Here is a 71,438-nt window from a genome sequence, read left to right on the forward strand (position 1 = left end):
GGGCGAGAGTGGGAGGTAAAGAGACAGCCTGTGTGTCAACACAGCAATAATTCTCAGATCCCCAGTACAGCAAATAGTCCCAGCTTTGATATTTTATTCATGAGAAGTACAAAGTGATGTTGGGAAATGGCAGTGAAAGACGTCTGTCCTCTGTGTGATGTATTGGGATAGTACAGGAACCTCAGGGAGTCTTCATATCATAAACAGGGAGAAGCATTCTTACCGGGAGTACATTAAGCAGTTTATGGCCCCAAACATTTTCCATCTCTCAAAGATTTAGTGCAGTTGCAAGGGTTATGTTTGAAAACTATCTAATGCTTCTAATTCGACAACAATTTCTAAACCCAAATAAACCAACTAATTAAACTCTTATGCCAAATACCCTTTTAACAAAGCTGTCAGAGATGTGTTACAAACCTCCTGTGATAAGTGTTTGGCTGTTAATTAAACAGAATGGAAATAAGGCTGAGGTTTTTTCATGACCTAAAAAGAATAAATGGACCATTAGAGAGAGGATTGTTTTTTTCTATTTAGTTGGTATTCAGCATGTCATCCCTGCCACAGGCTAGGAGCCAGATGAGGCAAATAACAGCACTCTGAAACATCTTTTACTTTAAAAAATCCACACCAAAAAAATAATTAGGACATTATTTTGTTTGTGTTGATACTTAAGAACATTTTTATCTACCTGTATTCCTATAAAATAATAAAAGAGGAACTTATAATGTATCTAGTGGTTTATGAAAATGGATAATGAATAGTCTCCCATCTATATAGTGCCACTTAAATTATTTATATCGGAGATTAGTGACAAGTGTATTAAAGGTTTGGTGCTGGTCTCACCTCTACCTGTACCAGACTCTTATTACAAAAACTACATTATAGATGAGGAGCGTCAAGTTTCTCATCATGTGAGTGCTTCTCTTGGATAGTTGGGTCATGTTTAGTAAACAGTACATTGAAACTGCAGGTCTGCCTCAAAATATATCGGAAATCTAAAGAACACTCATGCTCACATTTTCACACAAAACAGAAGCGCACAATTTAAATTTACCTGAGAAAAACATTAAAGCGCCTGTGAGGAACGTTTGGTCTTTATTGATTGAAGCATCCCCCCCCCCCTGGACAAACTTCTTATCTTTTAGCTGATCTCTTCCTATACATGTGTAAGTACTGTAGTCTTTTCTGATAAAAACAATCACATCTCAAGTTTATCACACTCACTGTGAATATCTGCTGTGGAAAATTTAAGACTGTTTCTTCAGCGTGCTAACACCAACCCCGTGGCAGCAGTTACTGGTGTTGAAATGAACAATAGAAAATAATCAATGTTGTCACTGATGGGCTCTTTTGATTTTGTAGCTCGTTTTCACAGCAGCATCAATATTCATTTCAGTCTGTTTGAAAAACTCCTCATAAGAACTTTAAAGTCAGATTTTTCCGGACGAGAAAACACAAACCAATCACTCGGTCTTACCTGTTGTCAGGTACCAGCGCTGCTACAGCCCTATGCTCAGCTCTAATTTACCACATCTACCCGCTCCCTCACTTTTACCTCCTACCTCTGTTTTTGTGCTGGGCCCCCTCTCTCGTTGGCTGTTGCTCGGAGACCGCCAAGCCGACTCCAGTTTCCTCTGTATGCAAACTCAGAGAGTGCACCCAAGACTGATATGTTATAATAAACAGTCAGAGTGGAGAGCTCATTTATTAATAACACACACTACACAGGCTAATGCCTGAGGAAAAACACACACTTGTTTATGTTGTGTAATAAACCGATGAACTTTTTACACAGATGTGCTGTGTGTGATATGAAGAGTTACTTTGCAATCTACGTTTCTAGGGTCAGTTAGCATGTTGTCTTTGTGTTTTACACGTGCTTTATGCAGCCTATTTATGTGAGCTTTTGGTGGCTATGGCTGAAATTACTGTTTAATTATACAGTATTATGATAAAGTTAAAATAACATTGAACCATCTGACTTTTTTAAGCTCAAAGTCAGCCAGCTAATGTTCAGGTTTTAGTGCCTGCAACATAAGAAGTTGTGTTTAAAATTGTTGTTCACCTTTCTGTTACACTTTTTTTGTTGTTGTGTGTGTGTGTGTGCTTTTTTTGAAGAGTCAGGACAGTGGGTGGAGTTGGAAATTGGGAAGAGTGAGAGTGGGGAACAACATGGGGGCAAGGAACCACTGGTGGGACTGATTTAGGGCCGTCACTATTTTCTTTGTGTAAGAATATGTTTTATTGAGAATAAACCTATAAAAACAAATAAAGTGCCTGAAAAGCTCCAACTGTTGATAAATATTACCAATCAATCTTAGAGTTTTCTTAATCATTTCACTTCTCACAATGTAAGAAAATAGTTTTTAATAAAAAAAAGTGCCATCACAGTTTTGCTAAATCTTTTTAAGATATGTCGATTTGTGCAAACCCCAAATATAAATCAACTCAGGAAGATAGAATCGCAAAAAAAGAACCAAATCCTTCTGCTATGGGTTGGAATATTTGGCACTTTCTTTTGTGTTTCATTCATTTTTTACACAGGTTTCTATCTGTAAATCACGACTTTAGAGGATGCTGCTCTATCAGCTTTGGTTTGTGGTTGCCTAGACACAGCTGCAATCGTCACTGCCTACTTCTTCACTAATGGAAGATGAGGACAAGAGGGAAACATATGATTAATTTACCACCACACTCTCATTGCCATCATCATTACATTGCTTAGTTCATGTTCGGCTATATTTAACTGAGCCCAATCCCCTATAGAGTTGCACTCCACTGGTCCATCTGCATGCCAGTCCCTAGAAGACGGTGTCAGTATTATAAGCAAATTCTTGACCTTGGCAAAGACAATCCTTTCTCTAACGGGTCTTATTGTTTTTTTCCAGGACGTGAAAACATTTAAACATGATGTTCTGAAAGTTTCAAATAGAGATACTACTAGGGCTAAAAAATGTGATATGGAAATATATCATTATGTGCTCCTGTAAAGCTGTGACGACAGATTCAAAAACATTTGACCTATGGTGCAGCTCACAATAACAACACAGCCATAGCTCTGGGATTCAAATATTTGAATGTATTTCTAGGATTTCTGAGGACCTTAAAGTTAGGGTCCTTGTGCCTCTGTTGTTATTCTCAACAATTAAGAACAGCTGTTGTAGTGAAAGTCCCCCTGAATAAATGATGTTTGTGCAGGATTCAGATCAATACAGGTAACAAAGAAATGACACCAGGACACGTGAGATATTGCTAGGCAAAGAATTTATAAATTAATAAAAACATTCCCTTTGTAGTGTTCTTCTGACAGCTTTTCCCACTTTGTATTTCTGCCCATTTTTCTAATGATTTCAAAATATAGAAAAATATTTCTGACGACATTCATCATTCCATAACTTCTAGCATGATTTTTCATTCGGTCTCTCGTTGGTTATATCACACACCTCTGCATTTGTCTTCAACCCGCCGCTTTTTACAGTATTTACACGTGAATGCAGTCAACATCACTTTTCAGCCTCTAACAGGGGGGTGGGGGGGGAGGGGGGGCGAAACCAGAGCATGATTTGCATAGATCACAGGGGAGAAATCAGTCAGGGAGGGAGAGAAGTCAAAGCTTAAAAAGTGAAATCTTTTTTTTTTTTTTTTTTTTACATCCTGTGACAAAGAAATAGAAATCAACACATGTTGTAAATCAATTTCACCCATGGCACTACGACACGTGTTACAGATTCACACGTGAAAACAAACTCCCTGCAAAACAGCTGAAAGCATTCTTAAAAACTACATAGCGTGAACTGATTAGAATAATAGAAATGGCAACTAAAACGTGAGGGAAAAAAATAAAGTGGAAGCCTCGTTTGGCACACATCGTGTTCTGATGTAAGAGATCTATTTATTTGACCAACATTTACGCTGGCTGGCAGTGGAGGAGCCAATCGAAACCCAAATCATCCCGATTGAAATGAAGTGACAGGTGAACACTTTGGCATGCTGTTTGCACTTTCTTTCTGTTCAACACTAACAAGCACAAACACAGAAACTGAAAAGATAACATGCTCTGGATTTAGACCGACATAAACAACAGTGAGATTCAAAAGACGTCAAAGAATCTGTTTTACAATTTGACACAAGAGCTGTAGTGTTCAAGAACGTTGAAAAAAAAAAAAAGAAAAAAGAAATCTGTGACATAAGGAATAGAAACTTTTTTTTAAGCTTTGGGTATACAAAACATCTTTGTCAGTTAAATCAAGATTTTGTCAAGTTCTGAGTTGAGCTGAGGTGACACAAGGAAGCAGAGACAGCCTCGGCTGACATTTTGAGGTGTTAACTCTTCATAGATATACATTTAACGATTTTGTTTTTGAAAGACAAAATTGTTTTGGTTTCGTTTGTTTCTTTGCAGTAAAAAGGTTTTGGATGACCGTTTTTCAGATTTCCACTGATGAAGAAACTAGGGCCTGACCGATTTGAGATTTTTTGGGTTGATGTCGATAAATCACAGCGATAAATCGGCCAATATCTTTCTTTGATCTATGTTCGATCTTTAGAGATACATAGATATAGATATACACGTTTATTCCTTAAAATGCAGTCATCCAACACTTATGAAAAAGATATACAGTATAACGTAGACAGGATGGTAACTAACTGCGCACGTACTGTACGTGCATCTCTACTTGACACTCTGGAGCGTGATGATGCTTGTTGTAATCCATACAGCGCCCTCTGCTGGCGAAGGAGAACTGCTAGTGTAATACAATGAAACTCAAATGAAATGCTTTTTGACCGGTGAATAAATCTAGTAATCTCGGTGCACATGTGCGATAAAATAAGCCGATACCGATAGTCACTTGATATGCTGATATCGGCTGATATTATCGGCTGGCCGATTAATCGGTTGGGCTCTAGAAGAAACAGCAGTAAAGATAAGTCTGAGTCATGTTAGTTGCTGTAACAAAACACTGATGTGAATGTGAAGAATTGACATCAGTGTTCAGTGATCCACAATCTCACAAGCTCTACTGATGTAATAACAGTTGGAGGGCTGACTCGTCTACCAGCAGAGGAAGACGTTTGCTGCCTTTTATTTGTGTTATGAAGTATGAAAACAACTTCAAACAGCTCAGTAAGAAGCAGGCAGGCTAGATAAAAGCTGTCAAAACTCCCTGCTTTATTTCTCTGTGTGTTTTAAAATAACAAATAAAAGAAGCTCTGCTAAATATCTGATAACTCACGGACGTTACTTGGTTGGAAAGACACCCCTATCCCTAAGTTTACCTTATCAATGTCTCTTTATTCTAAGAAATGAAATGTGTAAAAATACAAATGACAAAGAAAGCAGTGAACAATGACTGCGGGATGTGTAGGCAGGTGTAAACGGGCTCACATCAGAAACATTTTCAGTCTCAGACAAATGACAACAATTTTTTTTTTTTTTTAACTTGGTGCTAAATCTGAGTAACACACTCTGCTCTGTCCAATGACATCGTTTAAAGGATTGCTCTGGCTTACAAATGCATCGTGATTAATCCGGAGATTGTTTTAGAAACTTCTTTTTTCTTATATTTGGCCATGTGACTCTTACAGCATTTGTGTAACATTCGGCATTGGCACATTATTTTTTTTTGGGGGGGGGGGGGTGTTATTTGAAAGCACTTCAGTGTGTGAAAGTGCCTCATGAATACAGTCAGACAGCGTTCAGACTGTGACTGTGTCTTAAACAGAGACAATCGATGTTTCAGGTATCATCATCGAGAGAGAGAGAGATTGTCTTTGGTGTTGAAGAATTCAAAAAAACAACATAACTGGCTGAAACCGCTTTGATACTCTAACTTACAAACTTACAGAACTTAGAGGCTGAACATTAACCATCATGCTGAAAAATCTCAACCACAACGGTTTATAAAAATAGCGTATTTAAAAAGAAAAAAACCACAATCTTGAGTGTAAACGTTGAAGAACCTGCAGTGGAGTGAAAACCCTCTCTTGGCCTTTCTTTCTCTGTGCACAGGAGACATTCATCTTGTAACACACTGATGTACAGCAGGCTGAGGCGAAGAGATGGACGGACTGACGGCAGTCGGTAAAAACTCTGACACATTTCTCCACCAATTTGATTCGCTTGGAGAAAACATTCAGCATGGAGCGTGTCTGCAGGCGTAGGGATAACTCACTAAAAACCTACTGCATGGGAGGGATTTCAAGGTCACCCTAAAACCCAAGAAAGCTTATTCTACAATATTTATTATTCATTTCTTATAAACCTGTCCTTAATGTGCATGCAGAGACTCTTACATAGCTTTAAAAAACTATTTGGGTGTCACATACTGTGTCTATAAATTCAATAGAAAAGGGATTTACAGATGTAATGAAGTTCTACATTTACAAACACAATGACTGCGCCTATGGCTTTGACTGGCTGAGGCAGCCTCAACTTTTTAAGAAAAATGTCCAAAAAAGATGAATCTTTCAAAGATTAAGACTTTGCAGGATGGTAGTCGCTTTTAACAGTTCATCTCCTGCCAAAAGTCGAGGGAGAGAATGGCGAGTATGTGCAGAAAACCGAGGTGGCTTTTACATTACAGTCTTACAGTTAATTATTTATTTTACAGTTTCCTAAATTCTGAAAGATTGTTACCAAGTTCATCTCATCATTTCCCTGGAGGAGTTAAAGAAACAATGTAAGAAAAAGATAAAGAAATGACTGCAGGTAAATTTAGGAATAACCGTCTTATCAAAGGAAAGAAAACTAACAAGCATCAATTCAAACTCTTTCAAGGTCTAAGGAGAATCCTCGCTTGGCTAAAAGCTTTTAACACTGTGTGGCTGCGACTTCACTCAACCTCAGACACAAGAAAATAAATTAATTATTGATCACACAACACTGGCACTGACCTCCCCTCCTCACATACACATTTACACTTGGTACCTAACGATGAAATGAAGAGTTGGTAGCAGTTACAGAACTTGAAATTTATATTGAAAAAAAAAAAAAAGGGGGAGTTAGTGTTAAAAATAGCAGCTTGTTTAGTTCCAAGATGAACTGTTGTGTGTTCAGTTTGGCTCGTCTCACTCAGAAGAGACATCCTGCAGCGAACACAAATAAAAACGTCAAAAGTTGAAATGGAGTTCGCTCTTAAGAGCTTTACTGTTAGCTCACAAACAAAAACACCTTTTAAAGAAGTCAGTGAATGCCTCATGAGGTCTTTAAAAAAACTGTCAGTTCAGAAAATGGAAATTGTTCCTACGCTTCCCTTCTTGCTTTTTTTCCCGAGCACACTCTGGGGTCTTTAAAGAAAAGACTGAATGACACACGGAAGGTATGAAATGTAAAAGCATTGCTGCCTTTTCAAACCCTGCTGCCTCTTTTGAAGCTACAGGTGGATTCCTGATGGCCCGGAAAGTTAACATCACCTCGATGTCATTCACTCAAATAATCTCAAACACAAACAAACACACACACACACACACACCGGCTCCCACATGTTGCTGATATGTCTCGAAAATGGTGCAAATGCAAAAGAAAAACACATTAAAGGGTTAATGGCATCAATGATCTGAAGATTTCCAGTATTTTGTGTTGGCCTTGCTAATTTTCAGAAAAAAGAAAGTGGCACTGACTCACTTTTGTTTCCAGTTTTCCTTTTTTTTTTTTTTTTTTTTTGCAGCAGTGCAGCCTTTTAGAGGTTACATTTTATGGTTTTTCTGTGAGCACTTATTTTGGCTGGTCCGAGGAGAAAAAGCTCCGTGATGAAAGCTATGATGAAGCTTTCAATGTTTTCCTGCTAAACATTTTTTGTTTTTTGGTGTCATCATTTTCTTTGAAGACAGAACCTTCTTTTCCTCTGTGCTGCCTTTCAAATGAAAAGATGAGAGTGTCAACTAGCACCAGTATGTGCACCTATTTCTATTACCTGTGGCTTCACTGCGTCACAGAATACCATGGCATGGTATGTGTATATACAAGCTCCAACATCTCAAACATTAACTGAGATTTTCTGTGTATAGAATGGAAATATAATACATGATATGCACAGTATCGTGTACGTTTACAGGGGAGGAAAATGCGTCCAGTCTTATAGGTATCCTATAATGATTTTGGTAGAAAAATGTTTTCCTCTTGCTGTTTGTCGTTACAGTGACAGAGTGCTCCAGTCTTTCAGTCTCTAGTGATGAGACACTCCTGTAGGACTCGTTTGAAAATAAAGTCTGCTGAGAGCTCTATGTAAGGAGTTTACCGTCTATTCCTCCGCCTCCTGGCTCTGAGGGAAAGGCAGACTGACGGCGTGCTCTTGAGCCAGGGCGGCGAGCTCCTTCAGGAACTCACAGAAGATGACGGCACAGTAGACGGCGTTCTTCACCCGCAGAGCCTCGGCCTGCTTCTCCAGTGACGTCCCGCCGCCTCCACCGCCCCGGAACAGAGCGCTGTGCAGTGACTGGCCGCCGTCTCGGACGTGTGCGAGGGCCAGCTGAGCTGCGTGTCTAGCCCGGGTCGGGCTGTTTGTGTGACGGAGTATCAGGTCTCCGAGGGATGGCTTACGACTTTTCACTGGAAGAATACATAAAGTTTACAGGAAAATACCATTAACAAGGACATGTGACTAAACATTCATCAATAAAGACCTTAAAAAACCCTGAGGAGGACCTTAAAAAGTAACAAAAACTTTGATCCTTTCTACTTACTTTCCACCTCAGTGTGTAAGACATTTAGAACCACACTTGACACATCTTGATTTTAATATTTTAAACACATTTTTTAAATCATGAGGTGCAATAAATTCTACATCTTAGACTCGCCCGTTGATTGGTGAGTTGTTTTTGAAATGGCACTCCTTTTTTGAAGGATTATTCCCTGGATTTGGCAAAAAGGGAAAAAAACAAATACATCACTGTGTGATCTTTCTTTCTCTCTCTCTCTCTCTCTCAGCTTGTAGTTGTTTTTTCACTGTAGCCTACTTGTACATTTTTTTTATGTAAAAAAAGTCCACCCCCCTTAATTTGTAGAAAGACACTCAAAACAAATCAAGAAATATAAAAAGATACATAGATCATGGCTTTTATTGAGATAAAAAAGGAGAGGAAAGACCAGGCTGACAGATGGACTGTCTGATTTTACAATAACATATTTAACTGCTTTCTTTGTGTTTGAATAATTCAGTTACGTTTAAGGAACATAAAATCAGATTCTCTCTCAGTTACACAAGCCAGCTTGAAGGAAAAACTCCCCTCTGACTTTTCCAAGTGTGTCTGATTTGAAACTCAGACACAAACACAAACAAACTCTGTGTCAGTGCAGGCTGTGTTTCCGTGCTCACCGAGTGAATCAGAGCGCCGCAGGGTCGGAACTCCTGCAAGCGTGTCGGACCAGTCCACTTTGCCTCTGGCCACCAGGTACTGCTGGGCTTTCTTCAGCATGGCGGGGAAGTCCTCGTGGGAGGCTGCAAATGCCTCGATACGGTTCTTCACAGAACCTAGAACCTAGAGGGGTGAGCGGGGGAAACGTTTAAGGAGGAGGGATTGACCTTAAAAAAATAAAAAATACTGGGTCAGAACTTTTTTTTATCTGATGACTCCGGTTCATCAGACATGGAGGGTAAACAGGCCTGACTCTCCAAAGAAGAACCCCTTTTTTATTTTGAAAGTATCAGGTACTTCCTTGGAGAGGCCACGGGGTCATGAACATTTAGGACCTTTACTTCCTTTCTATCATAAATGTGTTCAGTGTGTGTGTCACTAATGAAACTGAGGTGGTTTCTATTTTCTGTCCAGAATATGGACAGAAAATATGGATGTGTGACTGCGGAGGAACCTTAAATTTTGGCCAACACATGTAACATGTTTCTTATTGTGCTGTGTACCTGGATCAGTGACTTGACACTGGGCTGGAAGACCATGTTGGTGTTGAGCAGGAAGGATCGGAGGAGCGGCTGAGGATAGCAGGCCAGCTGAGCCACGATGCCCGTCAGCAGGATGTTGACGTACAGAGAGTTTTGGAGCATATTCTCCAGCTTGGCAAACAGAACCACCATGAAAGGACCTGTACGGAGAAAGACTGATGAATCACTAAGTGGAAACATATAACACACAATTATAGCTCAGCTGCATGTGAACAAACAGGGAGAAAACTGAGAGGAGTCTCTGACAGCCTTTGATAAAAATGACTGATGTGTCGTTCAGGCTGTCGGACTGAAAGGAAGGCAGCAGCATGGAGCTTTAACAGCTAGAAAAGGTGAAATGGGGACAATGCATTTCACCACCTCTTTCAGTGCTGCCACTGTGGAGTGACAAGCTCTTATTATCCTCAATGACTTCGGTACTTTGACTTGCAGAGAAAATGTTGTATAAAAAAGTTTTGCCTGCTCTATAAGAAGAAGAAAAAGTGTTCATTTTCTGCTGCGAGAAATCTTATTCAAGTACAGTCGAAGCATGAAGCTGGTACTTGGACATCTGTGTTAAATGCTGCTTAATCATTCTTCAAAAAACAACAGTGTGAAAGAATCTGCTGGAGCCAGCACACTATGCACTTCAATTACAGGTTAATATGGGCTTAGAGAGGGAAGAAGTGTGAACTGAAGGCATTAGCAGCTATTACTGATCCTTAAAAAGACGACTAACAATTCCTCTGTTCAGACAAGCATTTTAGTAGCTTGAGTTACTGCATGTTTTCATCTTCCTTTGTCTGTTTGTCTTTTTAATGTAGTTTTCTCTCCGAATATATATATATCTTATAATTTACAATTTCAAGTTACTGATTTTATTTGATCTGAAAAAGCTTTTGTTTCTGATGTCTGTAAAAGGTTAGTGTCCACCTAGCACAGCACCAGCGTCTTTTTTCAACTGTTTCAAAGAGCAGCAGCGGACGGCCGTGTGGAGAAAAAGCGCAGCGCGAAGCCTGTTTTTTTTTTTTCTTTCATATCACGGACAGACAGATTTGGCCTGAATATAATAAATGGTTCTTAACCAATAGCAACTGTTTTAAGAAGTTACAACAGATCTCCTGTTTGCCAAGACGGAGAACACAGTCAGAGAGTCGTGGTCAAAAACTCAGCTGATTTTATTTCACCTGAGAAATTTGTCCTCAAAAATCTTAAATTGGTCACCTGAAGGTAAAAACAAGAATTCTAATCTAATTTTATAGAACTGGTTTAGAAACTTTAGCTCTAATAAAAAAGAAACTTTTCCTCAACTGAATCCTTCCCTTTGTAATTTTTTATCCAGCAATCAGTTAGACTGATGCACAGGGTGACATCAACGATGTGAGTCTCACCTGTGTACGGCTGAGGTGCAGGCTGATTCAGAGGTCTTGCAGGACTACACAGGCCCACCATAGAAACTTCTCCCTTTACGTCTCCTGTGAGCTTCACCTCCAGCGCTGTGGACAGCTGCTGCTCCTCTTCCTGCCGCTCAGCAGACAGCGACTCTCTGGCAGTTTCCTCCTTCTGGCGGACCCCTCTGCTGCGCTCCTTCACGCGGTCCTCCAGCTCGCTCAGCTCCTGTGTGAAGGCCTCGATGCTGATGCCCTGACCGTTGGAGTCTCCTGGCAGGTGTGGCCCCCCTGGTGCCTGCTCCAGCAGCTCCTTGATTAAACTCTCTACAGACTGTTGTGTCTGGTTGGCTTCTGGAAGATCTGAGGATGCACTGTGTGGGTTTGAGGTGTCGCTGGTCGGCAGTTTGGTGTCAGACGGTTGCTGAGTGACGGAGATCTGAGAGGCGATCTGGTTAGAGCAAAGAGATTTAGCATCACTGATGTCATTGTTGCTAAACATGGACTGAGTGAGAGCCGTGCAGCTTTGGGAGGGACAGGTGACGAGGGATCCATTTTGATTTGCATTTTCATCCAAATACTGCTGCTCCCCTAAATCTCTTTTCACTTTCTTTACCTCCAGACCTCTGTCCTGATTGTCTGAGCAGCCGTCAACCGACCCAATTGTCCCGTTATACATGGCCTGGTAACTAACAGTAATGGCAGACGTCGGAATGTGAGTAGCTGGGGACGAGGAGGGATGGGAGGTCGATAAAGATGCACCTGAAGACGTGGAGGGGACGAGGTGAGGTACAGGCTTTGGCAGCAGCTCCTCTCTCTGCAGGCTGCGTTTCTTAGAGCGAGGTGTGAGGCTGATGCAGTTGTTTTTGCAGATCGTGACGTCCCACTCTCCGCTGTCCCGCTCCGAGCTACTCCACTCAGATCGCGCCGCAGCAACGATGGCTGCCCTCTGCTGGCCTGGAGGGGTGTTACTGCTCCCTCCCTGCTGGAAGGAGAAATGCTCAGGGAACACAGCCATGGAAGGGTTGGAGGTAGGGGGTGGTGGGGGTGTAGGGACTGTGTTTGGGGAGGGGTTTTCTCCATCATAAGGTGCCGACCAATTACGACATGCCCAGGAGCAAAGCTCGATGCCCCGCCGGGCGTCTCTGAGGTACTCCAAGTAGCCTGAATCCCAGTCCAGACCCTCTATATGAGGAGGCTGATGGTGCATTGGACTGTCAGGGGAGAGAGGGCGGGAGCCTGAAGGCCCTGACTGCAGCGCCTCCATGCTAGTGGGGCTAGAGGAACCCCCTCCTCCTATTCCACTTCCAATGCTCTGTTGGCGGATGAAGAAGGACAAGCGGGACGGGGTGCTGGGTCTGGGTGGGGCTGGAGCCTCTGTGCTGGGACTGTTCAGTACTATTGGATGAAGAAATACAAAAACAATTGTTATTATGTCTTATGGTCCTTATTATAAACTGTTTTGTTTTTTTCTACAGGTGTCTGATTGTTGCTCACCTTTACCCCAGAATGGATTATCCTCATCCCGCTCCGCAGAGGGTGCTGCATTGAACCGGCAGCACTCTGGGATCAGCGACAGGAACTTATCTGCTGACTTTCCGTATATGTCAGACTCCCTGATAGCTCGACGCTGACTCAGCATTACATGGGTGCAGGGCAGTAGATACCTGGGAGAAAAGCACAGCCAAATGCACACAAATCATCACATTATTGTTATCTTTTTTTATTCACATTTTACACATTGATCCCAACTTTTTAGTGTTTGGGGTTATATATACCACATAATCTTTGGCAACGTTGACTTTTTAAGTTTGCAGTGAAATGGTAGCTTGTTTAACTTTCAAACATTGTTAAAGAAGATGAAACTGTAAGACAGAGTTTTAATTTGGAAGTATGAAGGTGTAGTTACTTTTGTGACTCAAAGATTAACCTTCAGTTGAATGACCATGTCTAGAGAAATATGTTTGATTTGCATATTAAATGAGTCCATCAGCACTTTGGAGGACAAGCTGAGTGCAGACATACCTGAGAACGAGCTGAAGCATGATGTCTTCACAGTTCAGGGAGAGAAGAGTCCTGAAGAGGCTCAGTGATACCATACAGAGCTGCAAAGCACACAAAGGAAAGGAAGCCATTATCCAACAAGATAAGGAATAAGACATACAAATGTGATCGATTAAAAATAGATATCATTTTTGGAGATATGTGAAAATGTGTGTTTAGTGGTTGTACTGTAACTGAAAGAAAAACTGTTTTCTTTTCCAGCTGAAATCTTTACTGTTTTAAGTTTTTATTTGTGAAAAGACTTAAAGACTGAAATGTATTAATTTGAGGAGATTTAAGAATATGTACATACATTTTTCTGTGTATTAAATTACACATAGATGCAGAGATGTTGACATTCACTTTGCATGTTTGTTCTAATAAAAACAGACACATGCAATCAGTTCTTGCTCTCCGCCCACGCACCGCCCACACTACAGAGTTTATATAAGGCCTTGAGTCCTCGATCACATAGACACATAAACATATAGTTTGTTTTATATACCCTTGAGTTGCTGCTGATGCGTGTCAGCAGTGTGTCCAGGATGGTGTCGTTGTCGTGGCGATGCAGCAGGATGAAGCGCAGGAAGGTTTTGAGGAGGGAAGTGTCTGACACGCTGCGCAGGAAGAGATCCAGATAGGCGGTGCTGGCGATCATTTCGTCCACTGAGGACTACATGCACACACACAAACAAAAACATTAAAACTATTTGTATTAGAAGACCAGACTAGGGCAGTAAGACAGCTGTCCTGTGAGTAATATGTATGGTAAAAAAAACAGACAATGAGATAATTTGTTTAATATTGTGAAACCACTTTTGTTTCACCCACACCCACTGAGTCATCTTGGGAAGAATCAAAGTTCAACAAATGAGTCCACTTAAATATTTAAAGTCTCCTGCTAAATCAAATTCAAACATGAATTCCATGTAATGCCTTCCAGTAAGTCAGAACTAAATTTCCATCTGAGACAAAAATTATGGTCTGCCTGATCCTGTTTTACTTACAGTTTACTCAAATCACAAAAACAAACTAGAAATCTGCCTCGCTGTCGTATTCGCCGGCCAACCACGGAGGAGCAGTTTACCTGCACCGTGAGTCTCCTGCAGAATGGCAGATAGCTTTGGCCAGAATGTGGAATTTATTTGTGTATTTCTGAATGACTAATAAAAAGAGAACATCCTCAAACATCCTTTGTTTCTCTGCAAAGCATGTCATTGTCATTTGACCTTTTCTGTGACGGCAAAAACAAACAGGTACAACATCCATTTTAACTTAGTCCAAACAGAAAATAAAATAAAAAAACAGATGAAAAAAAAAAATCCCTCCGCATCTCAGGTATGATTGATATCATATTCAAATTATGCGTTTTTGAGGATATTGTGCTAAAATCTGGAGATTTGGCCAAAAACATATTTTAAGAGATCTCAATGACCCTTCTACCTTTGCCCTCAAAATTGTAATCTGCCATAGAATCTAATCATTAAAATAGGAGGAAATTATTTATCAAATTTCCCTCTGGGATTATTAAAGTATTTCTGATTCTGATTCTGAAATGACGGATAGACAACCAGTCAACATGATGCATATGGAAAAGGCTGCCGCTGGTGAAGAGGCAAAGCACATATACTGTATATACTTCACCATATACTACCCAATGGGTCTGATCATGCCAAGAGTTTGTGTTGCTCATAGTTTGCTAAATAAGTCCTTCTGAGTTGTTTTCTAATAAAAAAAAATGTTCCAATGTATACTGGAAAAAGGAGGTGTAACTGCGGTCTTGTGTCGGCCGCCAATCCTCTTCCTACCTTGTGCAGTGCCGGGCCCATGACCGGGACAAGGAAGCCGTTGTGGAGGTAGTCCAGTAGCTGCGAGCGCACTAGGGGATGAGCCACCTGCACCACAGCGTTGCAGAACTCCAGGGAGTTCATAAACAACACGAGTGACGACACACCCATCCAGTCCTCCCGCCGCAGGGCGTGCCAGTCGTCTCCCCGAACCTCAATCTTCCTCGGCAGAGAGGAGTAGAGGGCGCTGAGGCCCGTTGCCAGCACCTGAGGAGGGGAGAAAGGCTTCAGGTGAGACGGCTGATTTAACAACAACCTGCAGATCAAAAGGTGACTGACATGCTGGAGTGGTCAGGTGTATTTCAGTGAACAAGTTTTCTAAATTTTCAGAGATAAATCACTGTTTTTTTTATGTTTGTATAAAAAAGAGAGTTGATACAATAAATTATTTGTTGCCGACTTGATAGACCGATATGGCCTTCATACATGTGTGGTGGAGGCTGTCTGCAGAGACCCTGTCCTCTGACTGTATTTTGATGTTTTGGTTTATTTTGGTTGACTCAGGGTGTTTCTGGGCGGGGGGGGCTGGTGGGTTCCCCGAGCCAATGACAGGCTAGTTTAGGTGTGGATACAATTCAGCAATTAGACACGATTTAAACCAGCAAATATGCCAGACGAGGATGTAGCAGCAAATAAGAGAAAATATACTCATAGTGAGTGGATGAAGCTCGTTCCAAAACAAGGATGAACCTTGTGTTGGCTTTTACCCGCAATGCAGAATTGGTCGGCTTTGTGTTCGACAGGCAGGTGCAAAAGTTGCATCTGTAACTTAGATGACAGATCCTAATGTGTAAAGATACAGACAACAACTCTCAGCCTAACCTTTCCCTTTTCAGTCCCGGAGGTAGCATGTTTATCTTGTATATAATTCTTGGTAGTGTTCAATTGTACCATGACTGTAACACATTGTGTTTTCATTACACAATCAAGGGACTTAACAGATATGTACAAACGCTCACTTAACTGTTGCAGTCTACAGAAAAAAAGGGATTATCTAAAAAACTAAGTATGTGGAGACAAATGGATGAAAAGTGCTCATTTTGAGAGGAGGTAAAAGCCCTCATGCCACTCAGTATTTTGACAACAGCTGCTTGCATATATGACATCATATTTAACTGAGAATATGTGCTGCAGAAATCAGGAGTAAGTGACCCACATGTATGCAAAAACCTTATTTATCAAAATGTTCCAAGCACTGAAAAAATTGAAGATGGCAGTAAAAAGCCTCCAGTAAGAAGGTGCTACAGTTGTTGAGGAATCTAATGCTACATTCATACAGGCACTGATGATAATAATATGCAAGAAAATATTTAGTCTCAGACGGAGAAGAGCATTGATGCCACCTCCGCTGGTCCTTCTCGTCTGTAAGTAGGTCAGACTGAGGCTGCTGGAAGGAGGACGAGCAGAAAATAGCTGAGCCGGCTCTTCAACACCGAAGTGAAGCGGCAGGGCGGAGAGATAACGGTCCGAACGTTTGAAAGGTGAAGTGCTGCACGGTAGCAGTAAATCGTGACCAGATTAAGAACAATGATCCTGCTGTGCAAGAATGTACTCACACCTTCTCCTCACACTGAGTCACTATTCAAATAAAATACAGGTGGTGAAAACACCGGTAGATAGCAGAACTGTTCTTTAATAACACCCTGTGGCTGCTGATAGAAACAACAACAACACAGGCAGCAACAACTCATTTCTACCTGTGTAATGTGAATTTTCTGGTTGCAATATACTTTTTTACTGCGCAATATAAATGATGTCCTGAATGTATGTTTTGCTTTGTGTGGATGGTTGAATGTCAAATGTGCAAGTTGATGCATTTTGTCATTTCATTTGACATTGTAGGACAAGAAAGCCTTTCTGGATGTGAGGGCGATCTGCCTGAAACATCCGTCACCCCATAACTCCTCATTTCCGTCAGCGCCAAGGTTTTGCTCCGTCTGATAGCGCGCGGCCTGCCCCACTGGGTTCTTTTCTGGAACGTGAGCGCAGCCATGAGTAGCTGTGCACACATCACAGGAAAACTACAAGATCACGCGGGAATAATGAGAAAAACGTGCAGCATGTTGTTTTGTCTTTATGAGGTAGATGTGTTGTTCGTTTGGTGCCTGTTTTGATACGATACGTATACGATCCTGAGTCCGTATATAGTGTTTTATTTTGAAATTGACCGGACGCTCTGTGCGTTACCTTGTTTGACTTCCTGTCCGGGTCATTCTATTCTGTCCAGTTTGACGCGTGCCTGCAGCGCACTCAGTCGAAAATAGACTAGCAGCGTATTTTAAATGGAGCAGAGCGTAGTGGCTCTGCTGGCACACTCCAGGGACGGACCGCCGTGCTCGCTGTGGAAACGCAATCTTTGACTAGAGTGGCAGCAAACGGCGGCGTAGCGCGGTATGCGCGGAGTATGAGGATATTGGGAGTTAGGGTTTATTCAGCTGATCTTGCTGACTAGGCGGGTCCCAGAGGACGACCATCAACCGGTACACCAGTAGCTGAGCTCCCCTGCTAACCTCCAAACAAGCTCAAGAAAGCCTTTTTACCTCACAGTTTTTCTCAGAAATATTTGAATCATTTACCATTAATCTAAAATGAGCTTTTTCGTTATTGAAATTATCATTTTTAAGAGATGTGATTGGTTTTCATGCACATACTATCTTTGAGGCACCTAGCACTCTGGTTCATCACGTGGGTAAGTTTCAGTTACATTTGTTGATTTGTCATCCCAGTACTTTCTGACATTTAGTGGGCTGAGGTAGTTATTTTTTAACATATTTACAGGAAACTCTCTTAAGTTGAGTCACATCTGAATGGATGTAGATAAGAATGCATGTTCTGTCAGAGTGCATCGTCATGTCCTTCCCCTTCATCAGAATGAGACATAAACACCTCTACTTCTTTAAAGCAGTGTCTGTCACATCATTGAATAGAAAAGTCATATTAATGTGAATATAATGCTGTTGGCTTTTCTGTGAGAGATTACATTCCCTCAAGTAGTGTAGTTAGATGTATTATGCTTCAGTTTGAATGGACATATTAATAAGAGCTCAGGATGCTGAGCTGGAAGTGATCTCTGCCCTTCTTTGTTGTCGTGACTTAAAAACAGCGGAATAAATTCATGCTTGATCGGAGTTCTGATGTTCTGCCTCACTGGCTTTGATTAGAGCCAGATTTAGTCGTGATGGGTTTGGCTATCAGCAACATGCTGTGAGACCGTCGATGTGCATGTGAGAGAGAAAGCAACACACACGCAAAAAAGGCAAAAGCAAATAAGAACAAGGCTGAAAATAATGTAGTGATAATATCTAAGAAGTGTTGAATTAAACTCCACAGCACAAAGTGGAGGGGCATTTCTTTCAAAATGTTCTCAAATAAAAGAACAGCCCTGAAGGAAACCATTATGAATCTTCAACGGCTTATCAAACGGCTTAAATTGTCTTGAAATCAAACGTTGGTGGTTTATTGTTGGATTAAAGCTTGTTTAGTTTAGATTAAAAAATATAATACATGTCTAAATGTAGCGACAAGTGTCACTAGAGATGCTTATACTACTTTTCATGACAACATAGACTCACTCATGAGCACCATTTCTCACCGGGCAGAAGTAGGAGTTCTCAGCGATGTAACGGGCCACGGCCTCGTTGCTAGCTGACGTGGCCATGACCAGCAGAAGTGCATCTCGGGCTTGCTGTCCGATGGCTCCGTCCCGGTGGATGAACGGCACGAGGAGGGAGAAAATCAGCAGGTTGGTGGAGCCCTGCTGAGCCGGTGCCGCACGGAACAACATCTCCAGAACCACAGGCTGCCGGGCCATGGACACGCAGACCTGGTGGGGTTTACAGCAAAACATATACCAGTTAGCATTCCTTTGTAGGTCATAGGTGTCCTAAGTAGAACGGAAAACTGGGGCTGCACATAGGGCTGGGAAATATATCCAGTTTTTAAAATATATTTTCAAACAAGATTTAGGGACAAAATCTAAGAAGTCATATCAAGATAACCCAAACCAAGATCACTTTAAAAATAAAGAAGAAGACTGCACTAAAATCATCACACATTGTGTGTAGGTGGTGATTTTAATCAGGATCATGCCAGTTTCACAAGTGAGATTTAGCAAACTGTTGGCACGTACAGATGTAAAAACAACTGTTATCATTCATGCCCGTTGGGTCATCTCATGTGTGCAAATGCACAGTATTCAGCTTTAGAGGGACGATGTTTGAGGTGTCCAGTTTTCTTAATTATGACAGAGAGCTGAGAAGGAATCAAGAGGAAAAACCTTCCATGGCAACTTTTCTAATTGGTTAGAGATACAAGCCCGTTATGATTTAAAAAAAAATAAAATAATAAGTAATACTTTCTCCTAAATTTAGCCTCATCTCAAGTCTCATGATTGACATTTATTATTAAAGAAAACCATATGGTAAGTTGTACAGACATATGACAGTTGAGCCCAATTAAAGTAATTTGGCTGTTACATCTGCTCATTTGAAGTTAAAGCCATTCCCGTCTGGCTGTTAAAGGAGTTGGTTGGTTTGGAAGTGAAATAAAAATGTGAGGCTTTCAAACAGTTTGCCTTGAAGTGGCTTCTTTATATTCTCAAAATATTATTTCAGAGACACGCTTTATCTTTCCTAAATGACATGCAAACAGTAAAATGAGACGTGTTTTATAACTCAGTTCAACAGATGTTTAGTGCTCATGGAAAATTCAAAACCAATCCAACATCTTGTTCAAATATAGCATTTTACTTTCCCGTTGCCTTCATGCACATTACAACTAAATAGATAACCTTCCTTCCTTTGCTGAAAGCAAAAGCTGTAAGAGTGTTCTGGAGTTGCCTAGCAACAAGGCTCAAATCACAGTATACTCCAGGCAACATGTGTTCCTGTCTGATGGTCAATACTAAAACAAATATTAGGTTTCGTCTTGTTCTCGGATTGAAAATAAATTCAGCAAATTAAGCTCAAAAGTTTTCTGTAGACTGGAGGTGTTCTTCTGCACATGAAAGAAGCTTATCGATACAAGGTAGACGTACCTGATTGAGCAGCAGCACCAGGCTGTTCTCCAGGCCTGAGGGACAACCAAGTTCTGGATCAGCACAAGCTCCCAGCAGCCTCAGCAGGGGGTGGAGGACCGCCGTGTGCTGTAGCAAAGGCTGCTGGGACTGGCCGATGAGCATCTCAAACAGCTTGAGCAGCGCCCCCTGGCTGTCTGGGTCCAGGCCGCGGCGGAGGTGCCACTGAACCAGGCACTCAAGAATGTTCTCGGTGACCACCAGCTCCAGGATGGGGCCCATGAGTGACACGCTGGCGCTGCTGTCTGAGCTTTCAGCGGGCCGTTCCTCGGCCAGCAGACACAACATCTGGTCCGTGTGATTCCTCACCGCCGTAAGGTCGTCGCTGGAGGATGAAGGCTCGGGCTGCTCCAACACCCAAGACACCTGAATAAGAAGCCATTCTTTAGTACTAATACTTCTGCCTTCTGTTAGGAGATTTAAAGAAACAGAAGTGTGAACTCTAACACAGTCAGTCAGTTTCAGTCCTGTTCTGAAATCAGTTTGCAAAATCGGGCATTAGACTTCATAATTCATTGATCAGGTCTTTTAGGGCGTTTTGACATTATGCACGATTGCTCCCCCCTCCCCTCTCCCCCAAGGTCTACGTTCACATTAGCAACATTGTTTTGTGCCCAGCTCTATTTTCACATTAAGCCATTTGATTTAGGTGTTCAAAATGTGATGGTGAAATTTTCTCCCTCACCCCCTAAAACAGTTCCCAGTACTTTCTCTATTAACATTTTGACAAAATATTTATAATGAGGGGGGGATTTAGAGACATCTAAGTTGCAGCCATTCAATGCTGCAGCTGTGAGGTTTGACTTAAAAAAGTGATGATGAAAATGTCTGTCTGTGGGTCTGTCTGCATTGACAGATAACCGAACGAGGAAAGGAAACGGAAAAAGGTTTCACAACGCTTATCGAGTGGTCTACCAGTCAGCGTGACTTCCGCAGCGATGATTTGCAGATCTGTGAGCAGCTTGTGCTGATAAGAGATGTGCTTCATGAAGTGTGAGATAAATGTTTGCGCTGAAGATCAGAGCCCAGTCAAGAAAAATTAAAGAAGTTGCCAGGAAACACATTTGGTGATTGTTGCACAATTTGGATTGTTTTTTTCTTTTCACACTAGTTTGACCACAACCACTTGAGACAGTTGACATGTATTTGGCTATCCTCCACTTTCACAGTATGAAAACAGTGGATTCATAAAGTAAAGAAAATAATAAATAAAGAAAATCTTGTTCTAGTTTCCCGTGACCAAAACACAAGCATGTGAGGTAAAAGGCACGTCTCTGCATGGAAGAGTAATGTTTACAGGTGTAAGAAAATACTGATACAGTTAAGTATTTTATGTTATTATTGTGTTTTGTGGCTCTAGATTCTTAAAAAAACAAAAAAAACAACATTTCTACTGTGTTTAAAAATAACATTTTAACAGCACATTATTGTGGCGGCAGCAGCTCAGTCCGTAGGGGCTTGCTTTGGGAAAATATGTAAGTAGTGCTGCCCAGACGAGGGGTTCCCTTGAGCAAGGCAGAGAAACCCCAACAGCTCTGGAGAGCTCCCCTGTGGAGCAGTGTGTAGCAGCCCCACTCTGACATATCTCCACTAATGCATGTCCACAGGTCCTGATTGAGCATGTGTGTAGTTCAGGCCTGTGTGTGAGAAGCGTATCTCTCAATAAGAGACCCATAATTTCCCCTCGGGATTAATAAAGTTCTTCTTACTTCCTATGTCCTGATTGCTCGAACTGCTTTGTAACGGGGACTGTAATAAATACAACCAACCTCACTTTTCCTGTCATAAATGTTTTCACTCAGATTTGCTACAAATAGATGTGTTTTCATATTGTCACATTGCCATGAATTTACTTTAAGAAATGGTGAAATCTGCCTCTTCTTACTGTCTAGATATACATTACAATACACTGAATCATAAGTCCTGTGTCATGATGCGTATTGTATTATTAGATGCTTGCCAACACACTTCTTGTTGATGTGTTGCGTTTCTGTTGACCCTCTGTGTCTACGACTACAGAGAGAAGCTAATGGACCTCGATGATAAACGTCCATAAGACAGAGTAGGCTTTCACGACCTACACACCCTGAGAGCCTGATCATTAAGCAGCACTCAGATCTCTTCTGCTGCCTCTGAGGATATTCAGCAGTCAGTATTTGGCACGGATCTGTTACCTTTCAACTGTTCAGCCAGTGATTGGACACAAGCCAGTCACCATGATACACTACACTGACTGAATACACTTATCAATACTGGTACAGCCAAGTGAATGTGTGAACATTCACACTTGGTGTCGGATAGATAATCATTCACTGAAACAGAGAAAGAGCCTTAAAAGTCTAACTGGTCTCACAATCATTAATTGTTGACCAAAAGTGAACATCTAGTGTCTCTGTGCTGTTCAACATAATAAGAGATATTTAAAATAACATCCCTTACAAATCATACTGATAGTTCATGGTTCTGATTGTATTTAAATAATCATCTAATAGAATCACTTATATTATATGATTTTAAAAACAGTACATTTGGACAGGAGGTTGGATTAAACAAGGATCTTTAAAGGTTTCTTTTTGGGCTTTGTATGCCTTTACTTCAGAGACAGGCTACAGTCAGACATCGGGGGGGGGGGGGGGGGGGGGGGAGAGAGAGAGAGAGAGAGAGAGAGAGAGAGAGAGAGAGAGAGAGAGAGAGAGAGAGAGAGAGAGAGAGAGAGAGAGAGAGAGAGGGGAATGACATGCGGGAAAGGAGCCACAGGTCGGACTTGAACGTCAGCTGCCCACATGGGGGTCACGCACTAATTAATAGGCTACTGGCGCCCCAAACAAAGATTTTAAAGGAGATCTGTGAATTATCACCTTTTTTGTGACAGTTCTCTGGGAATAAATAATGTCAGTGGCTCTTCAAAACAATAGAATATTTTTTATGTACATGTCTAAGCAGGTGAAATTAAGTTATTTAGCCTTAATTTTGTTAAGCAAAAATGCACCGTTTAAAGTCTGATGATCTGGGGTGCCGGTGTCGTAGTGGTAGTGGTTGGAGCGCACGCCCCATGTACAGAGGCTGTAGTCCTCCAGCCTGGATTCAAGTCCGACATGTGGCTCCTTTCCTGCATGTCATTCTCCACTCTCTCTCTCTCCCCAATTTCTGACTCTATTCACTGTCCTATCCCTCAAATAAAGGCCAAAAAAAAGCCCAAAAAAGAAAATCTTAAAAAAAAAAAAAAAAAAAAGTCTCCTGAACTAGCAGTGAGCAGGTGCACTGACAAACAAAAAAAACAAGACATCACTAAAAAGAAGTATCCAAGTGAGGCTGGTAGATGTGGGTTTATATCATTTCTTATACAGTTTCTGGACATTTATTTTCCATACCATCAGGAGCTAATACTATCCATGTCTCTTTGTTCAAACATGACTGAGTTATGACTCAGAGAAAAAGGACTGGGAAGTGGACAACTCTCCCTGAAGAGTTGAGCCTGACAGTTTGCAATCCTGTTGAACAGGCTGTCTGTTTTGTTGTAACCTGAGTCATAGTTTTGCTCTTTTCGTGATATTTTTTGAACACTTTCAAAGTATCGGTGGCCACAGATTTGGAGCAAAGCAGTAGAGTAATGCAAGCAGTGAAACATTAACATTATCATTTATAGTGACAGGTGAACACACTGTGTTGTCAGAACTTTCAAATAAGCAGTTTAGATAGTATGGTAGGGCTAAGGCCTTGATAAAAAAAACAACTGTTGTAATGACCGGTGTTTTGCCAAGTGCAACTCATGGTAAAGAAGATAAAACAGAGATGTTGTTAATCCAAACCCATTTTCATGTATGAACTCCTGGAAATGTCTAGAGAATTTAAGGTAGACTGCTCCTGAAATCCTCCTGAGTTGGTTGTTCACACATGCACCTCACAGCAGGAGACTATCCCTGTGAGACGGGAGAGTTGGGAGTCTCTGGAGGCAAGACATTACATTTAACGAATGACATGGAAGTGGCGGACAAAGCAACAGAGTCCGCTATACGATTCTATTATCAGAAATGTTGTCTTTAAATCAATGCGATATGTGGTTGGAAACATCTACAACAACAAAAGAGTGAACTGGTGTACAGAAAACGAGGTAATGAGGCAGTTTCATTACGTCTCCAGCTCACCTGTCTCCAGTGGTTCTCAAACACCATGAGGCAGGTCTCCGGGTCAGCAGTGCAGGGGCTGGAGGGGGCGGCGCTCAGGCCGGACCGACTCCCAGGTCCCCGGGGGTTTAACCTGCTCAGCCAGCTCATACTGGACCCGGTGAGAGGCAGGCAGGTAACAAGAGCTCAGAGAGAGGTCCAGTAAAAAATAAAGTCAGAGAATAAGAAGGCAAGAGAAGGTAAGAAAAGGAAAAGCTAGAATAGGAGGGAGAGGATGGGGAAGAAACAGGGGAGAGAGGGGGGAGGAGGGAAAGTGAGTCCAAAGAGAGAGGAGGAGGGATGGAGGTTTGCTGTAGTCGGGCTGTCACTTCCAATCAGGGCACATCCAGGAAAAGTGCACTGCTGCTTCAGAATCCGTGCGACCCGGTCCTCCCTTCAAACCCTGTCATCCAGTCTGAAGCCAACACCACTCCATAGCCAGTCAGGAGAGGCCCTTTGTGCTGTAGAAGCACAAGAAACACAACAATCACCATGTAAGCCTAAATGTATGTTTACAATAAAGCACCTTTTTACAACATCCCAAATAAGGCTGCATAATAGCAAAAAAGTCTGAATTCATTATAATGAATTACTTCAGCGTGCGTACCTTTTACCCATTTGATGGAAGCCTTCACAATATTATGATGAAGTCGGATGAAGCTAAGGCTGGTTATCTGCTAACCTAAGATTAACTGGTGCCAATTTAGAGGTAGAAATTAAGAGGCAACATGTTGTAAACACAGGTGTTGTGTGTAAAACATGAAGAACAGCAGATAGACATATATCCCATTTCATATAGTTATTGCAATGTTATCACACATTGCATATTTTTGCATTTTTGCTTATTTTGCAGGCCTTCATTCAAACAATGTTTGCACATCTATTAAAACACATTCAGTTATTTTATTTTTCTGTAAGTCCTTTAGTATAGCTCTGAAAGAGTAATGAATCAGCTTTTGTCTTCAGCCGGTCACACACTAGGCCTTTTAACACCAAATATTAAACTGATCTGAATCTGGATTAGTCCCAGCTCGTGCATTGTATTACACTTTGCTTCAAGTCTCCAAACTTATCAGGCACTAATTCAGTATTTTAAATAACCAGACGAGATTTCCTGACTGAACTGAAAACGTGTCCAAAAAATAAAGATAATTTTTAAGTACATTGAAGCATAAAAATGAAAGACAGAAAGAACGCTATTCCCATGGACATGCCAGCTCTATCATTTACAACCGAACCCCTTTTAATGGACCCTTATATGCAGAAAATAAGACAGCTATCTTTGTCTGTTCTGTTTAATCTTCCAGTAACTCTCCCACCCTATATCCTCCAGAAACCCCCATTCATTCAGAAATATATAATTTGTGATGAAGCGTGTTTCTTTTAGTGTTTTCCCAAACAAACAAAAGTCCCTCAGCGCCCACAGTATATTGTTACCAGGGAAACCGATCTGTTCTTTTCTGTAAAGACTACAGCCATCCGCCTTCTGCTTACCATGAGAGGAGCTGTGTGTCCTGTCATATGGAGGCAACTTTCTACTTTTATCGTCAGCCATGTTAGTTACTCACTTCCTTCAATGAAACCTTTAATTGAACATCTGATATGGCTTATGTTCTCTGCATCATGGAATTATTGTTCATATCAAAAAGTGCCTGTGCTGTTCTCTTGATCCACTTTCTTCTACATGACCTCATCTAAGTGCTCTAATAATTTATGTAATAGAAAACATCTCAACTGTTTGATTACATGAATTTAAGTAATGGATTATTGTCTGTTTTTTGCAATAGCTGGATATTCTTAAAAGTGTGTAATGAACATAGACTGTAAATAAACACGGACATAGTCTCAGTGACGTCACTCATTGGTTTTTGAAGCCCATCAGAGGTGCTCGCCATATTGGAAATGCTGTCTCAAGCCAACTTTTGGGCAATCTAGTAACATGCACAGAGCTTATTCCTCCTGACAAAGAGCTACAACGTACCCACTCATCGGTCAGGTCAGCCACTCCTCTGATTATGAATAACTCTTACTTCAATGTTTCATAAAATCAAAACATCAGTTGTATTAAAAAAAATCCCCCCTTGTACAATGTGTGCCAATAAAGAAATGAGCTGTTTAGAAAAAAAAGTCCTTTATCTTAACCAGTTCTGTTAAGATGTTTATTTCTACTTTAAAAAATGGGCAATTTTTGAACGGGTGGGCACTTCTGTGGCTTTTGCAGCCAGCCTCAAGTGGACACTTGAGGAACTGCATGTTTCCACTTTGTAAGAAAGAAACTTGTTTCTTATACTAAGGTAAGAAACATAGGATGTGCTGTCGAAAACGTGTGTGAAACCCTCTATACTAAATATAACTCAATGATGCACTTCTTCTGTGTTGGGCTATTACATCTTGATATTTCCAAAAATATCTGCCAGAGGTTATATAGTGCAGCTGCTCTACAGTGAGGATTATTTGCAAAGTAGCGAACAGATGGATCATCTGTTGAGAAGTGGATTATGTTGAATGAATGAACTTAGACTCAAAACAAAAAACTGTTTGTGAATCAAGCTGACAGATGCCGCTGTTTCCTGTCAGGGAGCGAACTCCAACTTTTTAAGATGTTCCTTTCAAGCCAACAGGCCTATTTGATACTTAAAAGATTGATTTGTATGTGTGCATTCCTTTTAAGATCAACCCCATACCTCAAGATTAGCTTTCTGATAAAGAAAGTCACCATGATGACAACCTTTTTAAAGTCAAAATGATTCATTAATGGATCTTAATTGCTTCCTTTGTCTCCTGAGTGTTTTTAAAAAAAGAACCTTTCATAACAGCAGAGCTCAAAGTGCTAATGAGTTGACTGCCACACTGTTATAAAGGAGTTAGAGATTTTACAAGCAGCTTACAAGTGTTTTTGATATTATTTGTGGCAACATGATGTGGACTGAGTTCACATGACTTGGACTGGGGTCAGACTCGAGTAAGAGATTTGATTACTCCTAGCACGACTTCACTAAATCAATAAGGCTCCATGCTTTTATTTATTGAATTTCTCATACAACAGCTGGATCCGTTTCTGCACACAAACAGCACTGAAAAGGCCGTTCAAATGTATGATTCACACTTTTAAATGAATCACCAGCCACCAGGAGTTGAGTCAAAGTTAATGACACTCACTAAATGACATGTTCACAGAAAAAGAAACTCAACCTACAGAGTCGAAACAGATATTTAAAGAAAAATGACACTGAAAATAAAATGGTTGGAAATATAGTCAGTCATTTACCGTCAATGCAGTTATCTTAAATGCAGGTCAGCTATTCGGCTTCAGCGTTCAGGACAAAGCTTTTTGATCAGCTGATACAAAGTACACAACCATGTAAGTTTAAAATGGTGTTTCCATGTCGCACACACTGCATCATAAAAAACTCCCATAAAGTACAAAGTTCAACTACAGATTCCACCAATGGGATAAAACTCTTAAAGACAAGGGAGTCAAAGGTTTGTCAAAGGTTAAACGCGCAAAAACTGAGAAATCTAAAGGCAAATGTATTCTCTCTTTAAGTTCAGACGGACTGAAAGTACAGAAAAAGCTTCCAAAGTTTCCAGGACTAATTCACAGCCATGCCTGATCCCCGCAGGAACAGTCCAGGTGTACACAGGTGTAGAAAGGGGCAGCGGTCCAATGACTCTGAAAACTTTACTGCCCTTTACATTCCTCACATTTCTGTCCCCTTCTAATTACTGTTACTGATCACCTCTGTTACCGAGTTCTGTGACAGATAAAAGCACATACGGACCCCCACCGCCTTTATCAACTGGTACATGCTAACATAATTTCCTGTAGAGTATTTTTGTACTAACAAATACTTCCGGGCTGAAACCACAACCTCTAAATATCAAAAAGGCAAGGAAATGTAAAAAAGTGAAGCTTCAATTGTTGATCATTCAGTTGGGACTACTCAATTAATTGGTTATTAATAAAATAAATGATGTGAAAAAATGAATGGTTGTGGGAAAAATACATCTGAGGTTGCACATCTGGGCTTTGGGGAATTAGTTATCAACATTTGAACAAGTCAACAAGATAACAAATCAAGTAATCGAGAAAATAACAGATGCACCTAAATTAACATAACCACTATTTGCAGAACTTGAGACCTGAATGTCTCACCAGACAATTGTTGCTAACTATTCATGATTTTGATATTTTGTTGTCAATGCACAGCACAAGCAATGATCAACACCTTGCAGTTTAGCATCTAACTCAGGGACGGGCAACTTTGGTCACAGTAAGGGCCACATTCATTTAACTCTCACTGCCAGGGGGCCAAATTGTAGTTTCCAAAAAACGATTGAAATCAATTATGTCTCAAATTTAACTCAACATATACCAGTGATCAATTATTATTATGGACACACTTCTGGTTTTCATGATTTCATGGCAGATTTTGTCATGTTTTCTTCATGACTCCAATTACAACACTGCCTCTCTTCCCTGCTGTTTACATTACTTGCTGCTATTTATCATACCAAGTCACTTTAACCACTTGTCACTTTATCTTGTCATTCTCTGCAAATACTGTCTGACATTCATTTTGTACTGTATATACCCCCTGTTTTTATTTTTATTTATCTTACCTATTCTGTTTAATGTGTATTTTTGAGCTTTCTTGTCTGTGCTGCTGTAACGCCCGAATTTCCCCTCTGGGGATCAATAAAGTATTATCCTATCCTATCCTACACTCTAAGAAATTGCTGTAAATTTACAAGGAAATTTCAACAGTATGATCCTGTTATGTTTAAATACAGGACATTACTATATTATAACGGTTTATAACAATATTTTACTGTATTATTGCTTGAAGGAAACAAAACGGTAATTTACCGTAATTTTTGCAATGCATTTTGGGAAAAAGAAGTTGAGACCACATGGTTGAAAGGACAGTGGACAGGTTGTTTATTCAGTTATGAAACTACAACAGAATTTATTTTCACTTCTCTGTTTAAAATGTAACTACCAAAACTCCTTAATGCACTTTTTATACATTGGAAATAGCCTTTGCTAAACGCCTTAATGTAAATATTTCTTATTTAACCTTCATGTTCTTAAAGTGAATTTTCTTTGTTTAAAATAACATATTTTTGCTGTATTTACAAAAACTGTAGAAAACTGTAAATTTCAGCAACAGCAATATACCGTTAATTTTACAGTAACTTCCTGGCAACCCTACTGCCAGTTGTTTACCGTTTTTTAACAGGTGAATTTCTAAGAGTGTATCTTATTATTTGATATGTCAAAATTGAACTGAGGGCCACATTGAGGGTTGATGGGGGCCGCCAATTGCCCACCCCTGATCCAGCTAAAAGTGCAAAGCAGCTTTAAGGTGAAGACTAAAGTGCAAGGCAAAGTATTCAACACTCTGTGTTGCAAACACACTGCAATCAAAAGTCAATAAGTACTGACATCCAATACCCATCACTACACTTGAGTGCATTACTTCCACCATAATACAATCAGTGACAATGTAAATAAAGCTGCAACTCTATCTAACTCTAATCAAGATATTAATTCATTTCATAGCATAATTATGTTTTTCCCCTCCATTTGTTAAGATATCTACAAAAGCACTTTCTCAGGTGGAGTTTACGACATGCACTCATATAACTCACAGATTAAAGTCACTGCAGTGTTTTGGGTCAGTGTGTAGCTCAGACAGCTCCAGAGTACAACCATCAAATCTACTTGACTTTAGTCCGATTGATTAATTAGAACATTATATTAACAGCATCTGGTCTTTACGCCTGCTCTTTAAGTCATCGCCCTGCGTCAGATCTCATACAAGCGAACCGAAGAGGCTCACGGAAAACTACAACATCAACAGCGAGATGATGTAGCAAAGCTAGTTGATACTGCAAAGATAATTAGCTGACTTGGAAATGTCAGCCGCGTATTTAGTGTTTTTATGAAGTTAAAGCGCACCTTCACATACAATAAAGCTGGGGTTACTCACCTTTGTTTTCTTTTGCAGTCTCAACAGTTATTTCGAGGTGTTGATTTTCCACGGATGCCTGCTAGCGGGGTTGCTAGTGAGTTAGCGCTGGTTTGGTTGCTAACGGCTAGCCGCTAATGAATTCCACAATGTCAGAGCAGTAAACGCACGAAAAGCTCGCAAGTAACCTGGAGACAACTGGCAGGCTAGACCACACTGAGCCGCGGAAGCTAACGAATCAAGCACTCCTTCATTCTGACTGCCGGGCATCCTGTTAGAGACAGATAAACATCCCATTTGATGATTTCTCAAACACTCTCCTCTCACCCGCAGCCATCTTACTTTGACTCCGCCCACCCGACTTCTCTGACTCCGCCCACACGACTTCTCTGACTCACACCCACCGCGACGCTGCTCTCCTCCTCTCTCCTCTCTCTGCTGTATGAAGCTGAAGGCTTCCAAGTACGGTACCCAAAATAAGAGAAAAAAGCTTTTTGGTTGATTTACATACAGCCTACACAAAATGTCATATGTTAAGTTTCTGCTTAATGTGTTCGGGCCGATAGTAGCCTTAACATGTTTTATCTTTTCTCTTCTTTCCTTTTTACGGAAGAGGATTAGGGCCACACATAAAAAAAAAAAAAAATAGAGTTCTGACTTTATTCTCAGAATTCTGAGTAAAAAGTCAGAACTACAGGTACCTGTAAGGACCAACTCCGGTGGATAGTCACTGTGCAGGACTGAATGTTATTCATTTTGCATTTCATAATTGTCCACACACTTCCTTCAATATTAATGCCAGCGGACTAATATCTTTCTTACATTTGTGTCCAATATGAATGATAATAAAATTCTTTGTAACATACATATGTCAAAATACTGTTTTTTAAACCTTATTTACCCTACCTCTTTTTACCTATATGGAATAAGGGGCTTCATCAACATTCAACTAAAGAACTGAATGTAAATGTGGTGAAAAGAGTAAGTTGGCTACTCGTTTAAGCAATTCCATAGTAGTTTACACAAAAGTTTCACCTGGGTGGTACACCATCTTGCAAAAAAACAAAATACAGTATCATTAAACTATAACTGTGCACACAGCAGTGACAAAGCATGCCACGGTTTTTGCTGCTGTTTCCCACTCCAGTATGCTCCAGTCAGTCCTGCACGGTCCTGCACAGTGACTATCAACCGGAGTTGGTCCTTACAGGTACCCGTAGTTCTGACTTTAAACTCAGAATTCTGACTTTTTTCTCAGAATTCTGAGTTTAAAGTCAGAATTCTGAGAATAAAGTCAGAACTCTATTTTTTTGTGAGGCCCTAATCCTCTTCCGTACCTTTTCCCCTTTTCTCTGTCCTTTATTTCTTTTATGGATGTATCCTTATATGTTTGTCAAAAAAAATATGTAGAATGTGCCAAGACTAAGAAAATAAGTGAATAAATTTGGCAACATGTAGTAGGCCGAGTACAAAAACCTGCAATAAAGTAAGAAATGAATAGGCTAATAAATCTTAATCAAGCTCAGTCTGAGCATCACATTTGACCTTGAATGTACCAATTTGACAAAATTCTCAAATCCAAGTCAAAACAGCTTTTTATGCACTTAGCACATAGCGAGATGGACTGGTTTGTAGGCCTGTCATGGAAATGGATGCCCTCATCAGAGGTTCCCAAACCCCAAACTTTTTTTGCTGGCCCCCCCTTGGCAGATAAAAATGCTTCCTATGGAGCAACAGAAAAAAAAATCTTTATGTTGTCACAATAGGAGTGACAAAATAGTTATATGGAACAATGAACTCAGATGTCACATTTAAAACATGTACGAACGTATTTTTAATATACATAAATATATATTTCATTTAATCACTGATGAGATTAGATGATGAGATGAGATTCAACTTTATTATCATTACACTTATACAAGTATAGAGTAACGAAATGAGGTTTGGCATCTCACCAGAAGTACAATAAGCAGAAAGTGCAAGTATCTGTGCTATGTACAGTAATTACAAAATGTACAGATGTAGACTAAAATAAAAAGTGAATTATTGGGTATATATGGCTGGATTAATGGGATGCTATAAATATAAATAAATGCTATAAATATAAGTATATTCTTAGGATTATAATATACCCATTAGACTCATTTTCAGTGGAATCTTTTTTTTCCATTTGGACTAGATTTACCCTGAAAATAACTAATAAAAAAACACACTAAAGTAGTAGCCTATACAGTTTATGATTTCTACATTAACCCTGCACTCTGTATGTTTATTGACAGTGAGGCTCAGTGTCACAGTGGGCTCTTTACTCCAGTTATTGTATGTTGTCTCCATCAGTCACTCTGTGATCCACAGTGGAAGGAGACCTCTTTGGTTTTCTAGGCGATGGAAGAATTCTCAGAGGACTCATGACATCTGTTGTGGTTTCCTTCCATAGAGACCAGCATCGCCAAGCAGAGCTCAGGTGGACCTGCTCGGTTGTTAGGTGGACTATATGTCAAGGTGTCTAAAGGGGGTGTCTGATTACTCGTCCCTGAAAGATGGACTTCTAGAGAGTCTCACTGAAAAATGTGTTAGTTAAAGGGTTACCTTTGGAGGATGGATAAAACAGATGATGGCAGTATCGGAGGGGACAAATGGCAGAGGTTGCTCAGGTGGCATCGAGGGCAGAAAGTGAACGAGGACGGAGAAGATGGAGTCAAGGAAGAAGGGAAACGTAACAACTTTCTGAATGTCAAGTGAGTCATTAACAGCTGATCTAGACGTTTTCACAAGAAAAAATATAATGCTGTCTGATATTTTTTGATCATGAAGTTAATATAAGGAAGTTTAAATGAGTGTATGCTGTTCTGTGTTCATGTTTTGCATTTTAATTTCTTGGAAGATTTTAACATTACCATATTTACCAACAAACCACATTTAAACATGACAGGCGGACGATAAAGTCCTTACAAACCAGAAAGCGAAGCCACTGTTGAAAAAACTTACATGTTTAGATTACCATAGAGTAATCTAACTGATATTTAAAGGTTTCAAAGTCTACTTATTTTACAAGAAAAGTCCCCATAACTTCAGAAATACTACCATGAACCACATTATCTTTGTGACAGTTGCCATCATGTCACACCACAACCATCGTGGCTAATCTCTTCTTCATCTTTCCCCCTCAGCTGGAATGACTGGCTGGTTGATCCAGCAGAACACTTTTATTATGTGTGGCTACAGGTCATGATCTTTCCCATCGTCTACAACTCTGTGATCATCATCCTGAGGTACAAACATCAGATATGATGAATGTAAAGTATAATTAGTATATATCTAAAAACATAACCTGTGAAGTCTTATTGGTTATGTTTCCTCAGAACATGCTTCACTACCATCGCACTGAGCTACCTGCCCGTGTGGCTCACTCTGGATTATCTGTCAGACCTCATGTACACCATAGACATGATCATCACTGTTCACACAGGTAAATGCTCTTTGTTTTTGTTGTTGTTTTTACAGGGATTGAAAACAGAACAAAACTCTCAGAATCTAACTGAAATTGTTGTTATACACCTCTCTGGACAATTTTGTTTGGAGACTAGACCTTCTCCAGATAGACTGATTAGAGCCTCATAATGTATCAATTTTTCTTAAAATAACCATTTGACATGAAAGGACTATTTTCTGTAGACTAAGAAATAATTACTCTCTGGGGATACAAACATGGCATGATGATGTTTTGTAAAAAAAAATTACTTCTGCAGTATCCTGAAAGTAACACCCCATAATTGAGCAGTACTGTATTGGGTCTCTCCTGGACTTTGACAGGCAAACCAGTCTTCAAGTCAAATCCATATTGACTCTGCCTGACATCAAAGGTATAATATGCCACATTTTAAACATTAATATAGTAGATATCAAATATATCCTCACTACATATATATATATATATATATATATATATAGTATATATATCGTTGAGTAATGACTTTTAAGAAAAGTTGTGAAGTCAAACTCCCTCTGTGTTTGTTGTTCTCAGCTCTTTGTTCACACTGTTGGGACAGTGCTTTCATCAGTTTGTTTATGTTTCATTCAGAAATGTTTCATACATATTTTATTTCCCTGTGTGAACCACGACCTGTCCAACTGTCAGCCCTACTACCACAGTGGGGGAAGAGAGACCACAGTAATGCTAGCTGTATAGGGCTAGTTGTAATTTTAACTCCCACACAGGAAACTCCGGAGCAATAATGTTGAGTTCTTGGATGTTGACAAATTTCACTAGCATGATCATAGACATCTTTCTGCCTTAGATTCTTGCATGATATGAAATCAGTTTTAACTTTGTTGAAGGAAGATGGATTTGTTAACCCTTAAACAGTTAGTGTGAATGTGCCTTGACTTGGTTTTTGCATCAGTGCATGAGGTGTGCTTTTAGATTTTTAAACCTTGTTCTCCTGTCTCCAGGTTACCTGGATCAGGGCATCATGATCAGGGACGTAAACCAGCTGAAGAAGCATTACCTCCACTCTAAACGGTTCTTAAGGGACGTGGTTTCACTGCTGCCCACCGACCTCCTCTACTTTGTCTTTGGCATCCAAACTCCAATGGTTCGGATCAATCGCCTTCTGCGAATTCCACGACTCAACGAGGCCATGGACCGCATGGAGACCAGAACCTCCTACCCAAACACCTTCCGCATCGCCAAACTTATGATCTACATCTTTGTGTTGATCCACTGGAATGCCTGTCTTTACTTTGCACTCTCCAGCTACATTGGCTTTGGGAGTGATCGTTGGGTCTACCCCAACACCACCAACCCAGAGTTTGCCTCCATGCGTCGTCAGTACTTTTACTGCTTCTGGTTCTCTGCCCAGATTTTCACCACAGTAGGAGACAACCTGCTGCCAGAAAGGGAGGAGGAGTTCTTGTTTATGATTGCAGATCTGCTCATTGCAGTGCTGGTGTTTGCATCGATTGTTGGCAATGTTGGGAATGTTATCACCAGTCTAAGAGATCGTGATAATGTCTTCTTCCCAAACCATGAGCTGGTAAGTTGGAAGACAGTTAATGTAGACTTTGACGACTTTTACTGTAGTTCCATTCAACAGTTTTGCAGAGTTCCCCGTTGGAAATTTCAACTTAAGCGCCTCTTGAAGGTCAAAAGTCTCACCAACTCTGTCTTCCTCTATTCAGCAAATCAACAGCAGTAAAGTTGTATAAAAGTTATATGAACACTGATTGCTTGATAATATAAAACACAGTTTGTTGCCACTTCCTTTTAATTTGTGACCCCTTAAAAATGGACTACAAACAGTTCTGACGATCTGTGGACATGGTGTTTGCGAACAAAAAAACTGATTTAAAAAAAAATAATTTAGAAAGTAGTCTTATTCCTGACAGTTTCTGTAATTTTCTCTGAAAAACATGCTATGAAACATAACTGAAAGAAAGGCCTGTGAGATTACTTTATACATACATACTTTATACATTTTTTGGCTTGGTGTTAATTTAATTTCATATAAAGGAAACACTGTTCTTCTTCTCCTCCTTCAGGTGAAGGCATACCTGCGTAGCCATCACATTAGCAAGGAGCTGCGACAGCGTATCGATAACTGGTACCAGCATCTTTACATAAACAAGAAGATCATGAGAGAGAATGAAATCCTGCAGCAGCTGCCCGTACACCTGAGGACAGAGATCGCTGTCAGTGTTCATCTTCCAACACTCTCCAAAGTCACCATCTTCCAGAGCTGTGAGAAGAGTCTGCTGGAGGAGCTGGTGCTAAAGCTAAACCCTCAGGTGAAAATACAATGTGGTGGTCACTAGTCACTGGAACAACAGGGGATGGATATGTCCAAAGTTATGCCTTAATTGTGTAGATTTGAATTCATCCTTGTTGCTGTGCCTAGTTTACAATCCAATAAATCAGCAACGCTTTGAGAAAAGAGTTGCTTAAGGAGTATTTCATGCTTTTTGTTTGGTAGGTGTTCAGTCCAGGAGAGTATGTCTGCAGGAAAGGAGATGTAGGCCATGAAATGTACATCATCAAAGAGGGAAAACTTGCAGTTGTAGCTGATGATGGGGTCACAGAGTTTGCTGTGCTGAGTGAAGGGAACTTCTTTGGGGAAATAAGCATCCTCAACATCAAAGGTAAGCCAAGAGTGAAAGACTTAACGGAAAAAAAACAAGCAATATTAGATTTTGACCACATTACTGATACACATGTAGTTTTGGTAAAAAAAAGACATACAGTATTCCAGCATTAATTATGTTTTTTCTTCATAACATGCTGATAGAAATTATTTAATAGATTGTGAAAATATAACATCAAATTCTGAACTTAGAAATTGTGCAGCACAGAGTGAACACAGCTCAACTTTAAAATATAAATAGTTACATATTAAACTTATTGACCTTAAGACATCAAATATAGGTATTTATGGTGCCTTTAAACTCTGAATTGGGACAGCATCTGTAGCATAATATATTTTGCTTTTTCAACACTTGTCAAAAAATGTCAATAACTCACAACATGTATTCTTGTAGGCAACAAGTCAGGCAATCGTCGCACTGCCAACATCCGCAGCATCGGCTACTCCGACCTGTTCAGCCTGTCAAAAGAAGACTTGACAGACGTGCTGTCTGAGTTCCCTGCTGCTAAATGTCATCTTGAGGAGAAAGGCAGACAGATCCTCATCAAGATGGGCATGTTGGAGGAAAGTGGTGATGGAGTGGAGGCGGAGGTGGAGAACGTGGAAACCAAGATACAAAGACTGGAGGAAAACTTGGAAATCCTGCAAACCAAACTAGCTCGACTGATGATGGAGCTCGAGTCAAGCAACCGCAAGATGCAGGCCAGGGTGGTGCAGCTTGAGTGGGAGGTGGCTGCACTGGGGACTAAGGTGTCAGAAGATGGAGAAGAGGGAGAAATAGCGGGGGGAAGAGAAGAAGGGGTGGGTGGGGAGGTAACTTTAGTGCGAGAAGAAGCAGAGGGAGAAGAAGAGGAGAGTTCAGATGCAAAAGTAAAAAAACAGGGACAGGGAGAAGACGTTAAGGATGTGACCAAAGAGGGAGATGGAGAAAGCACAAAAAGTGCAAAAGAGGATGTAGAAAGGACAGTGGAGGGAGATAAATCAGGTGTGAAGGACCCAGGCAATCAGAAAATAGAAGATGATGGAGCAAAGAGCAGAGAGAAAGGAGATGACAGACCAGGGAAAGGAGATGGTGCTGAGATTGAGCCTGAAAATGAGAAAGAGAAAAGTGCGGGAAGAGAATCTGAAGAGGGGGGAGAAAATACCAAAGAACATTCAGACGACAGACAGAAAGAGTCAAAACATGATGAACAGAAAAAATGAATGGAAAAAGGAAAAACACAGCAGGAAGGCTGTCTGTCTGTTTTACATCAATTTAAATATTGAGAAATATCTTTTGCTACTCTTCTGCAATACTATACAGTACCACTAGGTGGCAGCATTTTGCACCAACTTGAAATAAAAGTTCAATCCAAAGAAGAACAATATGCTTTATATATAATAGATGGTGTCTTAAATTGTTATTTCATATTCTAAAGGTTGTCTTTTCATTTTGATAATATATAAAATAGGTTTTGGAGGCAGATAAATGTTTATTTATCTCTTTTTATATGAATTAAATTATCAAAACTTCCAACCTGTATCTGGTTTTGTCATTTGTGTTTTCATTTTAAAACTTTTTTTTCTCTTTTGGGATTAAAAAATATTAAGAAATATTCACGGGTTAGTACAGTATAGGCTCCTAGCAGACGGAAATACTTTTTTCAAGGCATCTAATAAAATGTCATATATTAATATAGACTAACTCATGTTCATTTTTGCTATGTGGTAAATAGTGCTGCCCCCCCCCCCCCCCCCCCCCCAGTTGTTTCACTAATCCATGGGGGTAAAATTGGCTAGCATGTAGAACAATGCACATATACAAAAAAGGGAGATTTTCATGAAATACTGTTGTAATCTTTATGTTCTTTCATTGTAAGACCTTTGTCTTCATAAAAGAACATTTAAAAAAAATAAAAAAATAAAGAATTTCACGAAGGTACAAGGACCATCTATATTGTAAATAAACGAATTTAAAGAACGTATAGTCATGATAATAATTAAATATTTTAATATCTTATGATACAACACTGCCAGGAGCCATGCTTTAACCTCTGATAGTGGTACAGTTTTGAAACCTGAGTACTTTTCGTGTTGTATTTTCTTACTTCTTCAAAGTAGCCTAACTACACACGTCTTCCATTAATGGGATTATATTTACTTTCCAATCTAAGTGAAACATACGAAAGAGGATTAGGGCCACACATAAATAAATAAAAAATAGAGTTCTGACTTTATTCTCATAATTCTGACTTTATTCTCATAATTCTGACTTTAAACTCATAATTCTGACTTTATTCTCATAATTCTGACTTTAAACTCATAATTTTGAGAATAAAGTCAGAACTTTTCTATGCGTGGCCCTAATCCTCTTCCGTCGAAACACGACTATAATGCCAGTTATTTTATTGTAAATTTGCGTTTTAAAAAAATGAAAAAGTACAGGTTGGCCCTTTAATGACGCACAGGATACGTACTTCCCGGAAGTGCAGCGGGGACACAGGCCCCATCGATTCAACACAACTGCACACATAAGCATTTACTAATAATAAAGCCCCTGTTTGTATGTCATTTTCATGGAGTACTATCGCTAACACATATGGAGTGTCAAGAGGAAAAGCCGATCATCTACACAATGGAAAACAAGCCGATTGTGACATGTGAGTGTTCAATAAAAGGAGACGTACTCTTTTATTTTTTTTCTGGTTTGACAGTTAGCCAGCTAGCCGAACTCATTAGCTCGCTAAGCTAACTGGCACCCTCATATTAGCCGGGTTGGGGACGTGTGTGTGTGACGACCGGTGGCCTAACTTGTACGTGTCAATGCTTACACTTTTCTGTACACCTCTTCTGCAACAGTGTACGTGCTGAATGTCCACAGAAAGAGCCGTATGTCACTGAGCTAGCCGGCAGCTACATTGATTAACAGGCCTAGGTGGCGATAAAACGTCACGGCTAGTTGCTGCAGTTTGGTTAAGGATATCACTTTGTTCCCTGCTGTACAGCCTCTGTGTCCTTACACTGTAGTCGCCATATGGCAGTAGGGTTACAGAGTCAGTTTGCCATTCATAAATCCCTTGGAGTCTTACTAAATCTTCTTGGAGGAGTTATTTTAGGAGCCGGCTGTAGTACTGGATGACAGCTTCACCTCACACCGCCGGCTGCTCCATGTTTTAGGATTGGGTGGTGCAAAGGTACCCCAGTACACACATGATCTAGTGTGACTATGACTCCAATTCATAGACATTAATAGGTGACGTGGTGACCTTTTATTGGTGTCTAATGAATTCCAACAGTGTGATCCAGGAAGGTGTCAGGTGTCCTCGCTTTCTGTCATCCTCTGGGATCATATAATAATAATAATAATAATAATAACTTTATTTATATAGCACCTTTTTAAAAACACAAGTTTACAAAGTGCTTTGACAAACAGCAAAAACAAGAACAAACCAAACCAAACACAGAAGAACATAAACAACAGCAAGAATATAACAAATGCAAAATACTAAAAATAATTAAATACAATTCAACAGAAAAGAACCCAAAGTGCACGATACCCAACAGACATATATAACCCGACCGTCACAAGAACCATGATAAGAGCCCAGGAAACACAAGAACCCAACAAGAGCTGAGACCAAGAGGAGCAAAGATTTTAAAAAATGTAAGAAACTAAAAGAGCTGAAAAAAATAAATAAAAAGATATAGGTTGGGAACTCACTCCCAAAAAAAACATCAGAGACTCCCCCACACTCGCCTCCTTCAAGAAATCCCTCAAAACTCACCTCTTCAACACTGCCCCCCTCCCCCTACATTACTTCTTCATTGTACTGTCCTCGTCGTTTTTTTGTTTTGTTTTATGGTTTTATATTTTGTCAAAGCGTCTTTGGGTTCCTAGAAAAGCGCTATAAAAAACAATATTTTATTATTATTATTATTATTATTATTATTATTATTATATCAAACATGATGACCCATGAGGTTACAGACCCATTTCTGTAAGCTTGGTGTACAGTGATTGACAGTTTTGTATATTCAAGTACTAGGCTGAATTATGATTTGTAATATTATGGAGGGAAATGTATCTTTGCTGGGTGGGAGAAATGCCAGGATTTTCCAACACTGGCTTAAATATTAAGAGAGTCAAATATGTATTAAAAACTCGTGATGTCATACATGTTGTGGGCCTTTCTTAGCTAACAACATCTCTTTACTTTCTGTCTTTGTTTATAATGACTGTGCTGTGTGCTCATTGTTTTTGGACCAGATGAAGTTTAGATTTTATTAGAAAGTTAGCACGTCTTTAAAATATTGATTTAGTAAAATATGGAGGTGTAAGTGTGCAGGCTCTTTCTGCGTTTACTTTGTGGAGTTGCAAGAACAACTATACACGCTCTAATATCGCCGAACATACGTACTGTTGATTGTTTTGCACGGTTTTATTTAGGGATGCCCTGTTGACACTTGACAGACATCATCCCAGTAGCAAAAATTGTGCCTTGCACTAATGTCAGTAGCTGATGTGTATCTGTTTTCTCACATCAATTGGCAAGCTAGTACAGCTAACGGTTGATTCAGATAAATTATTATTTTTATTGGGGAGTCTGAGGAAGTTGCCTGTTGTTGTAAATCATAGAGTAAGGACTTTTACCTGCTCTTTTGTTGAGTGTTTTTAATTGGCGCTAAACAAATATAGATTGATTGATTGTTTGTTTGTTGGACAAACAGTGATTTGTTTTCATGGTCAAATGTGAAAGAGAATGTTTGCAGTGTTGGGGTCTTGCAATGGTCGGTAGGTATCAGGGAAAGATCAGTGACATGCAGTTTGTGAGACATGTTCCAGTTACATATCAGGAGGAGGAATTACCAGAAACAATTTAAAAACGTTAGATACATTTGACAAATAGACATGAAGAATTACAAAGAAAATAATTACAAAGAAGTAATGAAAAAAACATAGGTACCAGAATTGGAATAATAACTTAATATTAATACTGCTGCATTTTAACTATGGAAATTGGCTTTCAGAGTCATATCAAGCTTACTACATTTTGTTTTCTTGTTGGATTTACATGGAGATCTTCTGACTTGTAGCATATTTTTTTGCAATAGTGTTATCAAACACTGCACACCACCTCCATAACCAGAGATGTCTTGTGCCTGTCCAGGTGTTAAAGAGGTGACAGAAAGACTAACAGATTTTAAAGGAGGCAATCTGTCGGCACAAGTGATTTGGCCGGTCTCCAGCACACAAACAGATTCAAACAGAACTCAATATATGAGGTTAAAGTGCTGACGTTTGTCTTGCAGGATGTTTGTTGTTGTTGACATTAACTCTGACAGAATAGTGCAGGATCTATTAGTCCTCTTTCCATAAAAATACTTTTTTGCGCGTCTTTTGATATGGCCCAGTTACAGTGTAGCCTGAGCAAGAAATTCAGTTTTACAAGTAACTCAAAATGCACACAGTCAGCCACGATGAATGACAGTTTAAGTGTTTCTAAAATCGGCTGAGAAAGCTGAGTCTTTTTATCATTGAGCAGCACCAGGGGTTCTTCCAGTCATAGGTGTCAATGTGAAGCCAGCTTTACAGGCAGGTCATGATTAAGGTGGATGGACCAACTAAAAAAAGTTGTAAAATGTCCACTTTTAAATGCTGTGTGTCTTAGTACTCTAAATCAAGCAGTATACGTCAACATAAGGGATCTTTGATTTTAAGCAGCTTTGGTAAAAAGACCACATCTTTATCTTTCCAACACGAATCGATGCTACAGTTAATGTGGTTTCAGGACTTTTTTTTTGTATTGAAAACTCCACTGTGATAGCAGATACTGGTCTGCAGTTTCTTTGCAGTGCTCTTCTCTCCCTTAATGTTTTTTTAATCACATTCTAAATAACAATTTAGAGTTGTTCACCCAATGAGGAGAGACAATATCTTCTTGAAAGTCCTGACCTTTAAGTATATCTCTGTTAAATCCCTCTGGTAGAGACTGTAGACTTCTTAATTCAGTCTTTTATATCTTTTGTTTTGTGTGTCTCACAATATCTCAGATTCTGTGCTCTTTGGTGTATGCCATAAGATAATGGTGACACTCAAGATTCTGGCATGTAAATATAGCAACATTAGATGAGCTGTTACAACTCTGAAACTAAAAGCACTTACTACAGTATTTGTTTGTCTTAACATTATTAAATTACAATTAGGGCTTCCACACTTGCAGAAAACTCCTGAAAAACTTTGAATATTTGCAGGAGGATCTGTATGTGTGAACTCAAACGGCCACATTTTTCACACGGACTTAACCCGGAGTATTCTCCAGACACTGTTGCTGCGTCCACTCCTTCTGCGTCTAATTCTTTTTACGTCGCGTCTTACCTCAGATTTTAAAAAAAATAAATTACCTGAACGATCATGTTTGCGTGATTTCATTTGAGTGTAGATTCTTACTTTAGTTTGATCTTGGGAAGCTTGCTAAATTGATTCTCTTCTCAACTCAGTCTGTCTCCAGTATTTCAACAAAATCTCATAATTTCTCTCAGACACACTATTTATTCAGCCTTTATTGGATAGGATAGCTGAAGATAGACAGATAATGTGGGGGATGAAATGCACCAAACAGCTTCAGAATGCGACGTGTGTGACGAGGAGTGTATCGTCTGTACAAGGAGTGCCTGCTCCACCAACTGAACTCAACCAGCGCCCCGGGCACACTGTTTTGAATTAGGTTGTGTTCGAAAACATCAGTAACAATGTTTGAGAGCGAGGAGAGCAAAAAAAAATTAGACACGTGACGTTTGCATCATATCTGCTTTTGATTTTGTCAGACTTTTCAAATGTTAGCATTTTTGGATATATATCATATTAATATCATATTGAACATGGGCTCCCGGCTTGGAGGACTACAGCCTCCCAAACGAGGCGCAACATAACGGCTAGGGCATCTGTGCCCCAGAATATCCTCCATGTTTCTTTACAATAAACACTTGATTGGTTACAAAAGTCAGAGAATGTGTCCCTCTTCCTCTACAGGTATTTTATTAGCACACATCGAGCTTTGTGGAATCTTCATATTGACCTCTTTTCTAAATGCTCGTTGTCTCGCTTTCTCACGGCAGGTGGTGGAGACCAGAGCTTGTTTACTTCTCTCTATACCTCGTTGGCCCAACAACTTCCCAGAGAGCCAATGGAGTGGAGGAGGTAAGACCTGCTCTGCTGACAATGAACACAGTTTTGCTGTCTTTTCTGTTCTTTGACATTTCATAGATCTAATATAGCCATATGTAGTCATCGTTAAGAGCTTATAATGGATCAAACTCTGCTTTCTCCTCTGTGCAGGACGTACGGCCGTGCACCGAAAATGATCCACCTTGAAGCTAATTTTGTCCAGTTTAAAGAGGAGCTGCTCCCAAAGGAGGGCAACAAGGCTCTCCTCACCTTCCCCTTCCTCCACATCTACTGGACTGACTGCTGTGTGAGTAGCACCAACACACTAACACACACTCGTTACACAACAACCCCATTCTTTCAATCACTGGGTAATTTAATTAACAGTACTGGGAAACATTAATTATGACATTGTGGAAAAAAAACTCCCTGTTCCAGCAGCGGGACAATAAAGGACTGTTCTGTTAAAGTCTCTTTCATTCTGCTCTGTCCTGCTGGGAGAACAAGTGCAAAGGCTCAACATTAACGTTGTGTTTGAGAGAGATGAAAGCTGGTGTTATATGGATGATATTACTCTGATATTTCCTGTGTTTGTGTCAGAGAGTTGAGGCCGATGAGGATGTGCTGCTGCTGTGAGGCCTTGGATTAAATAAGTGTTATGTGGCCTCTGTCACCAAGTTGTGCCGCATCATAAATACAAAGACACACCAATAACAGAGACGTATTTTATTGCACAATCTGCCAGTTGCTGCTTACCAACTTTTTCGGTTTAGGGAGTGACAACGGCAGGCTCTTGATAAAGTTTATATGCTGCTTGTGTTCTGGAGAAGAGGCGATGTCTGCTTGTCTGTCCTCTAAGAATAGATGAGGACGTATGAGCATCCCATCTGGAGAAAACTAGGTCACAGACAGCTCTGTATGCAAACTCATGCGGTGGGATACATCCGATCTGAGAGTTCACTGAGTTAAGACGTTTTGGAGTAACTTCATGTCTGTGAAGGTTTACAGGCAGTGTGTTTGAAAAGTTCTGTTTACCCTGTACACACAACACCGAGATGTATATATTTTTTGAAAATACAACAAAGTTTTGAGGAGGATAAAAGATCAACTCGGTGTGCAATAAAGGAGAAAAGTTTTCAACCGCTCTGCATTAGCACATAGCTGTACTTGCTGCTCTTCAAGTAAACTGCGATGGCCAGCAGCCTAAAGTGAACTCGACATCTACTTTGCGAGGCTGCTTAGGGTGGGCAAACTGGAGAAAAACATGAAGGGGTAGCAGGAACCTGCTGCTGCTGACTGAGCAGCTGTTTAGTTTGAGGAAGTGCTGTCATCAGCTTGTGAGTCATGACATTTCCTACAGACTCTGCCTCTAGTGTCGGAGCACAGAGCCTGTATGTGTATGCAGTATGGACACAGCAGCGTTAACAGTAGAAAGTAAGATTTCCAGCAATAAAGAGACTACTTTTGTGAAATTGACACTGCTCATTTTTTTGGTTAAAAAAAGGATAATCATGTTGCCCTGCTGAAAGAGGGGAAGTTAGTTAGAAACTAAATGGAGATTTAAGAAGATGTCAGCTAAACACGAGCAGTTTTCTCATATGCATGGTCTGAAAATATCTAGGTAATTCATAATGCTGCCATTTAGCACGGAGATGGTAGTGGTCACGTCTATACACTCTATGCACAGTGCAGCAGTCACAGGATATAAACGTCCCTCCCCCTCCGATTGGCAATTCTCCAGAGAATATCCTGCAGCGTTCTCACATCAGCTCACTTGGACTTTCTGTGGAAAAAATACTAGGAGTCTGACAGGATAACCGGTCAACCTGCCAACAAATACATTGGCAACATTATGTACTTGTGCAATTTTGACAGTGTGCAGGAGTTTGCTTGCATTGTCTGGTAATAAAAAAACATGAAATTACCCAATATTTGTAGCCTATAACTTCTATTTTTGTTGCTGTGGTATCAAACCTGGAATCATAATTCTTAGATTTTGACTAGTAGTGTATCTAAGTTTAAAATCCTGATACAGTGACAACCCTGGTGTGAACATGCCCACACTGTCTTGATTATATAAGTGGACTGAATGTGGCTGCAGCTTTCCCTGTTGTTTACTGTAGACACAGCATAACAGATGGAGAGGACAGGTTGATTACACGGCTGAAACACTAAAGCTGTGACTTGAACAGGCTGCTAAACAAAGTTCAAACCCCTAGTAGTCACATGTGTAATTGTTTAGAGATATTGTAAAGTGGAGCCAGTACTGTGACTGCTCCAGTAAAACTTGTGAAAGCAAACTGCACCATCAAGATTGTGAGCAGTAAAGACGAAGGATCCACACGCAATCAGCTGACTGTGGGAGGCACTGGCACCTTTGTCTTGTTGGGTTTTTGGCTGTCTGTTCGGAAAGTTTGAGAGATTTGAACAACCTGTAAATGTGTACAGCCTTTAACAAACGTTCAGCTCTACAGAATTCACTTCAATACTTTCTATGAACAAGGGTTGCACGCGCTGTGTCGTTCAACTTCCAAAACATTGCACAACACAAATGCTTCAGTTCCTCTTCCAGCCGGTGGACTCTGTTACATAACATAACCACCCCTTAAGATCCAAACACTTTGAAACAATCCGTACTCTCTAGAAGCTGTCATTCACTCTGTTATATACGGTCACTACATCCATATGTTACCACCACATCTACTGTAGCAGAAACGGTTCACTTCATACGTTCTGTTATCAGAGAATAAAAAAACCTGCTGCTCAGCATTCTTCAATAGTTTCCGTCATCTGATATCTTCTGATGTGGAAATGCTCCTCAACATGTAGAACATTTTAAAATAATTCATTTTCTTCACTTTTCATTTATTAGACAGCGGAAGAGAGACAGGAAATGTCGGGGTGAGAGAGTGGAGGATGACATGCAGGGAAGGGCTGAGGTCGGATTCAAACCCACGGGCCGCTGTGCCGAGGGCTTCAGCCTCCGTACATGGGGCGGGCGACATAACCACTAGGCTATCCGGCGCCCCTTAATTAGGATTTTCAAAGTGTTTATATGACTTCTATCTGAATTGATATTCATTCATTTTCTATGAATGGTCAAGCCGTATTCCTATATATTTACAATATTAGTTTTTAATGCAAGTCACTTATTAGAGAGGAAATCACAAGGTAACTTACGATACAATACAATATGTGATACATGACCCACTATAACAATAATATTACAATATTTCTAAAATAATTAATATGTTTTAGGTCAATCCTATAATGATACATCATGATCTCTGATTAACTAAAGAATGCAAAATAACCCTCAGAAGGTGAAGTGCAGGGTTAATGAATTTATTCGCTGCAATCTGGTGTCAGTTTCTCCTCTTATCACGCTTCATCTTTTAACTTCTTTTCACCGCTGTCAGACATTATCCTGCTCCGTCTTTTATCCCGCTGTCACCTTCTTCTTTGTCCAATTAACTTCTGTTCATGTTACCCTCAGTCATGAGGATCATGAAGCGGTGACGCAGTGACAAATGTAGCAGGGTATAATCTGTTAAGAGCATTGTGTGTCGGGGCGCTGGTGGCGCAGTGGTTGGTGCCCCCATGTGTGGGGGCTGTGGTCGTCCAGGCGGGCGGCCCAGGTTCGGGTCACACCTGTGGCTCCTTTCCCGCATGTCATTCCCCACTCTCTCTCTCCCTGATTTCTGACTCTATCTGCTGTCCTATTTCTCCATTAAAGGCACAAAGATATAATTTAAGTTATGAGCATTTCAATATTTGAATCACACGAGTCAGGATAACAGTATATTGCCATATCGATATTTTGCCCCACCCCGTAGCGTTCAGTGAGTTTAATTTTCTGCGCTCTCCGTCAGGACTGAATGTAACTTTTTTTAAATTAATAGATCCCTGTTACTCTCTTTGTAGGACACAGAGATGTATAAGACCTCGGTGAAAGAGGACATGACGCGCTGGCAGAACAGTTTGCGGACGCACGGCTCGGCAGACTGGGTCATCATCGTCGTGGAGACCAACGACACGAAGAAGAAGAACAAGACCAACATCCTGCCCAGGGCGTCAATCGTGGACAAGATCCGCAGCGACTTCTGCAACAAGCAGAACGACAGGTGAGGACGCTCTATAAGAAATCTAGATCAAATTATCAAAAGACGATTAGAACGTCTTTCTTCCTTACTTCATCATTCTGGGATTATTTAGTTGCTTTACAGAATGATGAGATTTTGATCATTTGAAGCCTAGAAGAGATTGAATATATACATTGACTCATAATCATTTCTTTATTAAACAAGGAAAGAAAAGAATCCCTGATATCTGTTTCTGAAGTGTGAGCTACCAGTGTCCAACAGAATGATAGAATTTGGATTTTGGTCCGACAAAACGAGCACTTTCCTCGAATAAATAAAACTTTAGTGTCTTAGAAGAAACTAGTTTGAAGACATTTATGCGACTATTTTGACATTCTCATTATTTTCCCTCGGTTGCAGGTGTGTGGTGCTGTCAGATCCTCTCAAGGACTCGTCTCGGTCTCAGGAATCCTGGAACTCCTTGCTGCTGAAGCTGCGGACGCTCCTCCTCATGTCCTTCACAAAGAACCTGGGCCGCTTCGAAGACGACATGCGGACGCTCCGAGAGAAGCGCACCCAGCCGGGCTGGAGCTTCTGCGAATACTTCATGGTCCAGGTATATTTAATTAGAAACAGGGAAGAGAAGAGGCATGTGGATTTTGGATTGTCAGTGCAGGAAGAGACGATTAGGTTGTTGTGACTGATTCTGACTCGACTGAGAGAGCACAGGAAGCTTTCTTTATTAAGATAATTACTTTAAACAACCTCAGAGTACTCTGTGGTGTCTCTGTTAATAAAAACCCATCACTTAAATTTAGATTACTCTGCCTAGCTTCCAGTTTTTGATTACATACTTTGTGTGCATGTGATGTGCAGGAGGAGCTGGCCTTTGTGTTTGAGATGCTGCAGCAGTTTGAAGATGCCCTGGTCCAGTACGATGAACTAGATGCTCTTTTTACCCAATATGTCCTGAACTTTGGGGCTGGAGGTAAGTGAAAAAACACCAAATAATACGGTTGGTTAAAAAAGTGCTGTCTTCTTAAATAAGTTGAGCATGAACATTTCTGCACAAATGTTCCAAACTAAAAACACTCATATGTTTTTATCCACAGATACGGCTAACTGGCTCGGGTCATTCTGCGCCCCGGTGAAGAGCTGGAGCGGCTTGCTGCTTCGGCGGCCCATCGACATGGAGAAGAGGGACGGGATCCAGCGTGGGGAGGCCAGTCTGTTGGACCTGAGGAGCTACCTGTTCTCCCGACAGTGCACACTACTCATCTTCCTCCAGAGGCCCTGGGAGGTCACTCAGAGAGCCCTGGAGCTGCTGCACAACTGTGTCCAGGAATTGCGCCTCCTGGAGGTAAAATGACACAGACTTCTTTCCTCTGCTGCATAATTTAGAAGATACATAGAAGGGTACTTTTGACTAGACAGGTGAATCTCTTTGATAACATGAAGAAAGTGAAAGACCTCATAAGACATAAGCTCAGGGATTTACCTAATAATTAAGAATCCTCATCATCCGCATGAACAACAAATGTGCGATGAATCCTTAAACTGACCGCCCTAAAGTGTCACTCATGATGATAATGTATTTCATGTATTGTTCAGGTGTCAGTACTGGAGGGGGCGCTCGACTGCTGGGTGTTTCTGAGCTGTTTGGAGGTTCTGCACAGGATCGAGGGCTGCTGTGATCCGGCCCAGTTGGCTGCTAACTGCTCTCATACGGTCGGGTTGTGGGCGTACGCCACTGACAAGGTAACAGAAATACTTCCTCGTGAATCTTTAGCTCTATTCACTTATCTAACTCAAACGCTCTTACATGGAGAACCAGTTCATCCAGACTACAATGTTGACAGATAATACATACTACTCATTCATTTTCCTTTCTCCTAATACTCACATGTTAATGTATTCCCCAGCTGAAGTCTCTGGGTGAACTCTGTGGCCTGGTGTCAGAGAAAGAGCCCACGTCAGACGACCTGAACAGGACTGTGGATCTGCTGGCCGGACTCGGGGACGAGAGGCCTGAGACCGGTGAGTTTTCACATTCAGCTGGGAACTGAAACTAGTGCCCCCTGCAGGGTTGCATTGAGATCCACATTGCAAGTCTAAAAGTCCCTAAGATCCCAACCCTGCCCACTGATAACATCACCAACATCAACATATGGAGGGTGTTTTAAGGCCCTGACACAGCAAGCTCACAGTCAGGTATCTCTGGGCTCTGTGTTGTTTAATGTCCATAGCAGTTTGTCCTCAGCTGCTGACCTCACTCATTATCAGTCCCCTTTTGAGAAGTAGTGATTTTTATATTCATAACTTTTATATATATAGCACCTTTAAAAACAAGTGTTTACATAGTGCTTTGCAAAAGTAACACGCATAAGAACCAAAAGAGCAAAAGTATATTTACACCCCTGTAATGTCTCACTTTCAATGTAAATGTAACAGAGGTGTAAATGTGGGACCAAGTCACCCCCTCTGATATGCTGTAGTTTAATAACACAGGCGTTACAGGCACAAGGCGGGATCACTGGGAGACAGCAGAGATGGCAAGAGAAGCTCCCGCTGTGTGGTTGCATGTTTTGTGTCTCAGGCTTCCGCAAAGACTTGACACGATGTAAATATTAAGCACACTTTGACACCGATGTTACGCCGTTGTGTACTCAGTGTAGAAGTTCAAAGGCGTGATGACAGCAGAGCTCTGTTGAAGGCTGATAAAAGAAGCTGTTCCTTGTTTTGAACTGTCCTGTGTTTTTCCCCAACAGTCAACAGCTTGCAGAGCCCTTACAAAAAGCTCAAAGAAGCCCTGTCGTCGGTGGAAGCTTTCGAGAGGCACTATCTTGTAAGTCGATTTCTTGCCGCAGTTTGATGTCTTCTTCAGAAGTCGGCAAAACAGGAAGCTAAAACATTCTCAGAATTCCTGTTCTGATTTTTTTTTTTTATCCAATTTTTTTTCTGATGTAATCCCGTGGCAAGCTCTGTGAGAACTGTTAAGTTGATTATCTTCTCCCTGCCTCCCCTCTAACCTTCCCCTCTTTTTCCTCCTCCTCCTCCTCCTCCTCCACCACCAACACCACCTCATTGGCAACTTCTTGCATCAGGAGCTATCTCACGCGGCGATGGAGATGTACAGAGCCATCGGCCGGCTGAGGTCTGCCAGACTGGTGGGGAAGAGTCTGGCCGAGTTCTATATGTAAGGAAGCTCCTCTAGTTCCACTGAAGCACAAGCAGAATGCACAAACACGCTGCTATTTTCAGCTACTGTGGTTGAACATGACTCTTCTGCTGAACTGTCAGTAACATACTGCTTGTAAACACCCACACATTCCTGAGGAGAGGGAGAGGTTTAATCAGGCGGAATACATGAAAACAGTTCAGTGGGCGGGAGGGGATTTTGAAATGAATGATGAACCATTCAAGGGCTGTTGACAGTCAAAATTCAGACTGATTTAGAGGAACTACTCCTCGTGCACTGACAGTAATCTCCTTCTCTTCTGCTTAAGATATGTTCCAAAAAGAATATGATTTGATCCTCTGTGTTTGTTAGGAGGAAGGGGGACCCTGAGCGAGCAGAGACCTTCTTACAGGAAGCTCTGAAGTCGTACGTGTCTGAGGGATGGAGCCTCCCCGTCACTCACACCAGGAAACAGATCGCTGAGTGTCAGAAACTGCTGGGCAGAACTGAAGAGTATCCTTCATGTCATAAACACGAGTCAGCCTGACAGCAAAGTGCAAAATGAGCCTGAGAGCCTTTATAGTGAGTGAATTAAACACAAGGACTCAGATTAAGATCCAAAAGAGTTGAATCCTTTTTTTTTTTTCAATTCGATTTTTGGGGCTTGTTAAGCTGTGATGGTTAAAGTATGCTGGCACTCGATCTTTTGTCCATAATGTTTGTAAATCTGAACACTGTTCAGCGGGTTCCTGTGATGAAGTTTTGCATCAATGCACCGTAGTGTTTGTTTTCCTTAACGATTCCTCACAGCTACCTGCAGACCAGTGCCTTGTTAGCTGGTGATGTGAATCTGACTACAGAGGAGAGGAAGCACTTTTGTCAAGAGATCCTGAGCTTTGCTGGCAAATCTGGAGATCAGGGTAAGTCGTTCTGTTTATTGCGAGTTAAAGCTTTGGAGCTCTACTACATACAATTGAGAGTTCATAAACATCTTTTATAGCTGTGACGTCACATGACAGACTTTTCCAGGGGTTATTGTGTTTTGGGTGTGACACCTTTGCTTCAGTCTACTACTAATGCACCAATGCATTTGTTGAACATCAGTATCAGCCGTTCTGACAGACATCAGTGTCTGTAGCTAATGTGTATTTGTTTAATGCTGGTAAGCTAGTATGCTTAACTGCTGTTTCAGAGAAGATTTTTTTATTGGAGAAAAGAAGAAGAAGAAGAAGTCACTTGTTGGACAAACTCTGATTTGTTTTCATGATCAAATGTGAAAGAAAATGTCTCTGGGAAAGATCATGCAGTTTGTAAGCAATTTAAAGAGGATGGACTGCGAACAAGAATTCTTATAAATCAAATCTCAAAGCTCATTTGAAAAACAGACAAAAAGAATTACGAAGATGTAATGAAATAAACATTGATATCTGAAGGGGCACATGGCTAAATTATTATTTTAAACGTCGTATCAGACCTAATTTATTTCATAGCAGGTTCATTTCTTCTGTTTTATTTTATTATCTTGTTGTTAAATTCATAAACGTATTTTGTTTTCCTTCTCCACAGCCCACAAAGTGACTCTCAGTCTGGGCGTTTTTGCTCAACTTACAAGGCTCCAGTTCCGTCCGGCCACCGCTTCAGTGCACTCAGGAGCCGTGCTGCAGGTGGAGCTCACTCTGCGGTGTTTGATGCCCGTGTCAGTGAGCATACAGCAGCTAGCCGCCAGCATTCATTTTGACCTGGAGCGCGGAGGAACTAATGGGAGGTCAAAGTCAGCTCAGAGGCAAACAAACCCAGGCACTGTGGAGTTTATCGAGGCTAACCCATCAGCAGGTCCCCCCTCCTCTTCAGCTTGTCCCTCTTTAGAGATGGATGAGATTCAAGACAGGAGTCCCTCGGACAATTGCCTAAACTCCACCGGAGTGGTTTGTAAAAACACTCATCTGCTCATGCGTATTCATGACAGCAACTCGCCGCCTGACACGCCCAACTGTGTCAGCCCTCCAGCTGTGTCCGTGAAAGAAGGAGCACAGATGTTGAAAGTGCAAGATGTGACGTTAGAGCCTGGAAACAACAGCATCGTTTTCACAGCACCAGTAAGAGACACTCTGCTGCTGCCTTAAGTTTAAAAAAAAAAAAAAAAGAAGAAGCTAGCTGGCTTTTTGTGTTTGAGTTTTATTTTCTCACTTTCTCTCTTTTTCTGCCTCTCTCTGCAGAGTGGACAGCCGGGCACTTACACACTACGTCAGCTGTTTGCCACAGTGGGTCATTTGCAGTTTGTGCTGCCTCATATCTACCCATCAGTCCAGTATGAAGTTTATTCTCAGGAGCCCCAACTCACTGTGGAGCCTCTCTCAGGTCAGAATGTTTTACATGATTAATGACATGAATGCTGAAAATCTGAGGTTGTGGGATTCGTTGTAGTTTTTCTAAGTTTGATTGATCCAACATCATGAAGTTCATTTCTTTTTCCCTTTGAAAGAGACTTCTAACTCTGGGACAATGTTTAAAAAAATATACAAAATCCTGTTTAAAGGTCCAATTTGAATGATATCTACTGATTTAAATCATAAAATGAACTTACTGTATCATCAGACATAAAAGAACATGCTTAGTTGAAGTGCTAGCTTCTCTGTCAACAATGCAGCAGCCAGTATGTCCGCATTCTAAGTTTCCATTTCGCTGCAGAAAGGTTTGTTTTTGTTTTGGCCAGAGTAGTAGGCGGCACCCAAACACAGACGTTTTGCCAAGAAAACTAACAGGTGTTGCAGCAATGAAAGCAACTGGTTGAGATAAAACTGATTCTACCCGAACTAAAAAGCCTCTTTTTTTTATATTAAGCTGCACGAGCAGAAACGTGCTCAAACTAGGATACATGGCGATGCTTTGGAGAAATGGAAAGAGGTTAAAATGCAGAAAGGTTTCAAGACCGATGCAGAGCTGGCTAAACACTGAAGCTTCAATGTCCTCAACGTGGCAACCTGCATGCACATCAGCTCTAGGGAGGATAGAGCAGGGGGAGACAGCACTTTGTTTTAAATTTTGACTACAGTACCCATTTTAAACACTAGGTGTCAGAGTTACATATTGCTTCTTTAAGTTGATCTCAAATCAAAACTGTATTACATAGCAGGATTGTCACGGTACCAGAATTCTAAACTTTGATCCAATTCAAGTAAAAATCAAGCAAAAAGTTTGAAACCTGATTTTGATACCAAGGCAACAAAAGTACAAGTTCAGCTGCACTCAAAATTGGGTAATTTATTGTTTTAAATTTCCAAAAACTGGAACGGAAAGGCCTTCACCTTGTCTAAATTACTCTAATACATTTTTAGTAATAAAATGTATATGTAGAAACCCCTGTACAGCATTAGTGAGCTGCTGTTTTCAATGTAGTTGTGTTTGTGTTTTCAGAGCCGCTGTTGGCCGGTCTGCCTCAGATGGTGAAGTTCACCCTGCTGACGGGTCACTACGCTGTGAAGAAAGGAGACGCTCTGCAGCTCAGCAACACAGACACCATGCCCATCCTGCCCTCAACCAGCTGCACCGCCCGCATCAGCAACCCCGCCGCTGGTCAGTACACTTCTTTAAAACCTTTATCTCAATCCACCAATTCAATGTAATGCGGAGGATTGAAGTGTTCGGTTCTCATTGTTTTCTCGCTCGTCCCTTTTGTTGTGTTCAGAGTTGGTCGGCGAAAGCGTCCTGTCCATTCAGTCCTCTGAAAAAGTGACCAGCATCAGTCTCCCCGCCTGTCAGCCGTACCACACTCTGGAGTTCCAGCTAGAGGTTTTGTGTGTCATCCCGTCCGGGTCAGACCGGCCGCCCAATGAGAGGCTGACAAATGGGGAGGTCCGCCACCGACCACGCAGCTACAGTCATCCTGATACTCCCATGACCGCCATCGACCAGAGGGTGAGATTCTCATGGAAATACACCAAGAGTTATTGACTTGGGGGAAACGTGATGGAGAAAGAGCACATATCTGTTGGTGTAGTTTGTTGATGTTGTCCGGAATATTTCTTGCTGTGTTCACGCATCCAACTTCTTTTTTTTAAGATAGTTTTTGGGATATTTTTTTTGCCTTCATTGATCGGACAGCCAAAGAGAGACAGGAAATGTTTGGAGGAGAGAGCAGGAGATGACATGTAGCAAAGGGCCGAGGTCTGACTTGAACCCACGGCCGCTGCAACGAGTACTACAGCCTCTGTACATGGGGCGCACAACAAAACCGCGAGGCAGTCCAGCCCCCAAGCTCACCCCGACTTCCTACTGAAATGTTTAAAGTTCTGTCGTTCGTGTTCACACATGCAGCCCATCCTGAAATAGTTTTTTTTTTCTGGTGTCTCTCTGCAGATGTCAATCGACTGTCCATGGTCGATCTACTCCACGCTGCTCGCCCTCACCTTCTACATCCCCTTCAAGACCAAACACTCGCTGCTTTCTGCTGGAAACAGGTAAGCTTCCATTCTTAGAAAAATACCATTATCACATCTTGATATCACAGAAGTAAAGAATAACAACCCACAAGGTCAATTTTTCTTATCTTGTCCTTCACCTAAAGTTAGAAAGTTACTCAATTTAAAAACAGGAATCATTAAAGAGGAACTAAAGACATGATGCCATAAAACCTCTGATGAAACCTTCTTATCACACAAACTCTTGACCTGACTCCACAGGAAGTACATCCAGGTGTGTGTGCAGAATGTGTCTGATGTGAGCTTCTCGCTGGCCGAAGTGAAACTGACAGAGAAGCAGCAGGAGTCCCTGGAGCTGCAGTCTCTCAACACTAAAACACAACAGGTGAGCAGAAACATGTCAACCCTGAAAATATTACACACATACACTTACAAATGTTAGAGAATACCATAGGAATCAATCAACAGCTTCAAGTGTGTGGAAAACAGTATCTTAGAATGAAAATGTTCTGATTTTGATGGGTCATTGTGTGTCATAATTAGAAATAAGTTATGTGAGTTTCCTGGACATACTCAGAAATTAAGTTTATCATCTGACTTATTGCTTTGAGTAAACTTAACAGGGTCAAAGGACATTAGGACTGTCACAGCAGCATCGACAAATCAATCTGTATGCTTGCTGTGAGGGTACATCTCAAATATGTTGGTCTTGTTTCAAAGCAAAACATAACCTTTAATTAATCTGGTGTGTATATGTGTGTGTGTGTGTGTGTGTGTGTGTGTAGCTCTTGTGCAGTAAGCACAGTGTGTTCTGCTTGTGGGAGGTGAGGTGGAAGGACGACCTGCCCTCATGCCTTCAGTGTGTTTTCTCTGCAAACTTCTCTCCGCTCAACCAAGACGTCGCCACCTTCAAACCTTTCCACTACCAGTTCCAGCTCGAGAGAGTCACCGTAAGTCCCATTCAATGATGATTGTTTTTATAATTGTTTCAACATTCCTTTGCCCTTAAAGTGTGAGGAGTTAGGGTGTAGATGTGTTTCTAGCCGCTTAGACTTTAAACACTCTGAATCATCTGGCATATTGAACTGGTCTTTAGCAGGAGACAGCTCACTATTATCTTCCTTGTTGTCAAACCTACAACAATAAGATTTCCCCCCACCATGAATAACTGCCTCTTTGATTCGGTCAGACTCTGTACAGTGTGAAAGCGGAGATCTTTCCTCCTCCTGGGGAGCAGCAGTGTCGCTCCGGTCTCCTCTGTGGGCTGGAGGTGTGCTTAACACGACTGACTGAACCCGGAGAGGGAGAGATCGCCGAGGACAGCAAGACCGACACTGACGGCCTCAAAACCACCAAACTCATGTATGAAGGTAAGTCTGGAGAATGTTTTCATTATTATCTTTTATTCTATGTGCACAGTAAAATAAAAAATACATACTGTGTATTAAACACTTACAGAATAGACAATGCAAAATCTACAACTTTCATGTAGGAGAAATAAAATGCCACATTCTGTAGAACCACATACGCTATAAGCTTCACTAACATGAGTCAAAACAAAGAAGAGATCTGCGTTGAATGTTTTTTTTTCTCCCTAAATTTGTAGTTAATCATCATAAAATGAATTAGCAAATACTTAAATTTTCACTTTCCTGATGAAACAACATTTCAAAGAGAAGTGTAAATATTTAGTTTCAAGCTTCTCCTCTTTTAGTCTTGATAAGTTTTCTTTTTTTCAGTCTTGGATCATATCTAACAATTAAAACAAAAAAGTTTTATAGTTATATAATATGAAGGATTATTCGGCTAATTATTATTGTAAACAATCATTTGGCTATTACAAAATTTAAAGTATAGGTGTGTAAGTGTGTGTGTGTTTGTGTGTCCACAGTGGCTGACAGCAGCAGTAACTGGGCGGTGTGTGGGAAGAGTTCAGGGATGGTGTCGATGCCCATGACAGCAAGCGCCACCCACAAGGTGCAGATCGAGGTGATGCCTCTATTTGCAGGACACCTGCCCTTCCCCAAGATCAAAGTGTTGAAGTATCTGCCTCACACTGCAGCTGTGCCCACCCAACAAGACCCTGGTAAGTTCATATATTTATTTTAAAACAGTAAAGAATGTATAGAGACATGAATGTGAAGACTTCAACCACATTATGCAAAGAAACTTGTGCTCTCTGTAATCTCTTTCTCTCCTGCCGTCCTCAGACAGCTGTGTAGAAAACGACAGTCTGTCCCTGCTGGACAAGACGCTGGACGACCAGGCAGACACGGCGAGCATCCGCAGCCGGGGCAGCGTGCATTCAGTGGGCAGCGGCGACCAGCAGCAGAGGGGCGTGGCCATGCCGCGCCTGGAGCCCTTCAGCCCCGGGCAGGTGTTCAACCACAGCAACACGCAGCAGGTCCTCGTGCTGCCCGCCACCGACGACCACATCATGGAGGTCAACGCTACATGACCCTGGTGGGGAAACCAAACGCCCCCTTCTTATAGAACTGAAACCAGGCCCTGGACGGACTCTGCTGAGCTTTTACTCCGGGGGCGAATCGGGTCCATGAGTCCATGTTGAGGACCGGACTCCTCCCTAAGCATGAAAAGTTCACATCACTGGAGACATTACGGACTAGCACAGTGAAGAGCCAATGACATCCGCAGATAAGATTGACATAAAGAGTTTTATTTGCCATATGTTGTACATAGCTCATTGGATGGATTTATAGTTATAAATACATAAATAAATATATATAAATATGGACTGTTGAATCAGTCGTGCTCCTCTGAGCTGAAGAATCACAGTCCTGATTGTCCCATGATGCACCAAAGCCCTTCGTGTGTGTGTGTGTGTGTGTGTGTGTGTGTGTGTACGCCTCGATCAGATACTCAAGTACTGTAACCATGATGACTGAGTGAGTCCTGCTGTATGTGCTGTCCCTGAGCCTCTCGTGTCCTCAGCACTTCTAGATTTGAGACTTTTGCTTCAGTGCTTACATTTTAGTACCCAAAATAAGCTGCTGCTTTCATAAAAGAAAAAATATAAGTCCATGCAGGTTAAAAAATGTCAATACACAGTTGTAGACGTATCCAAAATCCTTAGAGACTCTTCTGTTCTGTCCATTCAGTTCAAGTTCAAGCCTGGTGATATAGATAACATCTGCGCACCTCTGGCATGAAAAAGTAAACAAATCTGCAAGCTCATGTTTTCTTTCGCTCGTCCTGCTCAGACAAGCTTCCGTCCAAACCGAAACAGGTCGGGCCAATCACAAGCTTTTAAACAATATGTGGCTTGTAATAAAAATGGCTGCCGCTTATGTTGAATATGCTGAATCTGCTGGATAGATGGTCATACGTGTAAGGAATACGGTAAATGCTGAGCGTTGATACCAAACCATGTCACGCCAGGCACATGTGTATTATGTTGAAATAGAAGCTACAAGATTTGGACGTTGAAAGGAGCCACCTCACCTCGCAGCCCATCACTTTGTATCATGTTAAGGTTACTGTGATAGTTCTGATGCACAGGGACATTTTGGACTTCATGTGTTAGAGCGGGAAAGTGAACTGAGAGACTTGTTGGTGTTTAAAAAATCAGGCTAGGACTTTTCACAAACTGGAGGTGACATTTGTTGACTTCTCCTGCTAAGATTGATAATTGGCTGCCTGATGATTGGCTCGTTGATCAGTCGTGTAGAAATGACACGGTGAGCTGTGATTGTTGGGGGACCAGCGTCTTGTCTGGACAAGAATATAGAACTCCTTCATCTAATGTGACACAAGATAGATGATAGAGTGTCAAAGTAAAACCATAGTGAAGTCTCATCCCAGACATTTTGCCAGTCAGGTGAAGAGCCTTTTGTTGGGGTTGCCTTCTTTGTTTTGAGTCATTTGGAAAGAAATTTGACTTTTCTTTACTCCAGACTAGAGGAAATATGTTTGCTACTTATATTTGGTCTTTTGTGTTCGCCCATGGACATTCATCTCATTCACTGGTCCTATTGTCATAACAAATTGTGCATGCAGAGCATTTTTAAAGTTGCAATGTGAGGTTCAGTTACCTCTGGCAACTATTTGAACTTCTTGAGAAACCTAGTAAAAATCTGTTGCAAAGATCAAATTTACAAAAACTGCAGTTTATGTCTTGAAAAGGATGATCACCAGTTACTGTTTTAAGGATCATTCAAAGGAACTGTTCAAAGTGCATCAACTGTTACAGCTAATCAGGTTAAATTAAGATAACGATGTTACCATCTTTGCACAGAACAGCTTTTTATTTAACTTATTAAGCTAAACTGAGGAACATAAAGCACTCGTATCAGTCCAACAGAAAGGCTCGTTTTTGTACTTGCAGGATGGAGAAGTCTCCTGATTGTCGGGGGGGAAAAAAAGAAGCAGTGATCGACTTTTTATTTTGAACAAAAGCAGTGACTTATTTTGACTTAAATGCAAAAAAAGCACAAATTTCTCAAATGCAACCCAGTGACGTCCTGAGGCTCAGAGTGTAGCTGTGTGTGTCGTGTGTGTATCTCTTCTGCTGTAGTTCTGTGAATGTGTGAGGGTCCAGGTGTGTGTGAGTGTGAGTATGCGTCTGTACGAGTGTGTGTGACTTTTAAACAAGGATCAACCGATGCACATTATTGTCTATCTATTGTCTGACCCTTCAGTGGATTGTTCATATATAGTGTGTGTGTGTGTGTATTTATTCTTTTTGTGTGTGGGGTGTGTGTGTGCGTTGCCAAATCTGTGTCTGAGCTATGCACACATACTGTTAGTTAAGAGTTGAATAAATGAATGAAATAAGTAATTACTGGATTTATTCATTCATTTATTTGAGGGATGATTGTCAGCTACTTATGCCCCCCCCTCCCCCACTACAGCCCCCCCCCCCCTGCTCCTCTTTGACCACTGTACATACTGATCTGTAAATAATGATTCAAATCAAAATCATCTTTGATTGCCAACTATATTAAAAAATCATTGGAACTGATTCACTGTGTGTTTTTTTTTTATAGTTGAAGAATTGATGGGGAAAAAAATATATCTGCAAAAACCATGAGCATGAATCTCCTCTTGAACACAAAAGCATGACATGTATGATTCATTTTCTTCTGTTGTGAGGCTCGACTTGACATGCTTTATAAAGAGTAGAAATGCAGCTGACAACAATTTTCGATGTTTTTGGGTAAATGTCTTGAAGAATAGATTTGTGTTTGGGACTATTTAATGTCAGAAATAGGTCCAAACTTCAATGAACGTTTCCCTAAACCCAACATAATGGGTGGCAGAAGCTCAGTCTGTAGGGACTTGGGTTGGGAACATAGACTGTAAATATAACAGTTGGGAACCGGAGGGTTTCTGGTTCAAGTGCTGTTGTGGATTAAAGTATGGAAGTTTGTCTGGTAGCTGGAGAAGTCCCGAGTACTGCAGAGATACCCTTGATCAAGGCACCTGACCCCCTAAAGCTCTGTCATGCTCCTTAATGTATCAGTGTGAAGCAGCCACACTCTGACATCTCTCCTTTAATGCACGTCCATATATAGTTCATGATTGTGCATGTGTGTAATGTTTTTTGTAGTCTTAGAATGAGTGTTTTTTTATACATCTACAGAGAGAAAGAGTCTCGTCAATTTGGTCCTTCAATCTTCTGAAGGGGGTCCGGGTCCTCAGAGGGGTCTCAGGATAATCCGAGGGATGCAAGAGGATAGGGAAGCCTTCCGTTTTATAATTTATGCTTTTTTTTGTGTAATAGTTAATTTTTTCTTATTAAAATCCCTTAAACTACACAGTGTAAGAGGAAAAGTCCACTTAGGATACAAAACAAGACAAAGAAAGAAAGAGTATATCTCAAATAGACACCAGATGGCGTAATGAACACACTGCTGTAGCAGATAAAAGTATTGGTGTGTAAACAGCTTTGGGTTAAAATATTGCTCTTAAAACTTTAAGATAATTATTTTTATTAAGCTCCATTCTGTTTTTATTTTTATTTTTTTTATCTTCAGCCACAAACTTGTGTTGTATAATTTGTTGTTGTGGAAGGATACGAGGCCCTCACTGATGATATACTTGAATGCATCTTATGAGCATCAGTGTCATTTCTGATATCACCACAGGGGGGTGCCAACGTGAAAGTGAAGTGATAGGCTACTGATGCTGCGTTTGACCTCTTATTATTTTAAATGTAGACTATTTGTAATGGTCTTGAGTGGCAAAAAAAAAAAAGTGACTGAAATATATTGTCAATGTATATTGTCATTCTCAAACCCGTGGATGACAAAGTAGACATATGTGTAAAAGCCTTTATATTTTTTCAAATGCATTTTGGCTAAAACTCTCTGGTTTGATGAAAAAAAAAGTTATCTGTTCACTTGAAAGAAGAATAGGCCTTCACATAGGCCCAAATCTGTAGCCTAGGCTTTTTTAGTATTAAATAATGTAATATGTTTTTGTGGCTGGAGTTGAGGACCTGATCTAGAACATTGTAGTCTATGGTCTTGAATCAGTTTCTATCCCCGCCCCCCCTCACCTTATCTCTCATTAACATAGACTAATGAAGCAGCTGCTCAGCAGGAGGTCTCTCGCGTTAAAGCAAACGTCTCAGGTGATAAACCAACAGAGCTGAGTACTACAACCAAACATGAGGCCTAACCTGGCTCCTCTGCTGCTGCTGCTGCTGTTGTTATCGGTGTGTTTCCCCGCTGTGTGTGCTCTTTCACATGTGGAGGAGTTGAAGAGCCAGGAGCGGCTCTTCCTCAGCTCCCTCGGCCTCTCCGGTCGACCCCGGCCCGCAGGGGGCCTCCAGCCGCGGCGTCACGTCCCCTCCGCGCTGTGGAAGATGTTCCGGAGGTCAGAGAACACTCAGGCCCAGGAGAGCGACCCCTGCACGGTGTCTGAGTACGGAGTCCGCGGCAACATCATCCGATACGTGCAGGACCAAGGTAGACAGAGGGTCGTTGAATTGAGTGTCTTTCCACTTATATCTACTCTTTTTTATATTTTAAGTTTAAGCTTTAAGTTGTATTTAAATTGACACTTTATATTTAGGTTAAAATGTTTCGTCTACCTGCACTGTTGTTATTTTACTGCTCTGTGTGCTTTTGAATTGCACCCCGGGGACAAATAAAGTTTTTTTTTGTTTTTTTAATTGAATTGAATGTTTATTGGATTGTAGAGGCCCAGATTTTTGAGATACAGGTCTCAAAATGTACTCAATTAATCGTTAAAAAAAAAAAATGGTTACCAGCCTCATGATACACAAAACTGTTGTCTTTACTCTACTTATCTGAACATTTTTTTTAGACTTCTTTGGATTGGATTTAAAAAAAAAACGTATAGGAACAATGCATTTATGTACGACTTTGTGCAAAACAAAAGTCCAGAATACTTGAAATGAAAGGTTTTATAGAAACACCCCTCTCAAAGGAAGCTGAGATGAAACCTATTTCTTGCTGCAGACATGCTCTAGTAAAATTCTGCTGTACGTTAAAATGCAGAGTACAACCTCAGTGTGTGCTTGGAAAAATAATTGGACAAATAATTCTTCTTCATGATTTGGGTTATTATGCATCCCATGTATGCTTAAATAAAAAGCTCTTATATGTTTGTGTAAAATTGCTCCTCTCCCCCCCTGGTGTGTTGCAGGCAGGCTGGTGTCTGGTTGGAGCAGCTGTCAGCTCTGTGTGGAGAAGCAGCTCTTCTTCAACATGTCGGTGCTGCAGCCTGTGGAGCTGCTGTCCCTGGCTCAGCTGGAGATCAAGTTCCACTGGAACGCCTTCAGCCCTGCTGAGCTGCTGCAGGGGCCCCGGGCCCTCAGCGTGTCTCTGTACAAAGTGATCCGAGCCACGCTGAGGGGGGCCAACCCTCAGGCCAACCGCAGACTCCTTCTGTCCCAGTCGGTGCAGCTGCAGCCCGACCCGGCCTCCATCACTCTGGACCTCACCTCGCTGGCTGAGAGCTGGAGAAAAGCGGGCCGCAACTACGGTTTGTTGTTAGAGCTGCTTCCTCTCAGCGCACACCCAGACGAACTGCTCTCTTTTCACCCTGGGAACTCTCTGCCACTGGACGCAGCCTTCAACCTCCCGCTGGTCCAGGCGTCATTGGTCGCTGTGTCCCTCAACCCCCACCAGTGTCGCTCCCGACAGAGACGGAGTGCAGTCCACCTCCCTGTCACGCCCAGCAACGTGTGCAAAGCCCGCCGCCTCTTCATCGACTTCAAAGACGTCGGCTGGCAGGACTGGATCATCGCTCCTCAGGGATACATGGCCAACTACTGCAACGGCGAGTGTCCGTTCCCGCTAAGCGAGAGTCTGAACGGCACCAACCACGCCATCCTGCAGACCCTGGTGCACTCCCTAGACCCACATGGCACGCCACAGCCCTGCTGCGTGCCCATCCGCCTGTCCCCCATCTCCATGCTCTACTACGACAACAACGACAACGTGGTGCTGAGACATTACCAGGACATGGTGGTGGACGAGTGCGGCTGTCGATGACATTGGCCCTTGACCGTAAAAAAAGTATTTCTTCCCATTTACATTTTCCCTGAATTCTGTTAGATAATTCTGTAATGAGGCTAACAAGGACATCAATGATTTTAAAGAATTTTAAATGTTTTTTTTCTCAAATAAATGAAACTATGTCTTTTAATCTGACAGCTGATGTTAATAAAATAAAGCCACACTGGAGGAGACAGAATTTGAAAGTCAAGTTTTCCTGAGTCGCTCATTCAGGTGGTCTGATAATTAAATGACCTGAGGGGCCACTGGACAGGTTGTCTTCCCCTGAAGGACCCCTCAAACTTTTGATGGAAAAAGACTTCAGTATTTTCTAGTGGTCCCTCGTACCTACTGAAGGAAACTGCTCTTCCTGTTTAGCATAGAAATGCTGCTTAAGTGAGTGAAAGTGAAGTAGAAGTCTAGAGAGGATAAAGAAACGTCTCCTTTCAGATTTTTAAGAAAATGACTCAAAAGTTTGAGGTCTTACGGCCTCGCAGAGAAAAGTCTAACACAGAAGAATTCAATGCTTGAATATCACATTTCATACATGATGGTCATTTCTGTTATCATAAGGAGTATTATGTAATTCTTTAGTATCCTCAGCGCACTTGCCATTGAGGTATTTTTATTTTATTTTGCAATTTAATATTCAGTGCTTTAAAAAGATGTATAGGTTTGAGTAAATATCTAAAAGCCAACCATCCTATGGATAGAAATATTGACTTTGGCACACGTTAATACCGTATGACGTAAAGAGTCTCCGCCTTCTCGTGTCACGTCTCTTTCCCCCGAGGTTTAAATGTCTCACTGACACAGAGCAGCTACTCTTTTTTTATCTACAAAAGAAGAAATTAACTCTCTTATCTCACCTTCCTGCCTGATAACACCCTCACCACCACCACACAGACAGACCACTGGGGTTGCCATGACGACGGCTTGGTCGCCACAGCAACTGATAGAGACTGACAGGCTGTAGTCATTAGTGAGAGAGACGGAGACAGAGAGAGAGAGTTTGGGGTGTGAAGAAGAGACCCACTGATCAGAGTTCGGTAGTAGTGGTGGCAGAATGTTTTCTTAGATGAGTTTTTGTAATGTTACGTCGATTCTTTTTTTTAAGAATCTGAGGCTCTCTGTCTTTCAATCCAAGGTTATGATAATGATATTGATCATGACTGTTAGTAGACACCCTTGAAACATCTCTCTACAAACAATAAACCTTGTACATCTTGTCATTACTGTATAATATTATATTCTAAATATTATAATCCAATTCAAACAGGAGTTTATATTAAAACTGCTGCAACACTATCACTAAACCAAACGGAACTATTAAAGCTGATGGGAGAAAAAGTCAAACTAATTTCATCGATTAAACTCAAACACTAATTTTTGGTTTCCTGATAATCTCTAGAAGTTGAAACAATAATGTTTTCTTTTGTGTTTGGACAATAGCTCGATTAATTGTGTTTTGCAAAATGGGCCACCAATGGATACATTCATATTTCAAACCAGAACACGTCAGGAAAGTTCACCTCTTGGGGCAAAAGCCAGAATTCTAAGGTTTCTGATGTAGGCATTATTCATTATTGTAGAATTCATCAAATAAATTATTTGCAACTTTTTCCTAATGGTGGTCATGTTTATCTAAACGTATAGGCCTACTGGTAATCTTCACACACAGATACCTGCATGTGAATAGAGAAATATATTTTAAAAATGCTTAATCAAATCTCAAAGCTCCTGTGAGGAATATCCCGTTTCCGTTTTTCGGCCCCTCTTGGACAAAGCAGTATCCCTTACCTTACCATTTTTGGCTGTACATCTAAGTGTTTTCTTATGAACTTCAGTGTCGGGTGTTTTGGGATTAAGCCCTGGCATAATCATGCACTCCCCTACTGCAGAGCTGACGCCATTAAAGTCTGAGAGGGTTCGGTGCTTATAGACTTCAGGATGGAGACTGGGACTGAACAGTCCACTCACTTAGAAATTACATTTTAATGGATATATTCTGCCTATTTTTGGTCTATTTTTCTTAATTGACCAAATCCCTCTCAAATTTAGACCACACAAAACTTGTCCGTTGTAAACACATTATTATGAAGATATCTGCAGATAGAGAGTTACATTTGACAGAAGAATACAAAAGTTAAAAAGTTATTGTCATTGATATGGACAAAACCTTTGGGATAAATTTGCTGCCGAGAATGTGCATAAATTAAACACATGTTGAACTCTGCTATTAGTTTGATTAACTGAAATCATGAAGCACCAGTTCTCTTAATGTTGCTCCATTTCAAACATATGATTACTAAACAAAATTTGATCTGAAAGTATTGAACTATTTCTCTTATTTTTTTCATCTTCCTGTTTATTGTTCTGCCAATTTTCCTAATCACATTGTTTTCTCCTTCTCCTCTGATGTGTAACTTAACTGAGCAGAAACAGAAGATGAATGAAAGAGAGAAAGCGGAGACAGACAGGAAGAGGAAGCAGCCTCGGGCTGCTCAACAGTACTTTGCTGTCAAAGACAAAGTCATTTCCACTTCACCCTCTGGGGCCCTCGATACACACTCTATCTCCACCAGTCAGACTCACAGAGGCGTTTTTCTTCCTGTCTCTAAAACTAAACTCATGCTCTCTCTCCTCCTTCTCCCAGATGAATCTTCACTCAGATAACTTTAAGATAACTGAAATTATATTCAAGCTTTAACGTCAGGGCTGAGGCCTGGGGACACAATGAGCTTCACCAACACTGTGAAAACGAGGCTCACAATCTGAAGTCTCTGTGTCTCGGAGAATAGATTCAGGTCTGTTTAAAGTGACACCAGTAGTTGAGCTGGATAGATAGCATGCTGGTCAGTCCATCATTTTGGTCCTGATATAAATATTTCAATATTGATTTTTTGGATTGTGATGAGAATCATTACATATAATCATTATGTCTAGAATATTAAATCTTTGAATCTTGGTAGTCTCTTGACTTTTCCTTATAAGCCATCAGGAAGTTGAAATGTACAATTTATGAGTAAAACGTTTCGACAGCTATCGTATTTATCCTCATGAGATCTGTCACAGACCTTCATGTCCCATGGATGAATTATACCTTCCTTGACCCCTTAAAGCTCCTGGGAGGAACTAAAACACTTTTACCCCAGAACTAGTTCCTCAAAAGGTCCCTGGTTCCGGGGGAAAGTTCCTGCGGTTGAAAAGGGTCCTTGGTTTGTTTAGATTTTAGCGCCTACTTTAGACAAAGTGGTACCTTCTCTTCGCTCATATTGTCCTGTACATGTGTAAGTAGTGTTTTTTAACAACATATCACTCCTTGAGAATCTTAGAAAATGTCACAAAACATCCGTCTCTGCAGTGAGTTGTTCGGCTTACCGCCCGACAGGAAGTTCATTTATTAATTATTACTATATAGAAAGAATCATCTTGTCGCTGATGGTTTTGTTTGTTTTAGTAGGTCATATAGAAGCATCAATATAAATTTAATTCTGTTTGGAAAACAGCTAAATCCCTCCGGAGCTTTAACTTTTTATTTTACGCCTTTGTCTCGTCTTTAATTCTTCGGGTACCTTGATTTCGATTAGACACAACTTAACTAAGTAACAATGATAAAACGTACTGTTCATCGTTTTATATACAGTACGTATGGATACCTTACTCACATTTGTGTTCAATCTGTGCTTTCATGACCAAAGTTTGGATGTTATTGGACACAAATGGACCGCTGGCTTACTTCCGCTCTACGTTCTGCAGTTTCACTCTCCCACATGTGCACAGTCAATGAGAAATGAATAATCAATACCAGTCCAGATGGAGCCTGTGGAGCCGGTATGACTCAGCCATCCTGACTGGATGTGGCCTCTTCGGTCCGTCTGTATATCTGTCTCCTCACTCTCTGTATCGATTCATTTCTTCTCTTGGGGCCTCACAGAGGAAGAAAATGGAGGAGACCTTAATGCTGCAGCATACAGTGGTATACTGTATTCAACATTTTTGCAGCAACAAATTCTGTTAGGCCTGATCTTATATCATCCAACCTATGAAGGATGAACTGGACGAGGGATTTCGAGCTCAAGCAAAAAGTCAGAGATAGACATTTCCACTGCTCTTTTGGATGAAAGGGAGCAAAATCCTGCAGCCAGGTTCAGAAAAGAGGTGGGAAGCCTGAAAGCCAGGAAGCAATGTTAAAATATGTGCATACTTTTTCCCATGATGTGTAGCACTGTACTCTGGTTGCCACCATTATTTGGAGAGAAGCCTTTTTTTGTGACCAACTTTTTACAAAATGTGGAAACACGTCTCTTGAATATTTGGATTCAGCTTATTTGTGTTACACACATTTGACTTAAATGTTATTATGGACACAGAATTGTTCAATGTAAAATGCTTCACTCAGTGTGCTTGTTCTGTATTTTTTAATGATTCATCCCACTCAGCAGGATGTAAAGCTTCATCAGAAGCACAGACCGAGATCTACTGCTGACCAGTCCAGTCTATATATATTTTTTATTATTTTCTAAGAGACGGCAAGCTAAATGCTGGAGCACAAATCATGGCATCTAATATTCAATCAACTTCTATTTATTTTTAGAATAGATTAACATATTTTTCTATCTTTACTACACACATAAAACAAGTAAAAAGGTAAATAATCAGCTCATAATGCTACACTTTTAAAATTTAAAACAGTTGGTAGAAACAGTTGGAGTCAGCTCCACCTGCATCAGCTACAATATCTCGCCACTTCTGGGTTCTCATATGATGTAACTCTAAAAGCAACCGTTCTTCATTATGGGCAGAATTACTTTGACACTTGACAACATTGTAGTGCGGATGGTTGTTTACTGTAACTGGAGTGGAGCTCTAAGTGGAATTTGTTGCTTTTAGTTTTGTAAAGGATTCAATTACCTCTGACACTCGAGAATGTATTCTTCCCTCAACCAGCAGGGGGCAATGTGGCTTCAGCTTAATGTTCAGAGTGGACCGGCTGCTGTATCTGTCTTTGTATCCCACTGGTGTGATGTGTGTGTGAGAGTGTGTGTGCACGTCTGTGTGTGTGTGTGTCTGAATCCTCTCAGCATGAGCTGGTTGCTGGTTAGCAGCTGAGCTGACCACTGCAGAGCCCATCAGCAGTGAATCTTAGTGTGAGGACTGGATGTGTGTTTGTGTGTGTGTGCGTGTGTGTATGGCTCAGTGGTGAGTTTTTATTGTTTCATAATACTATTCAGGATAAAGTGTGTCAATAAAATACTGTCAAACCATCCATTCTAAAAACCATTTATATATCACCTCATTATAAAATCATAAAACATACAGGATAGCCGTTAGTGCAAGAATGATTGACAGGCTGTAAAATATTCAGACTTAAATCAAAATATGTTTTCACACATGCACTCTTAAAAATGTCTAGTATTTTCAGCCAGGCTTCCCCTGAAATCTTCCAGAGATGATGTTCCTCCCAGCATGACGTTTTCCCTGTCGGTGGAGAGGACCTCTCAGCAGGCAAGACATGACGTAAAAAAGGACGAGCAAGGATGGCGAACGAGCAACACTATTGTGACAGTTACTACCTTTGCCACAAAAAAAGTAGAAGAACATTCAAAGGAGGAACATCCCGGTGAACAGAAAAAATAATGAAGTAGTTTTATTGCATGCGTGAAGATCGTACTGGACGCAGGATGAAAACAACCTTACTTGCTGGCGATTAATTACCTAAATATTATCTGCTGCTTTCACACATCACTTAGCCCTGACTACATTTTAGGATGCTGGCAGGGAGACAATTCTGGACAAAGTTGGGGTGAAAATTTGGCTGTTTGCTTTAATACATGCAGCTCACCCAGAAAATTCTAGAAAAAAGTAACATCATACGTGGGGCGCCGATAGCCCAGTGGTTATGATGCGCCCCCCGTGTATGGAGAGGCCATAGACCTCACAGCAGTGGCTGTGGATTCAAATCTGTTATTGCAGGTTAATGGAGTCACATATAAAAGACAATAAACATGAGGGAAATATACTGTACTGTGTTCACACATGCACAGCCTACCCCTTAAATCTTCCTGAGTTGCTTACTCACATAACAACAGCATTTATATTGTTGCTGCGTATTATTGGACATATTCCATAATCAACAAAAGTGGAAAAAAAACATACTGGTTAACAGAAAGAGTGTGAAGCAGCTTCATGCTCATTAAGAATCTCATACGTGACAAACATCACAGCAGTCGTGTGATAGAAATGTCCTGACTCCGGCCTGCTTGCACGCGGTAACCTGCTGCGTTCACACGCTACTGGGAAAAAGTCAGAGGAAAGTTGGGTGAAAAATTCAGCTGCTTGCATTCAAACATGCAGCCCTTTGTGTATGTGTAAAAAAAACCCCTCCTGAGTATAGCTGGTAATGCGTGTGAACCATCGCGTACTTCTTGAAAGTTCAAACTAAGGTAACCCCGGATGGCCTTGAGAGCTGCCAAAATTTCCCAACCCCTATCTACTCCCAAGGTTCAACTCATGCCTCGAGGCAAATGTGCACCTCTGCAACATTTTGACCAACAAACAACACAAGAAAATTGAAATATCTTTTTTCAAGGTAAGGGGGAGGCCCAGCTGAAAGATGAAGCTTTTGGACGCAGTTTTACTTATTTTTTTGAAAATATATTTTTTTTAGTCTTTTTGCCTTGATTGGATAGGACAGCTGAAGTGAGACAGGAAATGTTGAGAATAGAGGTCTGATTGAACCCATGGCCTGTGCACTGAGGACTATTGCATATTGCATCTGTACTGTACATGGGGCGTGCCTCATAACCGCTAGGCTATTGGCGCCCTATTTGGATGCACCTTGACCCAACTGGTAACCCGTCATTGTACTGTGATTAATCCACAGCTAAACTTAGTTCCTTAAAAGAAAAAAAATAATAACGGGCCTTTGGGATTTTTTTTCGTAACTGGAAGTAACTCCCATCACTTGTTGTGTTTGCTATTTTTTGGGTAGCTGTAAAACCATTATATGCTTTGGAAGAAAACAGGTAAATAATGAATCTGGTCCCCATTGATTGGTGACTCTAACATTTGTCGTATCCCGTGGCAGAGAGAAATGTGTGTCAGTGTTGTAGCTCACTTACGGCTGCCTCTAGACGTGACTTAAGAGCCACATTTCAAGGCCTCTTTAATGCAAGCAGATGATCACACGAGTGTCAAAGATGACAGTCAGGTACTTATTCTGTCTCACACACAGACACACTCATCGTTCCATTGACCGCCATACTGAGTACAGTAATACGGTCTGATACGACAAGCACTCTGACTAATGTTCTGTCAGACACACACACACACACACACACACACACACACACACAGAAACACGCACACACACACACAAACACACATTTCTTGGCTCCCATATTTCTAATCCTTTTACAGTCTGGGTCACACTCGTATACATTTGGCACAGACACACACACAGTCACCTAATCAATGATAATGGAATCAGCTTGTATTCTGCCTGGTAACACAGGCCTGTGCGTCATTAACATGCTAACCTACACTTTCGGTCACACACATACACATGTTCCCATGTTAGAGCATGCTAAACCAGATGTTACACAGTATAACGTTCT

General features: G+C 41.0%; 4 protein-coding genes across 4 annotated transcripts; 3 read left to right on the top strand and 1 right to left on the bottom strand.

The window, feature by feature from the left end:
- Positions 1-3,247: 3,247 nt before the first annotated feature.
- On the bottom strand, positions 3,248-27,765 carry fhip1b (FHF complex subunit HOOK interacting protein 1B). Its single transcript, XM_061053123.1, has 12 exons — positions 27,659-27,765; positions 24,373-24,851; positions 20,189-20,593; positions 18,746-18,976; positions 15,115-15,360; positions 13,812-13,979; positions 13,289-13,368; positions 12,761-12,930; positions 11,267-12,661; positions 9,858-10,036; positions 9,315-9,477; positions 3,248-8,548 (listed from the first exon to the last, which is right to left on the bottom strand). The coding sequence occupies exons 2-12, from the start codon at positions 24,499-24,501 to the stop codon at positions 8,241-8,243; spliced, it is 3,474 nt and encodes a 1,157-aa protein (XP_060909106.1). The 5' UTR covers positions 24,502-24,851; positions 27,659-27,765; the 3' UTR covers positions 3,248-8,240.
- A 5,775-nt stretch (positions 27,766-33,540) lies between these two features.
- cnga4 (cyclic nucleotide gated channel subunit alpha 4) lies at positions 33,541-38,116 on the top strand. Its single transcript, XM_061053125.1, has 6 exons — positions 33,541-33,640; positions 33,731-33,837; positions 34,821-35,404; positions 35,910-36,155; positions 36,341-36,506; positions 36,903-38,116. The coding sequence occupies exons 1-6, from the start codon at positions 33,597-33,599 to the stop codon at positions 37,709-37,711; spliced, it is 1,956 nt and encodes a 651-aa protein (XP_060909108.1). The 5' UTR covers positions 33,541-33,596; the 3' UTR covers positions 37,712-38,116.
- Positions 38,117-38,973: 857 nt separating this feature from the next.
- On the top strand, positions 38,974-60,311 carry trappc10 (trafficking protein particle complex subunit 10). Its single transcript, XM_061053126.1, has 24 exons — positions 38,974-39,147; positions 43,604-43,685; positions 43,824-43,959; positions 47,577-47,776; positions 48,155-48,350; positions 48,611-48,722; positions 48,847-49,094; positions 49,346-49,492; positions 49,657-49,771; positions 50,503-50,579; positions 50,839-50,930; positions 51,285-51,425; positions 51,723-51,832; positions 52,479-53,008; positions 53,129-53,270; positions 54,327-54,485; positions 54,598-54,827; positions 55,269-55,369; positions 55,592-55,715; positions 56,116-56,280; positions 56,520-56,700; positions 57,222-57,416; positions 57,541-59,055; positions 59,116-60,311. Exons 1-23 carry the CDS (start codon positions 39,087-39,089, stop codon positions 57,786-57,788), a joined length of 3,792 nt encoding a protein of 1,263 aa, XP_060909109.1. The 5' UTR covers positions 38,974-39,086; the 3' UTR covers positions 57,789-59,055; positions 59,116-60,311.
- Positions 60,312-61,901: 1,590 nt separating this feature from the next.
- Positions 61,902-64,025, top strand: gdf3 (growth differentiation factor 3). The gene is made up of 2 exons (XM_061053127.1): positions 61,902-62,262; positions 62,966-64,025. The coding sequence occupies exons 1-2, from the start codon at positions 61,962-61,964 to the stop codon at positions 63,814-63,816; spliced, it is 1,152 nt and encodes a 383-aa protein (XP_060909110.1). The 5' UTR covers positions 61,902-61,961; the 3' UTR covers positions 63,817-64,025.
- Positions 64,026-71,438: the final 7,413 nt, after the last annotated feature.

The sequence above is a fragment of the Labrus mixtus genome, chromosome 13 (assembly GCF_963584025.1).
Source record: "Labrus mixtus chromosome 13, fLabMix1.1, whole genome shotgun sequence".
Lineage (NCBI taxonomy): Eukaryota > Metazoa > Chordata > Actinopteri > Labriformes > Labridae > Labrus > Labrus mixtus.

Excerpts from the sequence above, each read along its gene's own strand:
- fhip1b (XM_061053123.1), bottom strand. The coding sequence starts at position 24,501 with ATGAGCTGGCTGAGCAGGTTAAACCCCCGGGGACCTGGGAGTCGGTCC. Across the intron at positions 13,369-13,811 it reads GCATCAGCAGCAACTCAAGG|CTCTGTATGGTATCACTGAG; the intron begins GTATATAAAACA and ends TGTGCTTTGCAG. Across the intron at positions 9,478-9,857 it reads GTGTCAAGTCACTGATCCAG|GTTCTAGGTTCTGTGAAGAA; the intron begins GTACACAGCACA and ends TCACCCCTCTAG.
- cnga4 (XM_061053125.1), top strand. The coding sequence starts at position 33,597 with ATGATCTTTCCCATCGTCTACAACTCTGTGATCATCATCCTGAG. Across the intron at positions 33,838-34,820 it reads GATCATCACTGTTCACACAG|GTTACCTGGATCAGGGCATC; the intron begins GTAAATGCTCTT and ends TCCTGTCTCCAG. Across the intron at positions 36,156-36,340 it reads TGCTAAAGCTAAACCCTCAG|GTGTTCAGTCCAGGAGAGTA; the intron begins GTGAAAATACAA and ends TTTGTTTGGTAG.
- trappc10 (XM_061053126.1), top strand. The coding sequence starts at position 39,087 with ATGGAGTGTCAAGAGGAAAAGCCGATCATCTACACAATGGAAAACAAG. Across the intron at positions 49,095-49,345 it reads AGGAATTGCGCCTCCTGGAG|GTGTCAGTACTGGAGGGGGC; the intron begins GTAAAATGACAC and ends TGTATTGTTCAG. Across the intron at positions 50,580-50,838 it reads CTTTCGAGAGGCACTATCTT|GAGCTATCTCACGCGGCGAT; the intron begins GTAAGTCGATTT and ends TTCTTGCATCAG.
- gdf3 (XM_061053127.1), top strand. The coding sequence starts at position 61,962 with ATGAGGCCTAACCTGGCTCCTCTGCTGCTGCTGCTGCTGTTGTTATCG. Across the intron at positions 62,263-62,965 it reads CCGATACGTGCAGGACCAAG|GCAGGCTGGTGTCTGGTTGG; the intron begins GTAGACAGAGGG and ends GGTGTGTTGCAG.